The sequence below is a fragment of the Anomaloglossus baeobatrachus genome, chromosome 3 (genome assembly GCF_048569485.1).
Source record: "Anomaloglossus baeobatrachus isolate aAnoBae1 chromosome 3, aAnoBae1.hap1, whole genome shotgun sequence".
In the NCBI taxonomy this organism is placed as follows: Eukaryota; Metazoa; Chordata; class Amphibia; order Anura; family Aromobatidae; genus Anomaloglossus; species Anomaloglossus baeobatrachus.
In genome coordinates, this window is record NC_134355.1 from 257,673,222 (window position 1) to 257,745,310 (window position 72,089).

General features: G+C 45.9%; 1 protein-coding gene across 1 annotated transcript; it reads left to right on the forward strand.

Moving 5' to 3' along the window:
- Positions 1-3,546: 3,546 nt before the first annotated feature.
- LTV1 (LTV1 ribosome biogenesis factor) lies at positions 3,547-40,938 on the forward strand. The gene is made up of 11 exons (XM_075339811.1): positions 3,547-3,675; positions 6,116-6,247; positions 17,461-17,649; positions 19,136-19,220; positions 24,583-24,706; positions 24,846-25,086; positions 26,530-26,657; positions 36,257-36,390; positions 39,857-39,909; positions 40,101-40,301; positions 40,461-40,938. Exons 1-11 carry the CDS (start codon positions 3,673-3,675, stop codon positions 40,572-40,574), a joined length of 1,404 nt encoding a protein of 467 aa, XP_075195926.1. The 5' UTR covers positions 3,547-3,672; the 3' UTR covers positions 40,575-40,938.
- The last annotated feature ends 31,151 nt before the right edge of the window (positions 40,939-72,089 follow it).

Below are 72,089 nucleotides of genomic sequence, written 5' to 3' on the forward strand. Positions count from 1 at the left end.
GGTTGTTGCTGAATGTCCTGGGCCATTTTTTAGTTGTTGCTGTCCCGCTGTGAAGCACAGATCGCTGTGTGTGACAGCGAGACAGCAACAACTAAATGTGCAGGCAGCAGGAGCCGGCTTCTGCGGAGGCTGGTAACCAATGTAAACATCGGGTAACCAAGAAGCCCTGTCCTTGGTTACCCGATATTTACCTTTGATACCAGCCTCCTCCGCTCTCACTGTCAGTGCCGGCTCCTGCTCTGTGCACATGTAGCTGCAGCACACATCGGGTTAATTAACCCGATGTGTGCTGTAACTAGGAGAGCAAGGAGCCAGCGCTAAGCATTGTGCGCTGCTCCCTGCTCTGTGCACATTTAGCTGCGGCACACATCGGGTTAATTAACCCGATGTGTGCTGTAACTAGGAGAGCAAGGAGCCAGCGCTAAGCATTGTGCGCTGCTCCCTGCACATGTAGCTGCAGCACACATTGGGTAATTAACCCGATGTGTGCTGTAACTAGGAGAGCAGGGAGCCAGCGCTCAGTGTGCGCTGCTCCCTGCTCTCTGCACGTGTAGCTCCGTGCGGTGGTAACCAAGGTAAATATCGGGTTGGTTACCCGATATTTACCTTAGTTACCAAGCGCAGCATCTTCCACGCGGCGCTGGGGGCTTGTCACTGGTTGCTGGTGAGCTCACCAGCAACTTGTGTAGCGACGCTCCAGCGATCCCTGCCAGGTCAGGTTGCTGGTGGGATCGCTGGAGCGTCGCAGTGTGACATCTCACCAGCAACCTCCTAGCAACTTACCAGCGATCCCTATCGTTGTTGGGATCGCTGGTAAGTTGCTTAGTGTGACTGGACCTTAATTGTACTGGCCAGAGTAATAAAGTTGCCCTATCAGTTATACTGCAAAGTGAACTGTGTAAAGAGTAAATAAAGACAATTTGTCAACTGCTGTAGATTTGTTGTTTCTGCCTTCCAAAGATTGCAATATGGTGCAAATCATATTTATCCTGCACACTACGCTAAGCGCTTCCATTGGGGATTACATGTAAATCTCTGAAAAATGTGATTCAGTCAACATTCCCAAAGGAAAATTCACTGTAATGAGGCAGAAGGAGTCACTTTGAACTCCCGTCTAGACTATAGTTTGTTGGTGTCCATCTTCTTACGCTTTTTAAAGCGTGCACAAAAGTGCGGTCATCAACACTTTTGTCCACCTTTGAAAAGACGGACATCACTGAACAGAGGCCAAACAGAGCCAGAGTAAGGGCTCGTGCGAACGTTGCGTAATTACATGCATTTACGCTGCGTATAGCACTGCAGTGTAAATGCATGTGTCCTGCATCCCCTGCACAATCTATGTAGATTGTGCATGATTAGTGCGCACGTTGCTTTTTTGAACGCAGCGATTTGGATGCCAAAATTTTGACCCAAATCCGTGCGTACAAAAAAGCAGCGCGTCAATTTATTTGTGCGTTCTGGATGCAGCTCCCACTGTCTATGGTGGGGACAACATCCTGAGCGCATGAATTCGGCATTTATTCTGCTGAAACACTGCATCCATTACGCAGTGTTTCTGCAGCAATTTGAAGCGCACATGCGCTGTCAAATCGCTGCAGAAATTTCAGCAGCTACATGCGATCATAGCCTTACTCTGCTGCCTCATTAGTGAATGGATCCATCGTTTCACCTGAATCACGTATTTCGGAGATGTAGATAGAAACCCTGATGTAAGTGCTCAGCATAGAGCACAGGATAAATGTAGACTGATCCAACCTCAACCCACAAAACACAAGTCCCCACTTAGGTCCATCATTTGTTTAAGTGAACCTGTCAGGTGCAATATGCGCTCAGAACCACGAACAGTTCTGGGTGCATATTACTAATCCGTGCCTAAACGTCCCTGTATCTAGTGGCATAGATAAAGAGATCTTTAGAAAAAGTATGGGATCAATCCGAGGGGTCATGGTGGCACGGCCTATTTGTATGTTATGTGAATAACTATGAGAGAATTTTTTTTTGTTCATTCCTGATAAACCCATAATATACATATAGGGGAAACGCGTGGAGTCTTTGTTACTGTTCATCTGAGAATATCTTCCTTTTTGGAGTGTTTGCTACTATAGATCTGTGAATATCTTCCTCTTTAGGATGTCTTTGTGCTGCATGATCACTGTAGCCTCTGGTGGTGATGGACAATTTCCATGGGCACTGGGGATGCAGTGATTATGTAATATTAACATTGTGTGTATTTTTCATGTTCTATTTTTTTTGCAAGGTTTTTAGAGGGGGTGTAATTAGGTGATGGCACCACCATTGATGTAGGGGTTATTAGTTTCTGTTGATGGGTGGGAATATTTGGACACACAAAAATAACCCCCCTCTCTCTAGCCTACTCTATTAGGTATCATTGTTTTGGAACATGGACATTGTGGTTGGAGGTTTTGGTAGTATGCAGTAATTTTTCATAATTTGTATACAGGCGGTCTTTTATATATCAGAAATAATGAGTTATCTTTTAGTTGGGTATTTATTACAGTTGTTAGTTATACCCTTAAAGGTAGTTTACACACTGTGATCTTGCTAGCGAGCGTATCCGTCCCCGTCGGTTGTGCGTCACGGGCACATCGCTGCCAATTACAACTAATTTTGGTAATTAAACGACCTGTCAAAAACCAATGATTTTTACCTCTTTTGCGATCATTGCAGGTCGCTCGTACGAGTCACACGCTGCGATATCGCAAACGGCGCCGGATGTGCGTCACAAACACCGTGACCCCGACGATATATCGTTAGCGATGTCGCAGCGTGTAAATGGCCCTTTAGTCCCATCTCATTTTTGTATGTGTCCATTCACAGTAATACCAGTAGCCAACATGGCTACAGCATGGTGATGATTGGCAGACAATCTCTGCATGTTTACTGGCTGATAAAAAGCTGGGAAACATGCGGGAGATGGGACTAGAGCATGGCGTCTGCGCACCAGAATACGGGATCCAGTAATCCTAATTCTGGAATGAGTACGGAGCACGTTCGCCCATCACTAAGTAACATATGAATACAGAAAATTGCTAAATCAGTACAGTATGCCATGAAGCAAAAACAAACATACACCCCAAAATGGTATATGAACTACGCACTGACACTGAAAACCAGCCCTCAAAGCAAGAAGGGAGAAAATACAAAAAAAGGCAGAATTATTTTTTTTCTCACTACTTTACCGCAAATTGTTTTCCCGTTTTGCAATACACAACAATACAAAAAAGTTATGAAAGTGAGGAGACAAAGGTGCAAAAGGGAAACGGAGAGAATCTGCTGCTAAGCACTGGCAGCGGGCCGGTATACAGGGGGTTAATGCTCCCTCCAGCTCCAGCCTGCACGGTACGTGCCTAGTGTACTGCGGCGCACTGAGAGCTTGAAGCATCAACTGCACTGCTGACGACTGTGACACGTACTCTATTTCCAATCAAACCTCTCCTCCAGCACACGTGACATGTCACATGGTCATGACATCATCAAAGGTCCTCTCGTTTACTATCTTCTCCACCTGTATCCGGTCGCATGGTTATTACGTAACCTAAGGTCCTGCAGCATGCACGGAGAGGAGGCACGCTGGACTTGGTGACATCGTGTGGCCGGGTCGTTGTACAGGAAGCTGCCTGCTGGTGTCTGCTTACAGTTATATAGAGCACCATGGTAAGAGCCGCAGATGAGTATATTATGGGCAGTCCCTCCTATTAGCTCCATGTATACTGGTAGTGAGCTCGGTGCTGCTCCAGTGTGCACTGGGCTGATATTGGCTGCAGTTATATAGAGCACCCTGGTAAGAGCTGCAGATGAGTATATTATGGGCAGCCCCTCCTATTAGCTCCATGTATACTGGTAGTGAGCTCGGTGCTGCTCCACAGTCTGCACTGGGCTGATAGCAGTGCCTGCAATTATATAGAGCACCCTGGTAAGAGCCGCAGATGAGTATATTATGGGCAGTCCCTCCTATTAGCTCCATGTATACTGGTAGTGAGCTCGGTGCTGCTCCACAGTGTGCACTGGGCTGATAGCAGTGCCTGCAGTTATATAGAGCACCCTGGTAAGAGCCGCAGATGAGTATGTTATGGGCAGCGCTTCCTATTAGCTCCATGTATACTGGTAGTGAGCTCGGTGCTGCTCCACAGTGTGCCCTGGGCTGATAGCATTGCCTGCAGTTATATAGAGCACCATGGTAAGAGCCGCAGATGAGTATATTATGGGCAGTGCCTCCTATTAGCTCCATGTATACTGGTAGTGAGCTCGGTGCTGCTCCACAGTGTGCACTGGGCTGATATTGCCTGCAGTTATATAGAGCACCATGGTAAGAGCCTTAGATGAGTATATTATGGGCAGCCCCTCCTATTAGCTCCATGTATACTGGTAGTGAGCTCGGTGCTGCTCCACAGTCTGCACTGGGCTGATAGCAGTGCCTGCAGTTATATAGAGCACCCTGGTAAGAGCTGCAGATGAGTATATTATGGGCAGTGCCTCCTATTAGCTCCATGTATACTGGTAGTGAGCTGGGTGCTGCTCCAGTGTGCACTGGGCTGATAGCAGTGCCTGCAATTATATAGAGCACCCTGGTAAGAGCCGCAGATGAGTATGTTATGGGCAGCACCTCCTATTAGCTCCATGTATACTGGTAGTGAGCTCGGTGCTGCTCCAGTGTGCGCTGGGCTGATATTGCCTGCAATTATATAGAGCACCCTGGTAAGAGCCGCAGATGAGTATGTTATGGGCAGCACCTCCTATTAGCTCCATGTATACTGGTATTGAGCTTGGTGCCGCTCCACAGTCTGCACTGGGCTGATATTGCCTGCAGTTATATAGAGCACCCTGGTAAGAGCCGCAGAAGAGTATATTATGGGCAGCGCTTCCTATTAGCTCCATGTATACTGGTAGTGAGCTCGGTGCTGCTCCACAGTGTGCCCTGGGCTGATAGCAGTGCCTGCAGTTATATAGAGCACCCTGGTAAGAGCCGCAGATGAGTATATTATGGGCAGCGCTTCCTATTAGCTCCATGTATACTGGTAGTGAGCTCGGTGCTGCTCCACAGTGTGCACTGGGCTGATATTGCCTGCAGTTATATAGAGCACCACGATAAGAGCTGCAGATGAGTATATTATGGGCAGCGCTTCCTAATAGCTCCATGTATACTGGTAGTGAGCTCGGTGCTGCTCCACAGTGTGCACTGGGCTGATAGCAGTGCCTGCAGTTATATAGAGCACCATGGTAAGAGCTGCAGATGAGTATATTATGGGCAGTGCCTCCTATTAGCTCCATGTATACTGGTAGTGAGCTGGGTGCTGCTCCACAGTCTGCACTGGGCTGATATTGCCTGCAGTTATATAGAGCACCATAGTAAGAGCCGCAGATGAGTATGTTATGGGCAGCGCTTCCTATTAGCTCCATGTATACTGGTAGTGAGCTCGGTGCTGCTCCACAGTCTGCACTGGGCTGATATTGCCTGCAATTATATAGAGCACCCTGGTAAGAGCCGCAGATGAGTATATTATGGGCAGCGCTTCCTATTAGCTCCATGTATACTGGTAGTGAGCTCGGTGCTGCTCCACAGTCTGCACTGGGCTGATAGCAGTGCCTGCAATTATATAGAGCACCCTGGTAAGAGCCGCAGATGAGTATATTATGGGCAGCCCCTCCTATTAGCTCCATGTATACTGGTAGTGAGCTCGGTGCTGCTCCACAGTCTGCACTGGGCTGATATTGCCTGCAGTTATATAGAGCACCATGGTAAGAGCTGCAGATGAGTATGTTATGGGCAGCCCCTCCTATTAGCTCCATGTATACTGGTAGTGAGCTCGGTGCTGCTCCACAGTCTGCACTGGGCTGATATTGCCTGCAGTTATATAGAGCACCATGGTAAGAGCTGCAGATGAGTATGTTATGGGCAGCGCTTCCTATTAGCTCCATGTATACTGGCAGTGAGCTGGGTGCTCCAGTGTGCACTGGGCTGATAGCATTGCCTGCAGTTATATAGAGCACCATAGTAAGAGCCGCAGATGAGTATGTTATGGGCAGCCCCTCCACTGTATACTGGGTGCTGCTCCACAGTCTACCCTTTAATGTCATTGCCTGATTTCTATCATAGCCTCACAGAAAGAAGAAACCCTTTATAGAGAAGAAGAAGGCGGTCACCTTCCACCTGGTGCACAGGAGTCAGCGGGATCCGCTAGCTGCTGATGAGACCGCTCCACAGAGAGTCCTGTTACCTGCTGACAAGGTCGGTTCCTCCATACCTCACTCGTCATTTTTGTGTTTTCTGTTTGTTATGGATGGAAGCGATTTTACTGGAACTATAGAGCCGTCACCCCCAAAATGCATTGTAAGTGGGCTATACAGTGTTATACGGGACTCTGCCCCTATAAATCCATACTAGCACTGTGCCGGTTACTGGAACAGTGCCTGAGAAAATACATTAATTCATATGCAAATGAGCAATCTTTGGTGCACCCTTGGTGTGGCTAAGAGTTTGGTTCACTGATATGACTCCTCATTTGCATATTAGAGGCCTTCTCTCGTTTCTGATAGACAATACTTCCCTCCCATAGTCAGCAGTGTCTGATTTCTGCCGGGTTTGTGCGACCGCACACGTTCTCTCGGTTTTCTTTCTTCTGACATCGCTTGCTACACTAATACATCCTGAAGTGTAGTGAGCGGCGTTAGAAGAAAGGAGACGGAGAACGTGTGCGGCCGCACAATTTCTGCAGAAATTAGACGCTGCTCACTCTGGGAGGCAGGTATTGTCTATCAGAAACGAGAGAAGGCCCCTAATACTCAAATACGGATGAGTAACAGTGCCCCAAACTCTTAGCCACACCAAGGGTGCACCAACGACTCCCAAAACCACAAATTAAACACTACCTTCTAAAAACCAATTAATTTTATTAACAAATATGCCTTAATACATTACATACAACACTTTCATAATAATATTTTCATAGGAATAAAAGGGGGGCAAAAACAGGTACTATCCCTCACCTTTCCCGTCCTGATGGTAATGACGCCCCCGTTCCTCGATGGCTAATGCCTGTCATTCCCTACCTAACCTTTAGATTCCAGGCTCCTACCATATAGTGTGAATGCTGTAACACCAAAAGAAACCCAAGAAGTTTCCGTGCACAGTCCAGAGAAGATATGTCCATATAAATCTATCTCTTGTAATTATCTGAGGGGTAGGGGCAAACTACTTAATAACTGTCGGTCCGTTTGTCCGTGTGATAGAAATTCTAAAGACGAACAAAACAATTCAAGAATCGCCCTACGCATTTTGCCCTTTCCCACCGATATAAGGGCTCATCAGGGGCGTCTCAACTGGCTTGTTGAAGACTATTTTAGAAATAATTTGAGGATCAGAATCAGTATCTAGGTCACTGTTGTCCTCTCCATGCAGAATTGCTTCCATACAGTAGACCATATACTGTAGTCTCATAGACGATTTTGATGCTATTCTTGTGTCTCGTACTTATTAGGCGTTAGGAGCCCATGATTGGTGATGATGAACAACACACAATGTACGCGTAGCCCCGCCTGATGCTGTGCTTTCAGTCCTTCTTAAGCACCTCCAGTGGGGAAAAGAACACCTCTTAATTTACACAGCAACAAACTGGGGGCTGTCCCTGAAGTCCATGCTCACCTGGACTTCAGGGACAGCCCCCATATGTTTATGAAAGTGTTGTATGTAATGTATTGTGGCATATTTGTTAAGAAAATTGGTTTTTAGAAGGTAGTGTTAAGTTTGTGGTTTTGGCAGTCAATATCTTCCTAAGGGAACAAGTTCTTGGTATACATGTACCAAAGACTCCTCATTTCCTTATGTATTAAAAGCTATTTTCTCAAGTATATTGCTAGTGGTGTTGTTATTGGGGCCCTTACAACACTGACCCATTTGAAATAATGCTTTTTATCGGTGATGGACTCCTTTTTTTGTATAGCGATGACTTATCTTTATCTCGCTAATATCAGGTTGCCAGGGACATGAATCCTGGTACCCCACTGACCAGCTGCTGGGAGTAGCACAGCTCCATGTATCCTGTAATGGCTGCTATTTGGGACCAGTACACTATGTGAAGTCCAGCAGGGGTATCCCACCAATCTCATATAGATGGTCAGTCCTAAAAAAAACCAAACCTGTTTTAAAGCATCTTAGTTGGAATATCTTAAACATGAGTATTGTATTCATGTATTCATCTGCACATGTGAGAGACTTTTTTTTTTTATAGAGCTGTTTATACATTCTGTTTATACGGTCTCCTCGCTGCTTTATTTTTTGCTTTCTCTTTCTTCTTTAATGTAGATGCAGAATGGTTCCACAAATCCAAAAGCATTTAAAACTTCCGGCTCCTTTCTGCCTGATTAGTTGCTAGTTACTACCCATGTAGTCTGAGCTGAGGCTCTTATCGGTGCACAGGTGCCATTGGTGCAGACACTTGTAGGCACTATTCCAGTTGAGTGCACGTTGCCTGGCTTTTCAATGGTGCACTCAATTGGAGTTTGGGCACTTTCATTGGAAGTCACAATACTATGATTATCTAATGATGCTATGGTATTTTGATCAACTCTCTCTAAAGGAGTAGTTCACTACTTAACCCTTCACAAATGGCCCAATTGTGGTGAGTAAAATGAGATAAAACAAAAATCAATATTCACATCCCCGACTGGCCTGCTCCTTCTCTCTGGATGCTGGTTCCTTGTCCATGTGACGAGAACAATACCTTGTGACCACTGCAGGTCTCACAGTTTTGTTCTTTGGCTCAGGCAAAACTATGAAGGCTGCTGCTGACTGGCTCCAGTGGTCTTGTGGCACTATGCCACAAGACTGAAGGGGTAATACAGTAGCCAGAACGGCTCTGATCTTGGAGTCGTATGTATATATGTGTGTGTGTATAATATATATATATATATATAATTGCCTCTGTCTGTCTTGCTCCAAAATTCTGTTGTTACCGCGACAAGCGTCTCATTGGCCGCTCGCCTCGCCTACGCCCCCTCCGCACGGATTGGCCGCTCGCCCAGCTCCCCCCCCACACGGTTGGGCCTCTCGCCCCGGCCCCCTGCACGCATTGGCAACTCGGCCACGCCCCGCCCCCTCACGCATTGCACGCTCGCTCTGGCCCCGCCCCCGCACGCATTCCCCGAACCGACACGGAGCCCCGACTCCCAGGTGAGTGCTGTACCCCCGGGAGCCCACACCAGCGTACGCCGGCAACCCAGCCGACACATACCCTCACATTGCTGGGGTTGCCGGCGTATGCTGGTGTGGGCTCCCGTGCGTGCGGGGGGTGGGGTACGCTGGTAACCATGGTACACATCAGGTAATATTGTGTAGCATGGTTACCGGCGTATGCCGGCTCCCTGCCCATTCACATCGTTGGTCTCCCGCTGTCACACGCTGATGCGTGCTGCACAGCAGGAGACCAACAAGTGACCCAGCACTGTCTCTTTGAATACTTACCTGATGTGTACCATGCTTACTAGCATACCCCGACTCCCGGCACACGTACATTGATAACAATGATACACATCAGGTAACTATGGAAACCACTTTTCATAGTTGACCCCTTGGCCATGCCCCCCACGCTCGGCCACGCCTCCCCGCTTGGCCACGTCTGCCCCGCTTGGCCACACCCCACACACACATTGGGCACCTCCCCCCAGGACTCCTCCTCCTATTATACTCCCCTTCCCCAGGACTACTTCTATTATCCTCCTCTCTCCCCAGGACTATTCCTCCTATTATCCTCCTCTCTCCCCAGGACTACTCCTCGAACACACACACACACACACTGCACAAAACATACCTCCCCCCAAAACACACACCCACACAAACCGCGCAACACACACAATGCTGCAGACACACAGCGCTCCACACACAACGCAACACACAAACAACACCGCTCTCACCCCCCCCCCACACCCAGACAACTCCCAGAACATTTACAGTGCCCTACACAAATACTTGGCAACTACAGACAACATCTCTCTCTCTCTCTCTCTCTCTCTCTCTCTCTCTCTCTCTCTCTCTCTCTCTCTCTCTCTATATATATATATATATATATATATATATATATATATATATATATATATATATATATATATATAAAAAATCATACAGTAACTACACAATAAATTCTAGAGTACCCGATGTGTTAGAATCGGGCCACCTTCTAGTCTATATATATAATTGCCTTATTCTGTCTATCTGTCTGTCTGTCATGCTCCGAAATTGTGTCCTTACGGTGACACAAAGCTGATTGGCCGCTGGGCTCGCCATGGCCCCGCCCCCCCACACGGATTGGCCTTCCGCCCCGGCTCTCTGCAGGCCCCGCCCCCCTCACGCAATGCGCGCTCGCTCTGGCCCAACTGACACGGAGCCCCGATTCCCAGGTGAGTACACACACACACATCAGATCACACTCACTCTCACACTCACTCTCACACACACCTCACACATCACAACATGCTGGGATATCTCTTGCTTCTACACCGGCTCCGTCAGGATCCCAGCAGCGCCACACATAACCTTGCGATGCTGGGATCTTCACGGAGGCCGTGAAAGCTGGTAACCATTATACACATCGGGTAACTAAGGTCCCTTAGTTACCCGATGTGTATCATAGTTACCAGTGTACACCGGCTCACACTCACTCTCATACACACACACATCACATCGCATCCACACATCAAGGTCCTGCAGCTGCGGAACATACATAACATAACAGCACACACATAACAGCACACACATAACAGCACACACATACACACACACACAAATCAGATCACACTCACTCACACACACACATCGCATCCACATACTCAAAACATCCTGGGATATCGCTTGCTTCTCGGCGGCGATACTGTGCTGTTGTGATCTTCCAGGACCTGCGGGAGGATCACATGGCCAGAAGCATGTGATATCCCCGGATGTTGTGAGTATAAGCGCGTATGTGCGATATCGTCAGTGTCTGTGTGTGTGAGTGGATGCGATCGGGTGTGTGTGAGTGGATGCGATCGGGTGTGTGTGAGTGGATGCGATCGGGTGTGTGAGTGTCGGCAGAGGAGCACGGCGTGCTAGAGGAGGCTGGGAGCAGAGAGGCTGATCATGGGGAAGGCTGGGAGGAGAGAGGCTGATGCTGGGGGAGGCTGGGAGGGGGAGGCTGGGACGAGGGAGGCTGATGCTGGTGGAGGCTGATGCTTGGGGAGGCTGATGCTGGGGGAGGCTGGAAGGAGAGAGGCTAATGCTGGTGGAGGCTGATGCTTGGGGAGGCTGATGCTGGGGGAGACTGGGAGGGGAAGGCTGATGCTGAGGGAGGCTGGAAGGAAGGAGGCTGGGAGGAGAGAGGCTGATCCTGGGGAAGGCTGGGAACGGGAGGCTGATGCTGGGGGAGGCTGGAAGGAGAGAGGCTGATGCTGGGGGAGGCTGGAAGGAGAGAGGCTGATGCTGGTGGAGGCTGATGCTGGTGGAGGCTGATGCTGGTGGAGGCTGATGCTGGGGGAGACTGGGAGCGGAAGGCTGATGCTGAGGGAGGCTGGGAGGAAGGAGGCTGGGAGGAAGGAGGCTGGGAGGAAGAAGGCTGGGAGGAGAGAGGCTGATCCTGGGGAAGGCTGGGAAGGGGAGGCTGATGCTGGGGGAGGCTGGAAGGAGAGAGGCTGGAAGGAGAGAGGCTGATGCTGGTGGAGGCTGATGCATGGGGAGGCTGATGCTGGGGGAGACTGGGAGCAGAAGGCTGATGCTGAGGGAGGCTGGGAGGAAGGAGGCTGGGAGGAAGGAGGCTGGGAGGAGAGAGGCTGATCCTGGGGAAGGCTGGGAAGGGGAGGCTGATGCTGAGGGAAGCTGGAAGGAGAGAGGCTGATGCTGGGGGAGGCTGGAAGGAGAGAGGCTGAGGCTGGGAGGAGAGAGGCTGATGCTGGGGAAGGCTGATGCTGAGGGAGGCTGGGAGGGGAAAGCTGATGCTGGGGAAGGCTGGGAGGACGGAGGCTGGGAGGAGAGAGGCTGATCCTGGGAAAGGCTGGGAGAGGGAGGCTGATGCTGGAGGAGGCTGGAAGGAGAGAGGCTGATGCTGGCGGAGGCTGATGCTGGGGAGGCTGGGAGAGGGAGGCTGATGCTGAGGGAGGCTGGGAGGAGGGAGGCTGGGAGAGGTAGGCTGAGAGAAGAGAGGCTGATGCACACACACACACACACACACACACTGGGAACCACAAACAACTGCCCTACACAGACACCCACACACCCAGACAACGCTGCACACACACAACACCCAACACACAAACACCGCGGCACACACAAATATACGCACATACCGCACAACACACACATTGCACAAAACATACCTCCCCCAAAAACACACCACACACACACAAACCGCGCAACACACACACAACGCTACAGACACACAGCGCTCCACAAACAACGCAACACACGCAACACACATACAACACCGCTCTCACCCCCCGTCACACCCAGACAACACCCAGAACATGTACAGCGCCTACACAAACACTTGGTAACTACAGACAACAACATCTCTCTCTCTCTCTCTCTCTATATATATATATATATATATATAAACAAAAATCATACATGAACTACACAATACGTAAATTCTAGAATACCCGATGCGTAGAATCGGGCCACCTTCTAGTATATAATAATCTCCCTCCTCCTTGTGCCATTGGTGAGCACCATAAATGTGGAATAGTGGTTTCCCAACAGGCAGTCGCCAGTGTAGCTGATGCCCTATACGATACCTCTTCACACAATGGGTTATACTCGGTAATGTTATTTACATGAAGCTCCTACCTCAGTTATGCTGGTCGTTTTTTTTCACTAAACAGCTAAAAGGTCTTCCATTATATGCTATGTATAATTACTAGCTGTAGTACCTGGCGTTCTCTGGGATAGTAACTGTATGCCGGTCTCTGCCCCTGCCTGTCTGTCATCTCTGCCCCTGCCTCTCTGTCTCCCCACCGACATCATATTACCTCACACATAAGCTACTTATACTAACACTGTCCTTCATTGCCTATAGTAGCCAATCACAGCTCCTATTAATAACTTGTAGCTCCCAGTTCTATTGACTTTAATGGAGGCAGTTTCTTTTTTAGAGTAACTGCAAAGTGTGGGGTTACATTTTACTGTCAATACATAGTCTGACGTTCCCTGAGTCACATGGTGTCTGTGCACAATTTTGTGATTGTAAATGTGATGGCGTGGATTCCATTAGCGATTTTTATATATATAATATATATAATCCAATATATAAAGCTCAGTGTATGTGTATGTGTATGTATATGTGTATGTGTGTGTGTCCGCTAAAGGAATTCGCACCGTCGCATGTACAATCATGAAGTTTTGCACAGACACTCCATGTGACTCGGGGAACGTCATAGACTGTTTGGGTGGGAAAATTTAACCCCGTGCTTTCCAGTTACTCTACAAAAAGCCATTAAACTGAATGAAGCTGGGAGCTATAGTATACCATAAATAGCAACTGTCAGTGGTTGCTATAGGAACAAAATAAACTGTTAGTATAAGATAGGATAGCCGGATAGAGAGAGACAGAAAAAGACAGACAGACCTAGAGAGACAGATGGGTAAAGGGACAGCCCGGCAAAGGGACAGAGAGAGAGCAAGACAGATACAGACTGATGCAAATACAGAGAGATAGAAACAGACAGACAATTAAAGAGACAGACAGCGACACAGTTACTATCCCGGGCAACGCCCGGGTACTACAGCTATATTATTATTATTATTATTATTATTATTATTATTATTATTATTTATTAATTATTATTATAGCGCTATTTATTTCATGGCGCTTTACAAGTGAGAGAGGGTATACGTACAACAATCATTAACATATAAAAAGAGATCAAGAAAAACAGCCGTACAAAACACCCGAGGGGAGCAAGGAACTTGCATCACCAAAGTGTGGTATATGGGTGGATGGGCTGAGTAGATGTAGTGAGACCCACGGATGAAATGACATAAAGCACCAAAAAAGTAGAAATTAATTCTACAAAAACCGAATTAAGGTCAAAAAGAATTCATTTATTACTTACACAAAGGTAAAAAGATAGTGTTAACCCTTTCACGACCGGCCGATTTTTCGCTTTCCGTTTTTTTTTTTCGCCATTCTTTTTCTGAGAGACGTAACTTTTTTATTTTTCAGTCAATATGGTCATGTGAGGGCTCATTTTTTGCGGAACGAGCTGTACTTTTAAATGAAACCATCAGTTTTACCATATTGTGTACTAGAAAATGGCAAAAAAATTCCAAATGCTGAAAAATTGCAAAAAAAGTGCGATAGCACTATGGTTTTTGAGATATTTTATTCACTGTGTTCACTATATGGTAAAACTGATGTGTGGGTGTGATGCCTCAGGTCAGTGCGAGTTCGTAGACACCAAACATGTATAGGTTTACTTTTATATAAGGGGTTAAAAAAAAATCGGAAGTTTGTCCGAAAAAAGTGGCGCACGTTTTACGCCATATTCCGTGACCCGTAGCGTTCTCATTTTTCGGGATCTTAGGCTCAATGACGGCTTATTTTTTGCGTCTCGAGCTGACGTTTTTAACGGTACCATTTTTGCGCAGATGCTACGTTTTGATCGCCTCTTATTGCATTTTGCGCAAAAGTTGTGGCGACAAAAAAACGTCATTTTGGCGTTTGGAATTTTTTTGCCGCTACGCCGTTTACTGATCAGATTAATTGATTTTATATTTTGATAGATCGGGCGTTTCTGAACGCGGCGATACCAAATGTGTGTATATTTTTTATTTTTTTAACCCTTTAATTTTCAATGGGGCGAATGGGGGGTGATTTGAACTTTTAGGTTTTTTTGTTTTTTTTTAATTTTTTAAAACTTATTTTTTAACTTTTTTTTTTTACTTTACTAGTCCCCCTAGGGGGCTATTGCGATCAGCATTCCGATCGCTCTGCAGTATCTGCTGATCACAGCTGGAAGGCTGTAAACAGCAGATACGCTGTCTTTCTCTTTTGCTGTGCCCCGGGCACAGCGAAAGTGAAACCAATTCATGTGTAGTACAGGAGTCATCACATGACCCTGTACTACCATGACAACTATCGGGAGTCACGTGATCGCGTCACGTGACTTCCGGTTTCGGCGGTAAGTAAAACTTTACCGCGATTGCGCTTATAATGGCGCTGTCATGTATTGACAGCGCCATATAAGGGGTTAATCGGCACGAGCAGATAACGATTCTGCTCGTGCCTAGCAGGCACACATCTCAGCTGTGAAAATCAGCTGAGATGTGTGCCGATCGCGGCATGCTGCCGCCGGAGGACCGCGGGCAGTAAGATTATGTCATTTAGGACGTAATTTTACGGCCCGCGGTCGTTAAGGGGTTAAGCCACAAGGCAGGAAAACCAAGCAAAAAGACGGTGTCACATGTGAGTAAATACATAATGTGGGGGCAGAGGCTCCATGTAAGACATACAATTTGTGTGAGCAGGAAAAGAGGGGAGATCAGAGTTCAGTATAGTAATGTGTGGGGGAGGAGATGCCAGTGCACAAAAGTGAAGCATCAAATGGCAGGAGCGCACTGGCATCACCTCATGTAACCCACACTACAGCAAGGTTATAGTTACAAGGAAAATGATGGACAATTACCTGATCACTGAGGAGACCTGGCCCACATGTGACACCAAAACCCCACATGGTGTCACATGTGGGCCAGGTCTCCTCAGTGATCAGGTAATTGTCCATCATTTTCCTTGTAACTATAACCTTGCTGTAGTGTGGGTTACATGAGGTGATGCCAGTGCGCTCCTGCCATTTGATGCTTCACTTTTGTGCACTGGCATCTCCTCCCCCACACTATACTATACTGAACTCTGATCTCCCCTCTTTTCCTGCTCACACAAATTGTATGTCTTACATGGAGCCTGTGCCCCCACATTATGTATTTACTCACATGTGACACCGTCTTTTTGCTTGGTTTTCCTGCCTTGTGGCTTAACACTGTATCTTTTTACCTTTGTGTAACTAATAAATGAATTCTTTTTGACCTTAATTCGGTTTTTGTAGAATTAATTTCTACTTTTTTGGAACAATCATTAACAGTACAAGACAGACTGGTATAGGAGGAGAGAGGACCCTGCCCGCGAGGGCTCACAGTCTACAGGGAATGGGTGATGGTACAATAGGTGAGGACAGATCTGGTTGCGCAGTGGTCTACTGGACTGAGGGCTATTGTAGGTTGTAGGCTTGTTGGAAGAGGTGGGTCTTGAGATTCCTCTTGAAGCTTTCCACGGTAGTGGAGAGTCTGATGTGCTGAGGTAGAGCGTTCCAGAGTATGGGGGATGCACGGGAGAAATCTTGTACGCGATTGTGGGAAGAGGAGATGAGAGGAGCAGAGAAGGAGATCTTGTGAGGATCTGAGGTTGCGTGCAGGTAGGTACCGGGAGACTAGGTCACAGATGTAGGGAGGAGACAGGTTGTGTATGGCTTTGTATGTCATGGTTAATGTTTTGAACTGGAGTCGTTGGGCGATGGGAAGCCAGTGAAGGGATTGGCAGAGTGGCGAGGCTGGGGAGTAGCGAGGGGAGAGGTGGATTAAGCGGGCCGCAGAGTTTAGGATAGATTGGAGGGGTGCAAGAGTGTTGGAAGGGAGGCCAGAGAGCAGGAGGTTGCAGTAGTCGAGGCGGGAGATGATGAGGGCATGCACTAATATTTTTGCTGATTCTTGGTTAAGGAAAGCACGGATCCGGGAGATATTTTTGAGTTGTAATCGGCATGAGTTGAAGAGGGCTTGGATGTGTGGCTTGAAGGATAGAGCAGAGTGGAGGGTTACTCCAAGGCAACGAGCTTGTGAGACTGGGGTGAGTGAGCAACCATCAAGTTTGATGGAAAGGCTTGTTGGAGGAGATGAGTGAGGATGAGGAAAGACAATGAACTCTGTTTTGTCCATGTTAAGCTTTAGGAATCGTGCAGAGAAGAAGGATGAAATAGCAGACAGACATTGTGGAATTTTGGTTAGTAGAGAGGTAATGTCAGGTCCGGAGAGGTAGATCTGTGTATCATCGGCGTAGAGATGATACTGGAAGCCGTGGGACACTATGAGCTGTCCCAGGCCGAAGGTGTAGATGGAGAACAGCAGGGGTCCAAGAACTGAGCCTTGGGGGACACTGACAGATAGGGGGCGAGATGAGGAAGTGGTGTGAGAATGGGAGACGCTGAAAGTTCGGTCGGTTAGGCATGAGGAGATCCAAGATAGGGCCAAGTCTGTGATGCCCAGAGATGAGAGAATCTGGAGTAGGAGGGAACAGTCCACTGTGTCAAAGGATATATATATATATTACACACAATCAGCTTTACATATTAGATTTACAGTATGGATGTAATTGCATAAAGAATGGAAAATAGCTACATGCATGCAGATGTAATTAGTTTTTTTTGTATTCCTTCTAGGTAGAGACAGAGAAGAGGAAGGAGGAGCAGAGGAAGTTTGGGGTTTTCTATGATGATGACTACAATTATTTGCAACACCTTAAAGAAACAGGCCCAGCTGAGCTTATGCCTTCTGAATCTCACCGAGCAGCACGCCAAATCATAGTGACACCGGATGGGAAAGTAGAGGAGGCGGCTGACCATACCCAGGTACAAAGGCTCTGTATTATGCCTTTTAGTTTGTATTTCTGCACGGCTCTTCTCTACAGAAAGTCACATACAGGCACAGTCTGGTACGGCGTCCACTACTAATTTAAAGGAAAGGTTCACGTTTAGATGTGTCACAGATTTTCAGATGACATTATTCCCAGGGTACCTGTAATATGCATGCATTGAAGACAATACTACATATAGTAGATTACAAAATGTTTACACATTATGTAAATATTTATTATATCAACACTGAAGATATGATGATTTGATACAATGTAAAGTAGTCAGTGTACAACTTGTATAACAGTAAATTTGGTGCCCCCTAAATAACTCAACACAGCCATTAATGTCTAAACCGCTGGCAACAAAAGTGAGTACACCCCTAAGTGAAAATGGGCAAATTGTGGCCAAAGTGTCAGCTTTTTGTGGTGACCATTATTTTCAAGCACTGCCTTAATTCTCTTTTGCATGGAGTTCACTAGCGCTTCACAGGAGCCACTGGCATTCTTCTACTCCTCCCATGACGACATCACAGAGCTGGTGGATGGTAAACACTTTGCACTCCTTCACCTTCTGTTTGAGGATGTCCCAGAGATGCTCAATAGGGTTTAGGTCTGGAGACATGCTTGTTCAGTCCAGCACTTTAACCCTCAGTTACTTTAGGAAGGCAGTGGTCGTGTTGGAGGTGTGTTTGGGGTTGTTATTATGTTAGAATACTGCTCTGCAGCAGAGTTTCTGAAGGGAGGAGATCATGTTCTTCTTCAGTATCTCAGAGTACATGTTGGTATTCATGGTTCCCTCAATGAACTGTAGCTCCCCCACATCTGGCAGCACTCATGTAGCCCCAAACCATGACACTCCCACCACCATTCTTGACTGTAGGCAGGACACACTTGTCTTTGTACTCTTCACCTGGTTGTCACCACACACACTTGAAACCATATGAACCAAATAAGTTTTTATCTTCGTCTCATCGGACCCCAGGACATGGTTTCAGTAGTCCATATTCTTTGTTGCCATTTCTTGCTGTGACTAGTAAGTGTGAGAGTGATAACACCAAATTAACACCTGAGACCTTGTAACGCTAATGAGTCAGGTGACACCGGGGAGGAAAAGTGGCTTAATGGAGCACAATTTGGGCATTTTCACTAAGAGGTGTGCTCACTTATGCATTAATGCCAAAACCACTGACATCATATGTATTGTTATTTAGAGGGCACACCGAATTTACACTACTTTTACATCATATCAGTCAGTGTCATATCTTCGCTTTTGTGATATACTGTAACACTTGAAGAAGCTGGTAATCACCAATCAGTGATGGCCGCCACAGGAAAACTGTCGGGTGTAAAAGTTGTCAAAAATTGTCACTAAGAATGTTATAGTGGTGTTATAATTTATGGTGCGTAACATGATTTTCATGAACTACTTGCTTGTGCCAGGGTTGAACGCATATTAAGACATTGTTTTTCTTTCTGCACAGGGTCCTTCTATAAATTTGCCATCTTCAGTCTTTGCATCAGAATTTGAGGAAGATGTTGGGCTGTTAAATAAAGCAGCACCACGAGGTATGGTATTTAATTTCCCAATCTTGCCTTTAAAGGTGACTGTTAGAAAATAGCCTTTTTTTTTTTATAAACAAATAAAGAACAAGGATGATCACCTCTCAGATCTGCGTGTATTCTTTGCACTAAACGATTTTTCTTTAAAAAAAAAAAAAAGTTTGCATCATATACAGTACAGACCAAAAGTTTGGACACACCTTCTCATTCAAAGAGTTTTCTTTTTTTTCATGACTTTGAAAATTGTAGATTCACATTGACGGCATCAAAACTATGAATTAAAACATGTGGAATGAAATACTTAAAGTGTGAAACAACTGACAATATGTCTTATATTCTAGGTTCTTCAAAGTAGCCACCTTTTGCTTTGATTACTGCTTTGCACACTCTTGGCATTCTCTTGATGAGCTTCAAGAGGTAGTCACGGAAAATGGTTTTCCAACAGTCTTGAAGGAGTTCCCAGAGATGCTTAGCACTTGTTCGCCCTTTTGCCTTCACTCTGCGGTCCAGCTCACCCCAAACCATCTTGATTGGGTTCAGGTCTGGTGACTGTGGAGACCAGGTCATCTGGCGTAGCATCCCACCACTCTCCTTCTTAGTCAAATAGCCCTTACGCAGCCTGGAGGTGTGTTTGGGGTCATTGTCCTGTTTAAAAATAAATGCTGGTCCAACTAAACGCAAACCGGATGGAATAGCATGCCGCTGCAAGATGCTGTGGTAGCCATGCTGGTTCAGTATGCCTTCAATTTTGAATAAATCCCTAACCGTGTCACCAGCAAAGCCTTCCCCACACCATCACACCTCCTCCTCCATGCTTCACGGTGGGAACCAGGCATGTAGAGTCCATCCGTTCACCTTTTCTACAAAGACACGGTGGTTGGATCCAAAGATCTCAAATTTGGACTCATCAGACCAAAGCACAGATTTCCACTGGTCTAATGTCCATTCCTTGTGTTCTTTAGCCCAAACAAGTCTCTTCTGCTTGTTTCCTGTCCTTAGCAGTGGTTTCCTAGCAGCTATTTTACCATGAAGGCCTGCTGCACAAACTCTCCTCTTAACAGTTGTTCTAGAGATGAGAAGGTGTGTCCAAACTTTTGGTCTGTACTGTATTTTTGTATTGTATGTTGTATTGTATTGTATTTGTATTGTATGCAGTATTGTACTGCTTTGTTTTTATAAGGCTGCAGTGTCTTTTTTTATGTTTTACATTACTCTGTGTGTGTGTGTATATACACTGCCCTTTTTTATAGGACATTCCTGCATTTCTAGCTGCTTCCAACTGTCGCTGCTAGTCAGATTTATTTCTTTATATGAAGACTGGCATAAAATGTCTCCATTTCTATTTTAATAAAAGTATAGATAATATGTATAGACCTACGTTTTCTGGCTGAGGCATTGTTTTCTTAGATTTTATGACCAGTACATACAAATGTAACAAAGAGACATGTTATCTAAAGGGCTATTCATTCAGCCAGGGAGTAATGGAACTTAAAGAAGCAGTACCATTTTTGTATTTTGAGTTAATATACTCCACTATCGCAGTTTTTCCTGAATCCACCGCTGTTCTGCTCCTTTCAGTGAGGTCACCGCCTCAGACTATCTACTCTATACATGACATTTTTTAGAATGTTTGTCTATATAGCCACGACACTCCATAGGCTCACATTGTAAAAGCCACTTCTGGGTCACACACTCCAATGTGAGCCGGAGAGACTGAAGAGCTGTGACGTCACTCAGGAGAGGACCAGAGCTGCTCTAGATACCACAGTAGACAATGATAGGGGAGTATAGTAACACACTGACGCATGCATGTATACACAGATTTAGGGGAAAACAATTTAATGTGAGGGCTTGAAGTCTCTGATTGTGGCATGTGGCAGGGTTCCAGCAGTAGCATCCGCACTGATCTAATGTTTATCACTATTCCTGTGGATAGGAAACAGGCTTAGACTTGAACACCATTCTGCTTCTCGGGCAGTGAGAATTAGCTTACTCCCATTTTAAGGCTGGGGCCACACGGGCACTACTGCGATCCACTTGCATGACACTCGGCTCGTGCTGGCAGTACAGCAGAGCCGAGTGTCATGCCTGTGTCCTTGCAACTGAGGTCCGTTCGTGCGAGCAGACCTCAGCTGCGGGGGGCGGGCCGGCACTCAGGAGGGGAGGGAGGGATTTCTCTCCCTCTCTCCTGCGTAGTCAGCTATTGCCATTCTCGCAGTGCACTAGCAGTACACCGGTGTACTGCGAGTGCAGTGCGATTTTTCTCTCGCCCCATTCACTTGAATGGGTGCGAGAGAAAGAGACTCAGCTTACAATCGCAGCATGCTGCGATTGTTTTCTCGGTCCGATTAGGGCTGAGAAAATAATCGCCCATATGTGCTGACACACAGGCTAGAATTGGTCCGAGGGGAATGCGATGTTTTATCGCACTCCACTCGCACCGTTTTTCTCGCCGTGTGGCTTAGCCCTAACTCATTATGGAAAGATCTGTGTTTGGACGACTCCTTAGACACCAGTCCAGTGGGAAATGCAGCAGAGGCCAACAGCAGCCAGTCTGATGCCAGTCCTCATAAAAGGAACAATCTGGTTTCTGTTGGAAACCTTTTTTTTTCCTGTCCCATTATAGATAAATCTCCCTCACTGAGTTAGAGAAACTCATTAGATCTGTTCCGGAATATCCACCTTTCCTCTATGATCCGTTAAGTCGTTTAAAGGGTTTGTCCTAGCACAAGTAATTGAAGACCTATTCACTGGCCGTCGTCAATGTCACATTGATGGGGTGCCTGGTGCCAGACACTGACTGATTTTAGCTTTTTTTTGTTTTTTGTGCTACCGCAGAGGTCTAATGTAAAATTTTTGAAAGTGGCTCCAAAAACGCAGTGGCTGCTGCTAGCCATTACCAGGTTCTATGCAGAAGAGTAGCTATGAATGGAGCATCTCTCAGCAGCTATGTCTGCAGTGTGGCTGCAGCCAATTAGTGGGGTTGCCATGTGTCGGACACATACAGTTAGGTCCAGAAATATTTGGACAGTGACACAATTTTCGCGAGTTGGGCTTTGCATGCCACCACATTGGATTTGAAATGAAACCTCTACAACAGAATTCAAGTGCAGATTGTAACGTTTAATTTGAAGGTTTGAACAAAAATATCTGATAGAAATTGTAGGAATTGTACACATTTCTTTACAAACACTCCACATTTTAGGAGGTCAAAAGTAATTGGACAAATAAACCAAACCCAAACAAAATATTTTTATTTTCAATATTTTGTTGCGAATCCTTTGGAGGCAATCACTGCCTTAAGTCTGGAACCCATGGACATCACCAAACGCTGGGTTTCCTCCTTCTTAATGCTTTGCCAGGCCTTTACAGCCGCAGCCTTCAGGTCTTGCTTGTTTGTGGGTCTTTCCGTCTTAAGTCTGGATTTGAGCAAGTGAAATGCATGCTCAATTGGGTTAAGATCTGGTGATTGACTTGGCCATTGCAGAATGTTCCACTTTTTTGCACTCATGAACTCCTGGGTAGCTTTGGCTGTATGCTTGGGGTCATTGTCCATCTGTACTATGAAGCGCCGTCCGATCAACTTTGCGGCATTTGGCTGAATCTGGGCTGAAAGTATATCCCGGTACACTTCAGAATTCATCCGGCTACTCTTGTCTGCTGTTATGTCATCAATAAACACAAGTGACCCAGTGCCATTGAAAGCCATGCATGCCCATGCCATCACGTTGCCTCCACCATGTTTTACAGAGGATGTGGTGTGCCTTGGATCATGTGCCGTTTCCTTTCTTCTCCAAACTTTTTTCTTCCCATCATTCTGGTACAGGTTGATCTTTGTCTCATCTGTCCATAGAATACTTTTCCAGAACTGAGCTGGCTTCATGAGGTGTTTTTCAGCAAATTTAACTCTGGCCTGTCTATTTTTGGAATTGATGAATGGTTTGCATCTAGATGTGAATCCTTTGTTTTTACTTTCATGGAGTCTTCTCTTTACTGTTGACTTAGAGACAGATACACCTACTTCACTGAGAGTGTTCTGGACTTCAGTTGATGTTGTGAACAGGTTCTTCTTCACCAAAGAAAGTATGCGGCGATCATCCACCACTGTTGTCATCCGTGGACGCCCAGGCCTTTTTGAGTTCCCAAGCTCACCAGTCAATTCCTTTTTTCTCAGAATGTCCCGACTGTTGATTTTGCTACTCCAAGCATGTCTGCTATCTCTCTGATGGATTTTTTTCTTTTTTTTCAGCCTCATGATGTTCTGCTTCACCTCAATTGAGAGTTCCTTAGACCGCATGTTGTCTGGTCACAGCAACAGCTTCCAAATGCAAAACCACACACCTGTAATCAACCCCAGACCTTTTAACTACTTCATTGATTACAGGTTAACGGGGGAGACGCCTTCAGAGTTAATTGCAGCCCTTAGAGTCCCTTGTCCAATTACTTTTGGTCCCTTGAAAAAGAGGAGGCTATGCATTACAGAGCTATGATTCCTAAACCCTTTCTCCGATTTGGATGTGAAAACTCTCATATTGCAGCTGGGAGTGTGCACTTTCAGCCCATATTATATATATAATTGTATTTCTGAACATGTTTTTGTAAACAGCTAAAATAACAAAACTTGTGTCACTGTCCAAATATTTCTGGACCTAACTGTATATCTGTTTGGATTTGTCTCCTTTAACTCATATAGGGACTTAAATACTTCCTTTATGATAAATACTAAATAAATAGTTGTCTTAGTAGATGGTCTCAACGATCAGACCCTACTCAGCCAGACATATACCCCCTTTTTTTATGTCTGTTTGTATATGATTTGTCCTGAAGAAGAAGCTTTGAAACGTGTAGACAAAATCATTCCTTCTACATGGATCCTCCTTTCTATGCCAGCGTGGTTTATTAACCCTTTTTTCTTCATATTTGAAAGGCATATAAAAGGAAATAAGTGCTCAAGGTAGGAAGTACTAAAAGTTTATTCATATAAACAAAGCTAGCAAGGTTAAAATGCAGTGAGTCAGCCAGTAGGTGGCGCTGCTGCAGCACAGCAGGCGAAATCAAACAATGCAATGTAGCCTTATTCAGTATAAAGCCAATGATGGACTGGAAATGAGCTTGTAGATGTGTATAAACTGTCCCAAGGATCACCAAGTCCTAAACGGTCAGTGGTACATGCTTCTAATCATGAAGAGAGCCTCATGCTTGTGAAACTCTAGTGAATAATACCTGAGCTGTGATCAGTGTCCCTTCCCCAGGACACTTGTGGATACCCTCTCCCCCCTCTGTATTCTAAGAATGTCAGCCACACCTTTATAAAGGAAATCTTGATCTTTACTGCATGGAAAGTTAGAATTCCCTCTTTCTCCTCTAGGTCTGTGTCTGGACTTGGATCCTGATATTGTGGCAGCTCTGGATGATGATTTTGATTTTGATAACCCTGAAAACCAGCTTGACGATGACTTCATATTACAAGCCAATGATACAGCTGCTGTTGGGTATGGTACATTGCGTGATTACAATATTTCACCTACTCTATAGAATACTCTTAATGTTTTATACATGACCTATTTGCCTCTTATTTAGCTCCTCTGTGCAGCACAAAAATGCATGACTATAAATATTCTAAATTTATAGGAAAGAGTATGGAGGAGATAATGAATGGGAAGATGTTGACAGCGAGGACGAGGATGGAAGTGAAGAGGGTGACTTCGACTCAGATGGTGCTCTTTCTGATGAAGAGGGTGAAGGTGGTCCCATGAAGGAGTTCTTATTTATGAAGGAAGAGACCAAGAGCCGCTTCTCAGAGTATTCTATGTCTTCCTCTGTCATGCGGAGAAATGAGCAGCTCACACTACTGGATGAACGCTTTGAAAAGGTACAAGATGCTTTGTGTTTATTATTGGAGCTTAAATCTGACAAATACACAATGTGGGGAGAAATGTCTTATGGGAGGATATGTGCATAAAACAGCCTGAAAAAAAATAGCTAATGTAAAAGCTATGCTGCTGTGTACACATTGTGTTCAGGAAACCTTGGAGCTGTAACAGAAGCATGTTCCTTCTAATTCTAGTTTTAATTCTAGAAATAAAGATACCAGTGATAGGCACCACAAAAACAACGGGGTAACCGCCAGCTTAGCCGCTTCAGGAAAGTGACTGACAGCGTTTCTTGAAGTGGCTTCTGCCTAGAGAAATGGCAGCAGGAAAAACGCAGCAGAAAACCACACTTTATTTTTGTTTGCATGTTCTTTTTCCTGTTTGTGTGTGTGTGTGTGTGTGTGTTTTTGTTTTTGTTTTGTGCTTAGTCATGGCGATCGCAGGGGTCCATGCGTTGTAGCCCCCCTGTCCCGATCACCGCCGGGTCTTCGGCTGATGTTACTACCGGGATCACTGCCTGGAGGGGTACTCGTGCCTCTCCCTACAGTTAAACCCCCTAAATGCTGCAATCAGTGCATTCACAGTGTTCAGGAGGCAGAGAAATATCTTACCTTTCTGGTGATTGGGTCCCTCTAATGTGATCACTGGGTCCCGATCGCTGCCATAGTAACCCTGGGTCATCAACATGACGACCCTGGATTACTGAGCTATGGAGGGCGTCACACACCATACTGTATGAGCGAAGTGCTGCCCTATAATCCACTGTAGTGATACAGCATTGCAGGGGATTTTAGAAATGCAGGAAATAAACGCAGAAGCAATTTACACGCTGCTTCTTTTTTTGGGAACAAAATCTGCAAGGAAAAAAGCAGCGTGTGCACAGTAAGTCAGGATTCTCATAGACTTCGCTGGGATGATTTTACCTTGCTTTTATTGATTAAAATAAACAAAGAAAAATGCAGGAAAAAAATACAAAATAAAACCCCCCGCCACGTGTGCACATAGCCTTAAAGTTGTTGTTTGTTTGCACGTACCCTTAGACTGCAAGTGAGCTGGAGTAACATGCATCCAATATATCAAAATACATAACGTAGATTTGCACTATATTTTTTGGTAATTCCTCCTATTCAGTGATTTCATGAACTATTATGCATGCACTATGTCACAGCTGGTGACACTGGGGACAAGATAGGATAAACTAATGCAATGGTGCACTAGTGTGCTACTGTATTAGGATACTAATGTTGCCATAGGTTATTCAGGCATGGCTGCCAGCTTTTTGTTAAGTTGGGCTTTTTTTGGACATTGAATGTTTGCACACAATACAGAAAGCAAAGGTGTTTTTTGTTTGTTTCAGTTTTGAGTGTGATCTGGATATCTAAATATAGCAAAATGTAGCAATTTTTCTACTACTAAATACATATTTATATTTTTTTTTTTAGTTTTATGAGCAGTTTGACGATGATGAAATTGGTGCATTAGATAATGCAGAACTGGAGGGATTCATCCATGCCGATAGCAACCGCCTGCAGGATGTTGTGGATAATTACTTCAAGGAGAAAGCAACAGAGTAAGCTATATTTAACAACATTATTTTCGTAAGATTTTACCTGATGTACCATTAGTTACTTGTTTCTAATTACTTTGCATCCACGGTCTCACGGTTTTGACTGGAACTACTGAATCATTTTACAATAGAAAATTGATGCAAGATATACTTAAATGGCCGTGTGAAATTCCCCGCATGTTACAGCTGATAGACTTTCAGCAATGTATCCAATTTGGGAATGCAATCTGTGTACACTAATAGAGACATGATAGGGCTTTGAAAATCCTTGTCAGAACGTCTATATGATATTTTTAACCGTTTGAAGTCTGTTTCTTGCTCAGTAATCTGTAGCAGTCAGTGAGGCTGTGTGAGCAAAGACCTGGACTTGACTCGGACACTTGGACTCAAGCTCTTTCACACTTTTTAGCCAAACGTCTAAAATAGAATTGATTCAATTGTCATTACTCATTACATTTTGATAATGAATGTTAGAATACCTATAAGTATACCTGCTTCTTCAGGCCTAATAGAGCTACAGTTGGTTCCTGTAATATTTGGACAATGACACAAGTTTTGGCTTTTTAGCAGTATACCAAAAACATATTCGAGATAGTTCTATGATCAATATGAGTCTGAAGTGCAGATTCAGCTTTTGGGTTTGCTCACACTGGCTGATTCTCCCAAGCAAGAGTATTGGATGCTATATGCTAATGACACACTGCTCAAACTGCTGCAAGCGAGGGACGAGTGTTATTCACTGATCTGATTCTGTCACATGTGAGAATGGGAGTTCCGGTGAGGAGGAGATGGAGAGATTATGTTCTGCATTATCTGTCTTGGATGACATCCGACTGCAATATGTTATACACCAAGTCCAGTCTGATATTTTGCACACACTCATTCACTTCAATAGGTGCACACCATCCTAATTGCAGAATTCAGCAGGGGTTTTCTCTCATGTCGAATCCGCATGAGAAAAAAAAAAAAAGTGATGGCAGGTTCTGCTCCATAATGTAACATTGGAGCTTGTACTATTCTATTAAACATTTGATAGCACTCATCCGATGTATACGCCAGTGTAAGCGAACCCTAAAGGGTTCCTGTCATCAGAAATTTCGCAATAAACCTAAAAGATTCCCCTTCTGCAGCTCCTGGGCTCCATTCTAGAAAGGTTCCTGTTGCTATTGTGCCCCCTTTGAGACCTAAATAAATACTTTATAAAGTCTTACCTTTTTTTATGCAAATGTTTTTTTATGGTCACGGGGGTGGGCTGTCTTGCATCCGTTATTCACCTCCTGCCGCTTTACGCCGACCCCATTGCTCATTTCCATACGAGGACGCCGCCCAGTGCTTCCGAGGTCTCGCGCATGCCCAGTGGCACTATCGCGGGACAGCACTGTGTAAAGCGTGACCGCTGGTGAGGTGATTGCTCAGGCGCGAGATTATGGGCGGTGCTGTGATTGTCATCAGCAGCGTCATCCAAGTACCCGCCCATAATCTCACACCTGTGGTAAGAGGTGACGTGGGTTCATATGGCCAACGCTTGCGCATAACGGTGGAGGCAGAGGGAAAAGCGCGGGCACGAGATTATGGGCGGGTACTTGGATGACGCTGCTGATGACAATCACAGCGCCGCCCATAATCTCGCGCCTGCGCAATCACCACCAGCGGTCACGCTTTACACAGTGCTGTCCCGCGATAGTGCCACTGGGCATGCGCGAGACCTCGGGAGCACTGGGCGGTGTCCTCATGTATGGAAATGAGCAATGGGGGACGGCGTAAAGCGGCAGGAGGCGAATAACGGACGCAAGACGGCCCGCCCCCGTGACCATAAAAAAACATTTGCATACAAAAAGGTAAGACTTTAATTTACCACTTATACTACCTTTTGCAATAGGTTTCTATCAATTTGGACCCAGAATGCTACCTTTAAATTATAGTATAATACTATACAAAAAGGTAAGACTTTATAAAGTATTTATTTAGGTCTCAAAGGGGGCACAATAACAGGAACCTTTCTAGAATGCAGCCCAGGAGCTGCAGAGGGGAATCTTTTAGGTTTATTGCGAAATTTCTGCTGACAGGTTCCCTTTAATTTAAGGGTATTTACATCCTATTTGGAGTAAGGGTTTAGTAATTATAGCTTTTTAATATGTAGCTGCTTCTTCTTCAAAGGACCAAAAGTAATTGGACCATTATCTCAAAAGCTCTTTATTTCCTATCCATTATCAATTAAACAGGTAAAAGGTAACATTTGCATATACTCTTGCTGTGAAGCCACAAAAAGTAGTCAAAGATGCTCTCAATGGAAGATAAACAGATCGAATGTAGCTAACTGCAGGGGCGGTGGAGCGGGGTCAGAGGAAGCCGGCGGTGGAATGAGTGGGGTGATAATGTGGGCCCTGGGCTCGGAGAAGGGAGTGTCGCGTCTGTGTTAGACAGGCGCCATTGATCTCCCAGCAGCAGATGCAAAGGACTATAGATAAATGGTGCTGGAGGCTGCGCATGAGCACATTGAGATCTCAGCGCTGATGAGGGGTCCGAACAGTGCCCCCTCCCCCTGCCAGTGCGCTCTAAATGCCGCTGTCAGAGATTGACAGTGGCTATTAACAGATTAATACCCGCGACTTAGATGAATCAAGACTGAATAATTCAGCCTTCATCTGCAGGGAAAGATGTGAGCCCGCTTCAAAGGCAGTGAGATGACTTAAGACGTGTGGAAGGAAATAAGAATTTGATCCCTTGCTGATTTTGTAAGTTTGCCCACTGACAATGACATGAACAGTCTATAATTTTAAGGGTAGATTAATTTCAACAGTGAGAGAATATCCAAAATAAATTCCAGAAAATCACATTGTATTCATTCTATATTTCTTTGTCGCTCCATTGGGAGACCCAGACAATTGGGTGTATAGCTACTGCCTCCGGAGGCCACACAAAGTATTACACTTTAAAAAGTGTAACCCCTCCCCTCTGCCTATACACCCTCCCGTGCATCACGGGCCCATCAGTTTTATGCTTTGTGTTGAAGGAGGCACACATGCACACAAGCTCCACATTTTAGTCAGCAGCAGCTGCTGATTGTATCGGATGGAAGAAAAGAGGGCCCCCGGCATGCTCCCTTCTCACCCCACTAAGTCGGCGGTGCTGTTAAGGTTGAGGTACCCATTGCGGGTACAGAGGCTGGAGCCCACATGCCGTTTTCCTTCCCCATCCCTTAGAGGCTCTGGGAGAAGTGGGATCCTGACCGGTCATCCATTCACTGGGACCGGGCTCCATCCGCAGCCCCTGGGGGAATCTGACGGACAGGAGACTGGATATCATCAGGGACAGGGCCCTGCATCCATAAGGTACTCTGTGTCCCCTTAGGGACGGTGCATGCAGCGCCTGTGTTACAGACGCCGCAGCGGCTGCTGTGTGGTTTGTGAGACCGGGACTACCGCGCCTGTTGGCCAGCCGCGCTTTTAACTTTAGTCCCCGGCTTTTGCGGCCTAGTACCATGTACTCCCGCCCCCGGGCCTGCCAGTCAGGGGTGAGGGCGGGATGGCCGACTGGACGTCGGCAGTGAGGGCTGGAGCATACTTTGGTATCCTCCTCCCCCCTCACTGAGCACTGTGGGGCACCAGATGCCCGCACTTTATCAGGCACTCCCACGGCTCCCTCCTCCCCTCAGAACGCTGGCAGCCATTGTTATAATCACTTCTGCCGGTGGAGGATTTCCGAATGAGCTCTGCAGCTCTGGGAGTCCCAGGCAGGGAATCTGGTGGACACACCATATATATATATATATATATATATATATATATAATATTTTGTATACATTTTCTCTATTCGGCAGCATTATTTGCTTTTGGCTATATGCCCTCACTGATCACTCTAAGAGGAGACAACAGCATGTCGTCCGCAGAAAGCAAGGGTGCCAAGGCACAGGCTTATTTTGCAACCTGTACCTCTTGTGCGGCTATGTTACCTGCAGGTTCCACCTACCCTCATTGTGACAATGCTCGGCCCCTGTGGCACTCACTCAGCCGGAGCCTCCGGCACTGGTGGGACCCTCGGCTCAGGTGGTACCGCCGGTTTCCACTGCACAGATGGAAGGGACAGAGTTTGCAATTTTGACTGAGAAACTCTCTGAGTCGCTTTCACATTCCATGGCTCAGTCTATGGACAGATGGTCTGCTAAGATACTAGAAGCTTTGCAGTCCAGACCGGTAACACAGGGCCAGGGCACTGTGAGTTCATCGCCCCCAGGCCCTTCTCGGTCGATACAGCAAAGGGCTCCTGGGGTGTCACCCAGATCCCACGGTGAGAACTCCGACACGGACCGCAGCCTCAGACAGGCTAAGCGGGCTTGCTGGGAACCTTCCCTGACTTCATCACGCGGTTCGGGGTCTCAGCATGAGAACTCTCTGGAGGATGAAGCGGAGGTCGCAGCTCAGGGCTCTGATCCTGACGTGGCTCTCAATCTGGATACACCTGAAGGGGACGCCATAGTAAATGACCTTATAACGTCCATCAACCAGGTGCTAGACCTTCTCCCCCCACCTCCACCTATAGAGGAGTCTGCTTCACAGTAGGAGAATCACCAGTTTAGGTTTCCCAAACGTACACGGAGTGCGTTTTTTTCGATCTCTTTAACTTCAGAGATGCTGTCCAGAAGCACAGAGCATTTCCGGACAAGCGCTTTACTAAGCGCCTTAATGACACACGTTACCCGTTCTCCCCTGACGTAGTTAAGGGTTGGGCTCAGTGTCCCAAGGTGGATCCTCCAGTCTCCAGACTGGCGGCTAGATCCGTAGTATAGTGGCAGATGGTTCATCGCTCTAGGATGCCACTGACAGGCAAATAGAGCTCATGATGAAATCCATCTATGAAGCCATAGGCGCGTCTTTTGCTCCGGCCTTCGCAGTCGTGTGGGCACTCCAAGCTATCTCAGCTTGTCTGACTGAGACTAATGCGGTCGGATGTAACTCTGCCCCGCAGGTTGTGTCTTTGACTTCTCAGGCGTCGGCTTTTTCGTCCTACGCCATGAACGCAGTCCTGGACTCTGCGAGCCGTACAGCGGTAGCATCCGCCAATTCGGTGGCAGTCCGCAGGGCCATGTGGCTACGCGAATGGAAGGCAGACTCTACTTCCAAGAAGTTCTTAACCGGTTTGCCATTTTCTGGCGACCGTTTGTTTGGCGAGCAATTGGATGAAATTATTAAACAATCCAAGGGAAAGGACTCGTCCTTACCCCTGTCCAAACCAAACAGACCTCAGCAACGAAAAATACAATTGGGAGTTGTGATCCCCGTTCCGCTTCAAGAACGTGGTCGCGGTCTTTACTCCAACTTGTTCGGGGTACCAAAAAAGGACGGATCAGGTCCGTTCTGGGCCTCATTCTGCTCAACAGACACGTGAGAACCAGACGGTTTCGGATGGAATCTCTCCGCTCAGTCATCGCTTCGATGTCCCAGGGAGACTTCCTAGCATCAATCGACATCAGGGATGCTAACCTCCATGTGCCGATTACACCAGAGCATCAACGCTCCCTGTGTTTCGCCATCCGGGTCGAACACTTTCAGCTCGTGACTCTGCCTTTCGGCCGGGCGACAGTCCCACGGGTCTTCACCAAGGTCATGGCATCAGTGGTGGTGGGCCTACACTCTCAGGGACACTCGGTGATCTCTTACTTAGACGATCTCCTAAGTCAAGGCACCCTCCCGGGTGGCATGTCAACACAGCCTGAACATTGCTCTGGAGACTCTCCAGAGGTTCGGGTGGATCATCAATTTCCCAAAGTAAAAATTGACACCGACCCAATCACTGACTTACCTCGGGATGGAGTTTCATTCTCTCTCATAGATAGTGAAGCTTCCGCTGGACAAACAGCGTTCGCTGCAGACAGGGGTGCACTTTCTCCTTCGGGCCCAGTCTCACCCCTTGAGGCGCCTCACGCGCTTCCTAGGGAAGATGGTGGCAGCAATGGAGGCAGTTCCCTTTGCGCAGTTTCATCTGCGTCCACTCCAATGGCACATTCTCCGCAAATGGGACAGGAGGTCGACGTCCCTAGACAGGAACGTCTCTCTTTCACTGGCAGACAAAACCTCTCCTCAGGGTGGCTTCTTCCCACTTCTTTGTCGAAAGAAAAATCCTTCCTGCTCCCATCCTGGGCTATGGTCACGACGGACGAGAGTCTGTCAGGGTGGACAGCGGTCTTCCTCCACCACAGGGCTCAGGGAACCTGGACTCTGACAGTCCCCCCTTCAGATCAATGTTCTGGAGATAAGGGCAGCGTAGCTAGCCCTAAAGGCGTTCCAGCGGTGGCTGGACGGCAGGCAGATCCGGATACAGTCGGACGACGCCACGGAGGTCGCGTACATCAACCACCAGCACAGAGCGCTGGCGGCGGACGCATCAGTTCAGGACTGGTCGCAATTTCGACTGCCTTATGTATTTCCTCCTCTGGCGCTGTTGCCCAGAGTGTTCCTCAAGATCGGGTCCGACTGCCGCCGCGCCATCCTCGTCGCTCCAGACTGGCCGAGGAGGTCGTGATACCTGGATCTGTGGCACCTCACGGTGGGTCGACCGTGGGCACTCCCGGACCGACCAGACTTGCTGTCTCAAGGGCCATTTTCCTTCTGGATTCTGCGGTCTTCAACCTGACTGGGTGGCCATTGAGTCCTGGCTCTTAGCGCTCTCAGAGTTATCTCTATCACGCCTTTCGCAGAAGGTGGTCTTCCTAGTGGCAGGCACATCACTTCGGAAAGTGTCTGAGCTAGCAGCGCTGTCATGCAAAGCCTCCTTCCTGGTGTTTCGCCAGGATGAGGTGGTTCTGCGTCCGGTCCCGGAATTCCTACTTAAGGTGGTATCCCCCTTTTCTTCTACAATCAGGATATCTCCTTACCTTCTTTTGGCTCTCATCCAGTTCACAATTGTGAAAAGGATTGCACTTGTTAGATCTCGGGAGAGCACTCCGGCTCTTCTTTTCGCACACTGCGCCCTTGCGCCGTTCTGATGCGCTCTTTGTCCTTGTCACTGGCCAGCGTAAGGGGTCGCAGGCTTCCAAGTCAACCTTGGCTCGGTGGATCAAGGAACTGATCCTTGAAGCCTACCGTTCTTCTGGGCTTCCGATTCCTTTAGAGCTGAAAGCCCATTCTACCAGAGCCGCAGGTGCATCCTGGGCATTGCGTCACCAGGCTACGGCTCAGCAGGTGTGTCAGCACTACCTGGTCGAGTCTGCACACTTTCACGAAACACTATCAGGTTCATGCCTATGCTGCGGCAGATGCCAGCCTAGGTAGGCGAGTCCTTCAGGAGGCGGTTGCTCACCTGTAAGAGAGGGCCGTCTTTTCGGCTCTTTTTATCGAGGTATTCTTTTACCCACCCAGGGACTGCTTTTGTACATCCCAATTGTCTGGGTCTCCCAATGGAGCGACAAAGAAGAAGGGAATTTTGTTTACTTACCGTAAATTCCTTTTTCTTCTAGCTCCTATTGAGAGACCCAGCACCCGCCCATGTTCCCTTCGGGCTGTTGTTCTTTTGTGTACACATGTTGTTCATGTTGAAGGGTTCTTTTTGGTTCAGGGTTTCAGTTCTCCGAACATCCTTCGGATTGAATTTCCCTTAGACCAATTTATAAGTTCCTCCTTCCTGCTTTGGCACCAAAACTGATGGGCCCGTGATGCACGGGAGGGTGTATAGGCAGAGGGGAGGGGTTACACTTTTTAAAGTGTAATACTTTGTGTGGCCTCCGGAGGCAGAAGCTATACACCCAATTGTCTGGGTCTCCCAATAGGAGCTAGAAGAAAAGGAATTTACGGTAAGTAAACAAAATTCCCTTCATTTGCATTTTGCAATGAGAAATAAGTATTTGATCCCTCTGGCAAACAAGGGATACCTGGTGGCAAAACCCTTGTTGGCAAGCACAGCAGTCAAATGTTTTTTTGTAGTTGATGAGGTTTGCGCACATGTCTGGAGGAATTTTGGTCCACTCCTCTTTGCAGATCATCTCTAAATCATTAACATTTTGAGGCTCTCGCTTGGCAACTTGGAGCTTCAGCTCCCCCCATAGGTTTTCTATGGGATTAAGGTCTGAAAACTGGCTAGGCCACTCCATGACCTTAATGTGCTTCTTTTTGAGCCATTATTTTGTTGTCTTGGCTGTAGGTTTTGGGTCATTGTCGTGCTGGAAGACCCAGTCATGACACATTTTGAATGTCCTGGCGGAGGGAAGGAGATTGTCACTCAGGATTTTACGGTACATGGCTCCATCCATTGTTCCATTGATGCGGTGAAGTGGTCCTGTGTCCTTAGCAGAGAAACACCCCCAAAACATAATGTTTCCACCTCCATGCTTGACAGTGTGGATGGTGTTCTTTGGGTCATAGGCAGCATTTCTCTTCCTCCAGACATTGTGAGTTAAGGCCAAAGAGCTCAATTTTTGTCTCATCTGACCACAGCACCTTCTCTCAATCACTTTCAGAATCATCCAGGTGTTCATTGGCAAACTGCACATGTGCCTTCTGGAGCAGTGAGACTTTACAGGCACTGCAGGATTTTAATCCATTACGGCGTCATTTGTTACCAATGGGTTTCTTGGTGACTGGTCCCAGCTGCCTTGAGATGATTATATAAAGTTTCCCCCCATGTAGTTTTACGCTGATCGCTCACCTTCCTCATGATCCTGGATATCCCACGAGGTGAGATTTTGCATAGTGCCACTGATAGATGTCTATTGAAACTCATTTTGTATTTCTTCCATTTTCTTACTTTGCAGCAACAGTTGTCTTTCTCACCCAGCTTACTTATGGCTTTGTGTCCCATTCCAGCCTTGTGCAGGTCTATGTCTTGTCTCTGACATCCTTAGAAAGCTCTTTAGTCTTGTCCATGTTGTAGAGGATAGAATCTGAATGATTGAGTCTGTGGACAGGAGTCTTTATACAGGTGACAATTTAAGACAGCTGTCTCTAATGCAGGTAATAAGTTTATTAGGAGCATCTAAGGGTCTGTAGGAGCCAGAACTCTTAATGGTTGGTAGAGGATCAAATACTTATTTCTCTCTGCAAAATGCAAATAAATTTATATAATTTGTACAATATGATTTTCTATATTTTATTTTGGATATTCTGTCTCTCACTGTTACAATTAACCTACTCTTAAAATTAGACTGTTCAGCAAAATCAGCAAGGGTTCAAATACTTATTTCCTTCACTGTATCTATTTTTTATTTTTAATAAAATTTATTACCTTTTTTCTGCTTTCCATTTTTGATTTGCAAAGAACTTACAGAAGTAGCTTTGAGAAAATAGCTAAATGTCCGTTGTATTGCTCCATTATAAAGGCAGGACAACAAAATGATGGCCGTGCCTGAGCAGTCTTTCAGAGGACACCAGCAGTACCTACTCGTCCCCCCTGACAATATAGTCGTCGGTCAGGGTTCCATCATGGTTCCCTTCCTTTTTACCAGACTGAATATTGCAGCTTACTTTGCTGTTTGGTCTTGTAGCTTGGCCTGAATCCGGATGGAGCCTCCAATGTAGATGAGAACCGAGCCACAGCATACGGAACTTAGCTTTGTAGATTTGTCAGTGCTTAAAGTGTTATTTAATTTGGTGATATTCTTTTCTATTCTGAAGATGTTTGAAACTGAAAGATCTGCAGCACAGACCTGAACTGGAGTTAATCGAGGAAGATGAAGAGGAGAAGGAAGAAATGCAAACTGTAGTTATAGAAGAGCCACGGGAGAAGTGGGACTGTGAATCCATCCTAAGTATGTATACAGTGCAATGTTCTGCATTGCAGCTTCTAATTTACGGGTAATACGATTACATTCATGGTTGGCTTGGTCTGTTTTGACTTAATGTCAGCTATTTTTACAGTAATAACCAAGTGAGCAGTAACAGACAACACAGTTAGCAGGTCTAGGTCTAAAAATCTACAAATACTAAAGCAATGTTGTTTTGCATGATTTCTATATTGTGTCTTATAATTGTAATGTGCTGGATTTTCCATAGTTTGGTAGAATATCTGTAGGTATTGTTTAAAGTGGTACTCTCAAGTTTGGCATAGTCACTGGTGGTAATTCCTTTTAATTCGGGTATATTCACGAGAAAAGGTGTTAAAATGTAACCTTTTTATTAATAATAATAATTAATAATTAATTAATATTCCTACAAAGATGCACTAAGTAATTCACCCATAAATGAGTGACCAATATTTTTAAAATAGTCTCAATGTCACAATAGAGACTATTTTACAAATATTGGTCACTCATTTATGGGTGAATTACTTAATGCACACTCTTAGGTTCTATTGTAGTATTATTACTGGTTAAGTATTAACCCCGTTTCTAGTGTGTTCTCAAGTTTTCAAGTTCATTGGGATTGGGTACAACTTCCCAATCACTGTGGGTCTGACCACTGGGATACACGCTAATCTTGCGAACCAGGGCCTGTGAATAAAGTGGTGGTCAAATATGCCCACCTCTGCTCCATTCATTCTTATTGGAGTGCCGTAGAATAAGAATAATTGAGTGTAATGCTCAGCAACTGGGACAGTCCCATTAAAAATTGAGCGTCAATGCACATGACTGACAATTGCACCTTTCATATGGGGCTCCTCAGAGATGCAGAGTTGGTGCTGAAATTTTAACACCATATTCCTGCACCCAATCTACACCACCTGGCAAAAAAAGCGTGGTTTTTTTTTTGTTTTTTTTTGTTTTTTTTCCACGGCTTTTTCCTGCGATTTTCTGCCAGAAGGTGCACTTTTGGTGCTGCAATCGTCTACACCAGATTTCAGCACCAGATTTGCACCTCTTGGCAGAAAAATGAACCCTTTTTTCATTTTTGGGCCAAGGGATGCAAATTAGGTGCAAGAATATGGTGTCAAAAATGTCAGCACCAAATCTACACCTCCTGGTGAAAAAAAACAAACTGTTTATTTATTTGCCACGGTTTTCTGCCAGGAGGTGTAGATTGGGTGCAGGAATATGGTGTAAAAACTTCAGCACCAAATTTGCATCACCTGACCCATAAATACAAAAAAAAGGTTTATTGTTCTGCCAGGAGGTGCAAATTTAGTGCTGAAATCTGGTGCAGGCGATTTCAGCACCAAATATGCACCTTCTGGCAGAAAAGTGCAGTGAATAAAATGCGTAAAAAAAACCCAAAACCTCGCAGATTTTTGCCAGGAGGTGTAGATTGGGTGCAGGAATATGGTGTAAAATGTTCAGCACCAAATCTACATCTCTTGGCAAAAAAAGCCCCGCGGTTTTCTGCCAGGAGATGCAGGTCTCACCTGAGGTGAGGTCACTGACTTTCCTGAGGTCGCCCGAGGCCAGGTTACCCACTGTTACGGGTGGAGAGCAGTGGGGATCTCAAGCTGTGAACGCAAATAACCGGAGTAATGTCATCGCTCATTGCGGTTCATTCATTATCTGGAGCTCATAGTGGGCAGTCTTGTTCTATGGCGCTCGCTGTGAGATTCAGATGTATTTAAATACGAGAACGATACAGGGAGAATAATGACCAATATAATCTGTTTGCATAAACAAAAAAACTCCAAATATGTCCAATTTTGGTAAAATATCAAATATCTTAATCCACAAAAAGATTTAAAAATTCACACACAAATTACAGAAGACAATAATATAAATAGTTAGTTATAGTAACACAGGTGAGGAGTGAAGTATTCCAGATAAAGATATCAGTTTGATGCAAACCAAGATAGGGTGTCACCGCAAGTAAGTGCAGGAGAAACTAGAGGTGTATGCTGGAGAGATCACTAAATGCAGCTTAAGTAAAGTTATCCTAAAAGCAGGGAGATCCAAATGGAGGTTCCCATAATATACCAATATAAAGTGCACAGTGCATCCGCTGCAGTGAGTGACAGATATCCAGCATCACACATCATAGTAATTAATAAAATAGCAAGTGCTTACCCATCTTAAACGCATGAAACAGATAACGAACGCTCATAGCGGGCAGTCTTGTTCTATGGCGCTCACTGTGAGATTCAGATGTAGCAGAGGTGAATCTCCGTGGGATCTCGTGTGGATTACGTCAGACCTGGAGGGGTTTTTGGGGGGTTAGTAAAGGGGTGAAAGAAGGTGTGGTGGTTTTTTTTTGTTTTTTTTTTTATTCCAAATAAAGGATTTTTTGAATGTTTGTATTTATTTACTGACAGATTAGTGATGCAGGGTGTCTCAGACACTTGTGCCATCACAAATCTGGGGTTTAGTAGCAGCTGTGCGCTGTTATTAACCCCTTATTACCCTGATTGCCACCGCATCAGGGCATTCGGGAAGAGCCGGTAAAGCACTGGGCTTGTCGCATCTAATGGATATGACTATTCTGGGAGGCTGCAGGCTGATATTTTTAAGCTGGGTCTCACGTGCCTGAGAATGCCAGCCCCAAGCTGGCTTTATCATGGCTGAGTATGAAAATTGGGGGGGACCGCACGTCTGTTTTCTTTTACAAATAAAAGCTGCATGTGGTTCCTCTTCTTTTGATACACAGCCAAGATAAAGCTCATGGACACAAGCCCCCCTTATCTGTGCTGGGTATCAGAATACCAAGGGACCCAGCACCAATTGCTTTATTTATTTTAATACCTCGGTACTGACCCGCATACAGCGTCTGTCAGTGATTGCAGTCAGACACTGTCACACAGGCTGAGGGCCTGACTGTAAACTAATCAAATGACAGGATGGCCGGTGGGAGGTGAAAGCAGTGTGTATGCGATCATGGCACAGGACGTGACTGTGCGACCCAGAAGCAGTGTGCTGCCATGACACCGAGCCTCAGTTAGTATGAAGCGCTCGCTTCATTCTTGTTTTATTTATTTTTCCTTTTATTTATTTATTTATTTATTTATTTTTATTTAATTTCTCGAGTGCCGAATCCAGATCAAACACTAGGAATCCCAGGTCCAACATCCGGGCACCTTTTGAAACCGCGTGGATTCGGACTTTCAGTCCTGGTTCTCTCAGCCCTAGTAATTAGCTATTCTTCCAAACTATAGAAAAGCTGGCACATTTAAAATTACAATAAGATGCTGTATAGAACTGGGCCAAAAAACATTGTTTTACTTTCAGAAGGTTTATACCTAAAACCTAGTGCTTATGTTAAGTCTGTTAATTCTCACTATGTTATTACTATAAAAACTAAAATTGGCAGTCATAACTTCCAAGCTTGCAAATATCCCTTTTAAATGGGTTTTCTCTTACTTAACAGGCACATATTCCAATTTGTATAATCATCCGCAAATGATCAAGGATCCCCCAAAGGTAAGTCTGTATTCTTAGGTTCTCGTGTATCATTTCAATGTTCTCGTGTATCATTTCAAGTCATTTTACATACATCGTCTTTATGTATGTTCGTAGGCTGAAATGATGCTTTTAGGGATCAATAGCAATATTATATAAGAATTGCAAAAACATTGAAGAAAAAAAAAAAAAAGTTTGTATGTATTCCTTAGGCCAAGCCTATAAAAGTATCTACTAAGACTGGCATCCCACTGGGCGTTCTTCCTGAAAAAGGGCTTACGGCAAAGCAAGTAGAGCGGATGGGAATGATTAATGGTGGAGACTTGCCCAAGGTGTCAACCCAGCCACGCACCAAACATGAAACCACAGATGAGCGAAAATCTAGGAAACAAGCAATAAAGGAGGAACGCAAGGTGAGCGTCTCATTCCTCATATATTTTCTACAATACAAAAGAAAAAAAACAAATTTGGATCCAGCTATCGGTACCTTGTATAGTGCAACTAATATAATTTCTATTGGACGAGTGTTGAGGTAATAAAATGCCCATTACAGCTTGTGTTATTTCTTCCAGGAACGAAGGATAGAGAAAAAGGCCAATAGACAGGCCTTTAAAATGGAGAAGAGCCGACAGGAGAAAGAGCAGCTGAATTTGAGACAGAACATTCAAGGACTCAAGTTATCATAAGCCATTGATGAGAATACCTCATTCCTACTAATTTTAGAGACTAAAGCGCTGTGTGCAAGAATAAGTAGTGTGCGCACTACAAGATCAAGGGAAGCTACCCTCCAAGATAAAAATCCAGAAACATTCCTGGATTTACAGAAGAACCAATGTTATAAGTTACATTTTACTGAACAGAATCCCTAAATAATGATTATTTAAAGGAACATTCTCTGCTTCATGGAATAGTACAAATAATTATGGTTGTCATTGCTATATTGTGCCTTTTGTTGTAAATATAGAGGCAGACATGTATGGCCAGTGTACGGCTCAGACTGGTTGGACATCTTGCCACATTGAACTATTAAACAATACTATTTTTGTGGAATTTGGCAAATGTTTATCCATACATATAGGACAATAACATACATCAAGAATCATTCTTCTCCCCATTCTTTTACTGAGGGGAGAGACTAGTAAAGTGAGGGGCTGTCCTAGGTGCCCTATAATTTAACAATTTTGACGCATTTCTTTCAGCCTTGTGCTGTTACTTTTATTTCTACTAAAAAATGTTTAAAAAAAAAAAAAATGGTCACACACCTCAGTTGCCTAATTATTTCTAGGCATGTCAACAGAGGATTGCCTCAATATGTACAGTGGTGATGTTTTTTTTTATTTTGTATTCTGTAATACTCTTTGTGAGCTAAGTAAGGTAATGCAGAGAGCAGGGTCCAGGAGTAATCCCAAACTGGGGCTTTCTTTCTCATGGCATAATTTCAACACCAATTTTGATATTTGCTGTGAATCCATTCTATCTTCCATCTATCCATCTTGGGCAAACCCATTTCCTATGCATCACTTTATAAATCTGTAAACGTTAGCAGTGTTCACCTTCAATTCAAAAGTGAACACCGCCATATGAACCCCTTTTAAAAAGAAAAAAAGGAGAGAAAAAAAGCCCATAGTCTACTGAAGTGTTCGGTGCTGTGGCCTTTCAGTGCTGTGGTCCTGTGTGGGTTTGGATCCTACCAGGGACCTACGCCGAGACATGAATATCCAACAAAAATAGAGTACAACGATCAATAATGATAAAAACATTTTTTATTAAATATTATGTACAAATAAAGATTATGCTCATAATAAGATGGAAGGGACCCAACAGTGTGGTAAACAACAATAAAAGGGGAAAAAAAATCAACCACAGCAATGTCGAGGTAAATATATAATTTTAAGATTACATCAAGCAACTGGTCCAAGACTCGCATAGCAATATAGAGCAATTATTAGAAAGCCAACACAATTGGAGGAAATGGTGCAGAAAATGATATATATATATATATTTTAATAAGCTGGGATCAATTGATTAAATATAATACTTATGGGTGAAAGATAATAGAGTGATTATATTGCGTTATAACCTACATATAAAAAAGTATAAGTCTAATTAGCTGTATACCAATCTTGGTACTCAGGTGTACTTGGTACACACTTCCTCTCTTGAGAAAGGTGGCAGACGCTGAAACGTGCATCATGAGAGCAGGGGTTCCCCAGCACTATCAGGAAAAGGTGGTTATGATGTAAATTATTGCATTCTGTGTTGTCAATTGTGATTCACATGCTACACTATACGTGGTTAACGTGAATCTACGTTTATGCAAGTGATGTGAATGACAACCTGAGTACCAAACTTCTTATGTATTGGGGAACATGCACTGGTGGTTATTACGTTATTGTAGTTATGGAATCCATATAGCATAGAAATCTTGGTTGACAGCATTTTACTTGATTAGGAATAGTGCAATATGTGGTAATTTCAAATTGGTACATTTTCATTTATACCTTTTGTCAGCTTGTGTGTATGTTTACATAGGATTTGGGGTTGTGCAAGAACATTGTGTGGTATTATAGATTGGTATACAGATAATTAGACTTAAACTTATTTTTTTGTAATTCAATCCGCACAGTCACATTTAGGCTATGTGCGCACTTACCGGATTTTGCCGCGGATTTTCCGCGGATTTGCTGCATGTTTCGCTGCAGAAAATGTTCATAACATCTCTGCAGTGAATCACCAGCAAATCCTATGGAGAAAAAAAATCCTGTGCGCACTGGGCGGAATTTGACAGCTGCATGTTTTGCTGCGGGAATCCCGCAGCAAAAACAAGTGCATGTCACTTCTTTTCCGCACATCGCTGCGGGATTTCACTCCATTGACTCCAATGTTAATCATGAAATCCCGCAGGGAATAACGCAGGTAGCAAATTCTGTGCGGTTCACTGCGTTTTCCTGCGTTATTCCCTGCGGTATTTCGCGGTTTACCTCCGGTAATGTACATCGCCTGTCTGCGGTTTTGCAGGGAAGTGATGTCATTACAGGAAGAGGAAGCGGAGCAGAGAGTAAACACACACAGATCACAGACACACACACATCACAGACACATAGAACACAGACACATAGAACACACATAGAAAGAAAACGGAAATATAGAAAACAAAGAACGTGGGCTCCGCTGCATATTTACCTTCCAGCCGAGGTAAGCACACAGCGGCGGCCCGGTATTCTCAGGCTGGGGAGGGAGAGGGGCAGGGTTAATGTCCCCCGCCTCACTCCCCCTCCGGCAGCCGAGAATATCAGCCGCAGCTGCCCCGGCACTGTCGCATGCAATATGCGGCACTACCGGAGTGTCCTCGGCTCTTCCTGCCTCCGTGTAGCAGTGGCGGCAGGGTAATACAAGGGGTTAATGGTGGGGGATCACCGCCATTAACCCCAGGCTTGATCATGGCAGCGTCTATGTGACAGCTAACATGATCAACCCGTAAGTAAAGTGAAAAAAACAGACACCGAAAAATCCTTTATTTTAAATAAAACCAACAAGCCTCGTTAACCCTTTTATTAACCCCTCCCGCACCAAAGCTCCGGCGTAATCCACCGCTCCGGCGTAATCCACAGGTCCTGCTCTGCTGACATCCAGCCGCGATGTGTCACAGACACAGCGCTGAATGAATGCAGCAGACAGCAGAGGTAATTACCGGTCATTTCCCACGGCCGATAATGTGAACTCACTGCCGACCGTGGGAAATGCAGCGATCTGTCCTCTATCTATCCCTCTGTCTGTCTATCTATCTATTCTTCTGTCTATATCTACTATCTCAGAATTAAATGACTTTTTTTTTTCTTTTTTTTTTTTCAATGTGCTTTATTGCATTGAATGCAATAAAGCACATCCCAACCCGCACGCGGCAATACCGCGAATAATACCGCGGTAAAACCGCAGCAAACAGCGGCAAACCGCATGCGGTTTTCGGGTGCGGTTTCCCGCGGTTTTTTACCGCGGGTGCGGTAATCTTTGAGAGCATGCGGAATTTTCTCAAGAAAATTCCATTTCCCAGTGCGCACATAGCCTTACAATCACTAAATTTTGCACAGACGTCTCGTGACTCAGGGAACGTCATAGACTATGTTTTGACCAGAAAATTTAACCCCGCGCTTTAGTTACACTCCAATAATACAGCCTCCATTAGAGTCAATGGAGCTGGAAGTCACAGGTTATTATTAGCAGCTGTGATTGGTTGCTATAGGAACAAAAGACATTATTAGTATAAGAAGCTCATGTGTGAGGTAATTTGGTGTCGGTGGAAAAGAATAGAGACAGACAGACACAGACCGGGAAAGTGACAGGTTCAGACAGACAGGGAAAGAGAGAGCGAGACTGGTAAAGAGCGAGACTGGGAAAGAGACAGAGAGACAAACAGACACAGAGAGAGACTGATACAGACAGAAGGATAGAGAGACAGTTACTATCCTGGGCAACGCCTGGTACTACAGCTAGTGTGTGATATATAACCATATATATATACTAGAAGGTGGCCCGATTCTATGCATCGGGTATTCTAGAATTTACGTATTGTGTAGTTAATGTATGATTTTTGTTATATAGATATATATATATATATATATATATATATATATATATATATATATATATATATATATATATATATATATATATATATATAAAATATGTTGTTGTGTGTAGTTACCAAGTGTTTGTGTAGGAGCTGTACATGTTCTGGGTGTGGCGGGGGGTGAGAGCGGTGTTGTGTGTGTGTGTTGCGTTGTTTGTGGAGCGCTGTGTGTCTGTAGCGTTGTGTGTGTGTGTGTGTGTTGCGCGGTTTGTGTGGGTGTGGTGTGTTTTGGGGGAGGTATGTTTTGTGCAATGTGTGTGTTGCATGATATGTGCGTATATTTATGTATGCCGCGGTGTTTGTGTGTTGGGTGTTGTGTGTGTGCAGCGTTGTCTGTGTGGGTGTCTGTGTAGGGCGGTGTTTGTGGTTCCCAGTGTGTGTGTGGTGTGTTGTGTGTGTTGGGGGAGGTGTGCACCTCCCATCGTGCTCCATCCGCCATGCTGCGCACCCCCCATCGTGCTCCATCCGCCATGCTGCGCACTCCCAAACGTGCTCCATCCGCCATGCTGCGCACTCCCAAACGTGCTCCATCTGCCATGCTGCGCACTCCCAAACGTGCTCCATCCGCCATGCTGCGCACTCCCAAACGTGCTCCATCCGCCATGCTGCGCACTCCCAAACGTGCTCCATCCGCCATGCTGCGCACTCCCAAACGTGCTCCATCCGCCATGCTGCGCACTCCCAAACGTGCTCCATCCCCCATGCTGCGCACTTCTCATCGTGCTCCATCCCCCATGCTGCGCACCCCCCATCGTGCACCATCCCCCATGCTGCACCAGCATCAGCCTCTCTGCCCCCAGCATCAGCCTCTCTGCCCCCAGCATCAGCCTCTCTGCCCCCAGCATCAGCCTCTCTCCTCCCAGCATCAGCTTCTCTGTCCCCAGCATCAGCCTCTCTCCTCCCAGCCTCAGCCTCCCCCAGCATCAGCCTCCCTCTCCCAGCCTTCCCCAGGATCAGCCTCTCTCCTCCCAGCCTCCGTCCTCCCAGCCTTCCCCAGCATCAGCTTTCCCCTCCCAGCCTCCCTCAGCATCAGCCTCTCTCCTCTCAGCCTCTCTCCTTCCAGCCTCCCTCAGCATCAGCCTCCCCTTCCCAGCCTTCCCCAGGATCAGCCTCTCTCCTCCCAGCCTCCTTCCTCCCAGCCTCCCCCTCCCAGCCTCCCTCAGCATCAGCCTTCCCCTCCCAGTCTCCCCCAGCATCAGCCTCCCCAAGCATCAGCCTCCACCAGCATCAGCCTCTCTCCTTCCAGCCTCCCCCAGCATCAGCCTCCCCAAGCATCAGCCTCCACCAGCATCAGCCTCCCTCGTCCCAGCCTCCCACAGCATCAGCCTCCCCCAGCATCAGCGTCCCCCTCCCAGCCTCCCCCAGCATCAGCCTCTCTCCTCCCAGCATCAGCCTCTCTCCTCCCAGCATCAGCCTCTCTCCTCCCAGCATCAGCCTCTCCTCTCTGTCCCCAGCATCAGCCTCTCTTCTCCCAGCCTTCCCCAGCATCAGCTTCTCTCCTCCCAGCCTCCCCCAGCATCAGCGTCTCTTCTTCCAGCCTCCCGCAGCATCAGCCTCTCTCCTTCCAGCCTCCCCCAGCATCAGCCTCCCTCTCCCAGCCTTCCCCAGGATCAGCCTCTCTCCTCCCAGCCTCCGTCCTCCCAGCCTTCCCTAGCATCAGCTTTCCCCTCCCAGCCTCCCTCAGCATCAGCCTTCCCCAGCATCAGCCTCTCTCCTCCCAGCCTCAGCCTTTCTCCTTCTAGCCTCCCGCAGCATCAGCCTCTCTCCTTCCAGCCTCCCTCAGCATCAGCCTCCCCTTCCCAGCCTTACCCAGGATCAGCCTCTCTCCTCCCAGCCTCCCTCAGCATCAGCCTCCTTCCTCCCAGCCTCCTTCAGCATCAGCCTTCCCCTCCCAGTCTCCCCCAGCATCAGCCTCCCCTTCCCAGCCTTCCCCAGGATCAGCCTCTCTCCTCCCAGCCTCCTTCCTCCCAGCCTCCCTCAGCATCAGCCTTCCCCTCCCAGTCTCCCCCAGCATCAGCCTCCCCCTCCCAGCCTTCCCCAAGATCAGCCTCTCTGCTCCCAGCCTCCTCCAGCACGCCGTGCTCCTCTGCCGACACTCACACACCCAATCGCATACACTCACACACCCAATCGCATACACTCACACACCCAATCGCATACACTCACACACACCCAATCGCATACACTCACACACACCCAATCGCATACACTCACACACACCCGATCGCATACACTCACACACACCCGATCGCATACACTCACACACACCCGATCGCATACACTCACACACACCCGATCGCATACACTCACACACACCCGATCGCATACACTCACACACACAGACACTGACGATATCGCACATACGCGCTGACACTCACAACATCCGGAGATACCACATGCTTCTGGCCATGTGATCCTCCGTCAGGTCCTGGAAGGTCACAACAGCACAGTATCGAGGCCGAGAAGCAAGCGATATCGCCGGATGCTGTGAGTGTGTGGATGCGATGTGAGGTGTGTGTGAGGTGTGTGTGAGGTGTGTGTGAGGTGTGTGTGAGGGTGAGTGTGATCTGATGTGTGTGCGTGTGGATCTTCCGCCGCTGCAGGACCTTGATGCGCTTGTAACCATGCTAGCATGGTTACCAACGTATCCACACCACTCCCGTGCGAGCGGGGGGGGGGGGGGGGAGTACAGTACTCGCCTCCGAGACAGCCGTGTCAGTTCGGGGAATGCGAGGGGGGGGGGCAGTACAGTACTCACCTCCGTGACAGCCGTGTCAGTTCGGGGAATGCGCGGGGGGGGGGGGGGGATTACAGTACTCACCGCCGTGTCAGTTCGGGGAATGCGCGGGGGGGAGGGGGGCGGGGCCAGAGCTAGCGTGCATTGCGTGAGGGGGGCGGGGCGTGGCCGAATTGCCAATGCCTGCAGGGTGCCGGGGCGAGAGGCCAATCTGTGGGGGGGGGCGGAGCCTGGGCGAGCGGCTGGCCAATCCGTGTGGGGGCGCAGCCTGGGCGAGCGGCCAATCCGTGGGGGAAGCGGGGCCATGGCGAGCCCAGCGGCCAATCAGCTTTGTGTCACCGTAAGGACACAATTTTGGAGCATGACAGACACAGACAGACAGAATAAGGCAATTATATATATAGATATCTCTCTCTCAATAACCTATATAAGTTATAACTGTTGGGTCCCTTCCACCTTATTATGAGTATAATTTTTATTTGTACATAATATTTAATAAAAATTTGTTTTTATCATTATTGATCGTTGTACACTGTTTTTGTTGGATATATATGAAGAATATATAAGTAGATGAACTTTAGTTATTACTGATATTTTCTTCTCTTAGAACATCTAAAAAAAAAAGAGTCTTGTAAACTTGCTAAGGGTGTACAATTGTACTGTAGTTTTTTTTTTTTTTCCTGCCACTAGATGGGTCTGTGCCCCAAACCGCACAAATAGTAAAATTATGGGATGCTGAATGTGATGTAAAGGTTCCACTTCTTCTGTTTCCATATTTGCATTGAATCATTAGTCCAATAACAGATGTGAACGTTTTAGTTTACAGATATTCGTTAATGAAACTATATTTAAGCATGTAACCATGTTTTGACATTCATCATATTTTGGGGTATCCTCAGAAAGATATACAGAAACTAGAAATATTTAGTGAAATATGGCAGTCATAGTATCCACAAGCCTGGCCAGCGTTAGTGGGGTACTACATCTGAGGAAAGCTCCATTCTGGGCCTGACACACACCTTGATTGTATACTGCACTGAAGAATAAACTGAAGTTCTTATTTCTGTGAGGGCAGTGCTTTCTGGCTGATCGCACCATCCTGCTGTTCTTGATTTTCTTCCCTCTATTAAGTATCCTATCCATATCGACAGGTAAGTAACTAGCGTCCTATGGGATGTATATAATCTATGTTACCAGTAATGCAGCTATGTAAAGGACAAATAATACAGCCACACTCTGACCATCAAAACCTAGCATTCAAAGGCAGATAACAATAATACTGCTATATATGGGACAAATACTATTGCTAGAACGCCAGAATAATAATGTACCTATATAATGGTAGATAGCAGCTCTGCAAATTGTGTGATTACTGTGAAGTCTAATTGGGTGATGTATTTGGTTGTAGCTAGCCCATCTGAGCATTTTAGTGCTCACCCATCACTAGCTGGAGTAATTAATTTCCCTTCTCCTTCCATCCCAGATCGCCATGAAGACTTCCACATCTCGTTTCTGTAGAATTAAAATCCTAAACATCTTTGGATGATTGCTTCTCTGGCTCTCCATAATTATAGCCTTTCACAGAGCGCTAGACAGTATTGATACCCCCTGTCCCCACCATAGTACCTCTCGTGTTCACCCCACAGTAAGGGTGACCAGCACACAATAAAAAAAGCCCCCCTTTTTGCCTTCATACAGTATAGTAATAGTTTGCCAGTATTTGTCTGGATAAATTAATAATGCCCCCTCTTTGTTTTTGAAGATCATTTACAAATCTCACCCAATTTACTTCTTTGATATTTAATAGGTTATTAAACAGAAAATGAACTGCCATCATGGGGGCATCCGCTACGTCTTGAGGAAAGAAGGTTTAATCATAATCACAGACGAGGATTCTTTACTGTACGAGCAGTGAGACTATGGAACTCTCTGCCGCATGATGTTGTAATGAGGGATTCACTACTAACATTTAAGCAGAGCCTGGATGCCTTTCTTGAAAAGTTTAATATTACCAGTTATGTATATTAGATTTTATGACAGAGTGTTGATCCAGGGAACTAGTCTGATTGACGGATGTGGAGTCAGGAAGGAAATTTTTTCCCCATTGGAACTTGTTTGCCACATTGGGTTTTTTTTGCCTTCCTCTGAATCAACATGTTAGGCTACGGGTTGAACTAGATGGACTTAGAGTCTCCCTTCAACCTTAAAAACTGTGATACTATGATCATTAAGTAAGAGCGGCATGGTAAATGTGAAATGTAGGATTTATGTGTGCCTTTGTATTCCTACAATGGCCGGACTGGCTTGTAACCATGGCAGGCTTTGTTTCCAGTAAATAAACCTTCCAGTCAATCATAGTAAGAGGTCAGGCTGACAACCAGAGTTTGCTACATGAGTCGTGGAAACCTTATTCTGTCTTTGAGATATCATTTCCTTTCAATATTGTATATATCAAATGTAAATAAAAACTGAGGGGAAAAAAAGCGCAAAATAGGGTCTTACACAGATATTATAGGGAGCTGTGCATAAAGAGACCCTCACCTAAAGAGGTTGTATAAGTCACAACCCCTATGTAAGCCTGAGATAATGGCGGCTGTCACAGCCCCATGTGGGTGAAACTTCAGTGCTGGAGAGGAGCAATGGGGTTAATACCGCGCTGCTGCCGAAGTAATAGACTATCGATTTAATCCTTTATTTTACAGGTCTACGCGTTTCAGAGGTCAGAGCCTCCATCAGGACAAAGGAAAAATCAACAATGTGTGCACATACTGTACATGACATTACATCTATATTTACATATACGTGTCAAATACAAGAAACGCCCACAAAAATTCAGAAAAAGGCTGGCCAGTGACAGATATGGAGCAAAAAACACTATTAATTCATGCATATACAGATAATAACAAATGCCTTGATATCAAAAACTTTATATTACTTTCTTTTGCAAAAATTAAAAAACTGGGTTAAAAAAAAAGAAAAAAAACCACTGGAATTTTCTTGAAGAAAAAGAAACAAATGTGGTGAAGTAGAATTTGAACCCAGGAGTTATATACAGTATACACCGATATACACGTGGTGTGCAATGGTATTCGGGTCCAGGACAAAACCTAAATATGGAAAACACACAGGAGAAAAAAAAAAAGAAAAAATTAAATAAAATCACTCCCTATATTATTGTGAAAAAAGGGGGGCGGAGCCGGACATGGCTGAGTGAGGACACTATTTTCCTGAGCTCCTCTCTACACTCTCCCATAAAGCCGGTTTTAACTTCAAAATGGGCAAATCCTCCACTAAAAAGAAGAAACCCTGCATCCCAGGGCGCCCACCTACCTCCCAAAGTAACATCGGAGCATATCTTACCCGCTCCCGGGAGCTCGGGGCCGTTTCACTACCAGGGCAGGAATTGAGGCCTGCAGACCCTGCAGCCCAGCTGGGACCGGAGAATCAGCATAACTCACCTGCGACCGGCGCTGGTGGAATCCGGGAGGTGGGGACCGGCCGACGCGAGGTACACGTGGGCCTGGGCTCAGGCGATGACTCACCGCTGCAGCAGCGGGTGCTGAGGAACCAGTTGCTGCGCAATGAAGCTGATGGGCAGGAACCTCCATCATCATCAAACACAGGTGCTGTGGCTGGGGGAGAGGAGGGTATAATGATTAACCCTAAGGGACTGCCTAGCTGTATCACCCAGAAGCAGGGACAGCAGGGGGTCCTGATGGACAGGGCTCAGGCTGGGGGCAACAGTAATAACCCCAGCCATACCTTCTATATGAAGGTCCCACAGCCTTCGGGGGGAGCTGGAGAAGAAGGGAGACCACAGGAGCCCCTGGTGGATGCTGGTGAATCGTGGGGACTCCCTCAGAGAGAGGTATCCCCCCACCCTCAGGGAGCTGGTCCACGGGATCCTCCTGGGCTGAGCACCTGTCAGGCCCTAATAGGGATCTAGAGAGGGACACACTGATGCCCGTGAACAGGGGATCCAGGATGCTGGGGTCTCCCTCAATCCGTCTTGCGGCAGACCCACGGGCGTGGGATGACATAATCAACCCTCATGACACGCAAAACATGATATATGGTCCAATTCCACAGGACTCTTTTCGTGCATACCCCAACATATCTCATACAGCCGCCGCGATGGGCGAGGACCGCCTGGCAATCCTGGCAGACCTGCGGTCATTGCTACAAGCGATTCCCACCAAGAACGATATTGCTGCACTGGCCAGCCAAGTGGTAGCGGAATGTAAACAAGAATTCACCCAATTACGGTCTGAACTTTCCATACCCACAGGGTAGACACCCTTGATGAGCAGCAATCAAATTCTCAGGTCTCTATGCAATCTATCCAAGAGACAGTTTAAAACCAGTCGAAGCAATTATTTGTCCTCCAACAGCACGTAGATGATTTAGAGAACAGAAACAGAAGGAACAATATACGTGTTAGGGGCCTTCCTGAGTCCATTGCTGCCCCCGATATCCCAGCAGTCCTCCATTCACTTTTTAATGGCTTGCTAAAGAGACCACCAGGTGCCCCCCTTGAACTTGACAGAGCTCACAGGGCCCTACGTCCTCCTGACCCAGCGGACTCTCGCCCGAGGGATGTTGTGTGCAGGGTACACTTTTTTGCCGTCAAAGAGGCCATCTTGCAAGCTGCTAGGAGGAAACAGACCTTATCATACAATGGCTCCGCCATCCGTATAATGCTGGATCTCTCAAGGCACACCCTAGCCCAGCGCGCCAATCTTAAGCCTCTCCTGGATGTATTAAAGGAGAAGGGTTTACCGTTCCGATGGGGATTCCCCTTCTCCCTATCGGTGCAGAAGGACTCGCGGTGGTGGGTCCTACATTCCCCAGAGGACTTTCCGGCCTTCATCTCGAGCCTGGGTCTACCCGCAATCTCCATTTCAGCATGGCCCACCACCATGCGTCAGCCGTGGGTCCCCGGGGGGGAACGAACGCTCCCATGTCAAACCCACCTGCAGAATCCAGCAGGGGGCTACCCCCGAGAGGAGAAAGGGGTCGCAGAGGGGGCCGCCTTCGACAGACGACATAGAAAAGCCGGAGGCTACGCACGCCTTTACGACTCATATTACGTACAGTTATTTATGCTAATTAACCTTCATATGTCGCCCTTCAAAACTTACTTATTGCCCGTATAGCTTAAACATTTGTTACCTTTGCCGGTGTTTATGGTTATCTTTAATGTTCTAAGTATAGATTGAGCTCTGCTCGGTTATGTCTGACATCTTCTTTCCCCAAATAGGTTGGGATCCACTGTCCTGCTTAGTTGAAGCGGATATGTTCCCTATGAACATTTGTTCGGACTTAGATTACTGTGTAAGGTCTTTATACCTGCTGTTCTTGTTGTTTTTTTCTCTGATACACTCTACCCTTCCCAAATCTTTCTATCCTCTACTCTTCCGCGGCCGGGCTGATCGTGTTCGATACCCTCTTTCATATATCTCTAATGTCTCATTCCCTTACAGATGGGGGGACCTAACCATCGCTTCTTTCAATGCCAAGGGCTTCAATGTTCCGGAGAAACGGACACAGGTACTTTACCACCTTCACAAACAGAAGGTGGGAATAGTGTGTTTCCAGGAGACCCACTTCAAGCTAGGACATGCCCCCATTATTAAAAATAAGTATTACCAGACATGGGTATTCTCTGACAACCCAGACTCCCGTTCTAAAGGAGTGGCGATTGCCATCCATAAATCCCTCCCGCATCAATTCTTAAAATGCTCGACTGATGGTTTTGGCAGATACATCATCCTCTCTCTGAGAGTGGGGGGACCAAACTCTCACAATAATCAATGCCTATGCCCCAAACCAAAGGCAGGACAGCTTTATTACCCGCTTGGTCGACGAGGCGATCCCGCTGATACAGGGCACGGCAATTCTGTGTGGCGACCTCAATGTCACCCTGGACCCCACATTGGACAATTCCAGGGGGAAATCCAGCATTTCATACACTACCATTAAACACATCAAAAAAGCTTTATTGCGTATTCAACTGTTCGACACATGGAGACTGAAACACCCGTCGGACAGAGACTATAGCTTCTACTCCCATACACAAGACTATTACAGTCGTATAGACTATATACTACTACAGCACAATGCTCTTCCATGGATCCAACATTCTAGGATGGATAACATTTTGTGGTCAGACCACGCGCCGGTCTATTGTACGATTGCAATTCCCTCTCTCTCGGCCCCTTCAGGGTCGTGGCGTCTGAATGAGTCGTTGCTGCTGGATGAGCTCTGCGTCACAGATGTTCAGACCTCTATCACAAGGTTCATGGAGGACCACTCGGCGGACGACACAGCCCCCACTTACAAGTGGGAAGCATTGAAGTGTGTCCTACGAGGTATTTTTATCAAGCATGGGTCCCGAATTAAAAAAGAAAGGGCCCAAGACATAGTAAATGCTCTCCATAGGGTCTCTGAACTGGAGCTCATCCATAAAAGATCCTTATCGGCCACAAATTTACAAGCTCTTTTGCAAGCCAGGATTAAGGTTAAAAAACTGGTAGATTCCTCTTACAAGCGCCTACTACAGGTGGCGAAAGGGAAGTTTTAAGAGTTTGGGGACAAGCCAGGAAGATTGTTGGCTAATGCGTTGAGAGAAGGGAGAGCCCATACCCTCATTCCTTGCATCAAAAACTCAGGAACTGCTCTATGCTACCCCCGACATTTCAAACACCTTTCATGACTTTTATTCCAAGTTATATAACCTACCTGTCGAGCCCCCGGAGCCGAGGGTAGGCGGTCCTTTAACCCCTTAACAACCGCGGGCAGTAAAATTACGTCCTAGCGGTCATAACGTTACTGCCCGCGGTCTGCCGCCGGCAACATGCTGCGATCAGCACACATCTCAGCTGATTTTCACAGCTGAGATGTGTGCCTGCTAGGCACGAGCAAAATCGTTATCTGCTCGTGCCATTTAACCCCTTATATGGCGCTGTCAGTATGTGACAGCGCCATTATAAGCGCGATCGCGGTAAACTTTTACTTACCGTCCGATACCGGAAGTCACGTGACGCAATCACGTGACTTCCGATAGTTGTCATCGTAGCACAGGGTCATGTGATGACTCCTGTACTACACATGACTTGCTTTCACTTTCGCTGTGCCCGCTGCACAGTGAAAAAGACAGTGAGTATATCTGCTGTTTACAGCTAGGTAGCTGTGATCAGCAGATAGTGCAGAGCGATCGGACTGCTGATCGCAATAGCCCCCTAGGGGGACTAGTAAAATAAAAATAAAAAAGTTAAAAAAAAAGTTTTAAAAAATTAAAAAAAAAAATCAAAAAACTAAAAGTTCAAATTACCCCCCATTTGCCCCATTGAAAATTAAAGGGTTAAAAAAATAAAAAATATACACAAATTTGGCATCGCCGCGTTCAGAAACGCCCGATCTATCAAAAAATAAAATCAATTAATCTGATCAGTATACGGCGTAGCGGTAAAAAAATTCCAAACGCCAAAACGATGTTTTTTTGTCGCCACAACTTTTGCGCAAAATGCAATAAGAGGCGATCAAAATGTAGCATCTGCGCAAAAATGGTACCGTTAAAAACGTCAGCTCGAGGCGCAAAAAATAAGCTGTCACTGAGCCATAGATCCCGAAAAATGAGAACGCTACGGGTCACAGAATATGGCGTAAAACGTGCGCCACTTTTTTCGGACAAACTTCCGATTTTTTTTTAACCCCTTATATAAAAGTAAACCTATACATGTTTGGTGTCTACGAACTCGCACTGACCTGAGGCATCACACCCACACATCAGTTTTACCATATAGTGAATACAGTGAATAAAATATCTCAAAATCCATAGTGCTATTGCACTTTTTTTGCAATTTTTCTGCATTTGGAATTTTTTTGCTGTTTTCCAGTACACTATATGGTAAAACTGATGGTTTCATTTAAAAGTACAGCTCATTCCGCAAAAAATGAGCCCTCACATGACCATATTGACTGAAAAATAAAAAAGTTACGTCTCTCAGAAAAAGAATGGCGAAAAAAAAAAACGGAAAGCAAAAAATCGGCCGGTCGTGAAGGGGTTAATGCCCTCACCTTTCCGACGTCTTAGTAGCTCTATAATTGAAAACTTGGAAAGCCCATTTTCACTGGAGGAATTGTTGGCGGTGATTAGCGACTCACCTGGTAATAAGAGTCCTGGACCAGACGGGTTCCCCGCCAAATTCTACAATTCCTTTTCTGAACAATTGGCTTCCCTAATGCTTCTCTCCTTCAATTCAATTTCTGACTGTCCCTCTCCCGCCCCATTCCACTACGGCCCACATCTCCTTGCTCCGCAAGGCTGGAAAAGACCCCACGGCGTGTAGCAGTTTTAGACCAATCTCACTCCTTAATGTCGATTTAAAATTCTATGCCAAGCTTTTGGCAAATAGACTTGGCCCTTTACTCCCTGACCTGATACATCTGGACCAGGTCGGATTTGTCCCAGGTAGGGAGGCGAGGGACAATACAATAAAGACCTTGGACCTGATCCAACATGCACACACAAAAAAACTCTCTTTGATGTTGCTATCTCTGGACGCTGCGAAGGCCTTCGACAGAGTCTCCTGGCAGTCGCTTTCACAAACACTGGACCATATGGGCCTGGGGCCAGTTTTTTCGTCCAGGATTATGGCCTTATATCATTCTCCGACTGCACACCTTAAAATTAATGGCACTCTGTCGAAGGCCCTTCTCCATCCATAACGGGACCAGGCAGGGGTGTCCCTTGTCACCTCTGCTATATATCCTGGTCATGGAGCACTTGTTGTCGGCCATTAGGACCAACCCGGATATACAGGGAATTAGGATCACCAATCGGGAACATAAATGCACCGCCTTTGCCGACGATCTTCTTATTTACCTCTGTAACCCCCTCACATCACTCCCACCCCTCATGCTAGAACTAAACCGCTTTATTAAATGGTCCAACTTTAAAATTAATTTTGATAAATCAGAGGCCCTAAATATTACTTTGCCACAAACGACAATAAATGCAATAAAACCTAACTTCCCCTTCAGATGGCCAGCCCACGGCAGTATTGGATACTTGGGCATCAATATCCCATCCGATTTGACGAGACTTTTTCAACTAAACTATCAAAGCTTCCTGTCAAAGCTTGAGGGAGACCTGACCTTGTGGCAGAGAGGTACTCTTTCATGGTTTGGCAGGATTGGCGTCCTTAGAATGACAGCCCTGCCTAGATTGCTGTACTTGATACAGACGGTCCCGGTTTACGTTCCGGCAGCCTATTGGCAGCCTATTGTACTTACTTTGAAAATCCATGTCAAAAAGGTTGTAATGATATTGAGATGAACATTTTATAAGTCCCAGCTATAGAGCAAGATAGCTCATGAGTTCAAGTGTATTCAATCTCTTTCTTTTATTGTTTGCTATTTATTTTTAGATATTTTTTGTTAACTAAAGTCTCCATTTATATATTGTTCTGTGTCAACATTTATATTCATCCACACACAGAATACAAAGGCCCAGAGAAATTCGCACACGTGAGAGATTTGCGGCGGCCTGATGATGAGACAGTGTGTGGAGGATGTCAATCACTCTGTCATGGGGGTGATTACAGGATCAAAGGCTAGATGGATATGGGGGAATCAAACCCCAGACTAGTCCTGCTATATTTACATATAACAAATTTGAGTTGCTTGTCTTTGAACCCCTTCCCAACATCCACTGTACATCAATGGCGCAAGTCGGGAGTCGATGTAGGGAGCGGGCTCAAAGGCTGAGCCCGTACCATACCAGGAAGAAAATAGCTGCATGTCACAGCAAGAATATGCCTCCTCCCGCGACTGCGAACCTGTTAAATCCTCTCTGACAGCAACATTAACAGCATGGAGACATGGGAACGCTTCATTCTGTTTGCCCATTGGCCAGTGCAGATGGGTTAGTGTGGCATCTAGGGGGCTGTTGAGACCCCTGTGCCTGCCATCACAGAGGTCCACTGAAACCCAGCCTGTGACTGAGCATCAAAGGAGACCATGATACTGGAGTATTGCTGTATATAGTACAAGTGATCAGACGACTGCAGGTTCAAGTTAGAAGGTTAACAAAAACACAAACAAGTAAAAAAAAAAGTCTTAACAATATGGAAAAAAAATAAAAAATAAAAATTTGAATTAAAATAAAGATCTAAAAAATATACATGTAATATTGTCACATTCATAAACTCTTTATTCAACACAAATCTGCAAAAGATATTGTAAGATGTGATCAAAATGTCGTATTTACTGGCTCACAACGCAAAAATAACAAGCCCTCTCACAGTTCCATAGAATCGATGATGATGATACAATAAATAAATTAATGAAGTATCCTTGGGATAGGTCATCAATGTCTAATTAGCTAGGGTCCGATGCCTGGCACTCCTTCTGGTCAGCTGTTCTCAGTGCTGGCAGAAGCAGCAGGCAGCTGGAAATGCTCAGTTCCGGAGCTGCCCTGTTAACTGATAGTGGCTGTGGCTGTGAACTGCTCATCTGCCTCCCATTCAAATCAATAGGGGGCAGATATGCAGTACCCAGCTGAGGCCACTATCAAAAGATAGGGCAGCATGTCTTTTGCATGATCCGGAATCTAGTTGGGTAGGAATAGTAAAAAGTGCAAATAAAAACAGATCTATGAGAGCCACAATCTTAGGTTACCTTATAAATTCAAGAACTCCCTTACCTACATTTATAACAATAAAAGCTACAATCTCTGCATGGAAACAACTCTATAGGATTTTATGTAAAAATAAAAGTGAACTTGTAGACATCAGGACAATCTCCATTGAAGTATTTGAAGTATTGGTGCCTAGGCTAGACTTAACAACATGGAGGAAGTATAATATAAACAGTTTTCATGATATTTCATGTAATAACAGCTTATTACCTTTCCAGACAATTAGTCATAAATTTAATCTCCCTTTAAATGAACTGGTGAATTGGACACGCCTTAACCAGTACTTAAATAAAAACAAAACATCACCTTTTTCACTACCAGTAGATTTGTTGGATATTTTATTTAACCCACAAAATAAATTATATTGTAAAACTAGCAACATTTATGCCATTATTAATGAAGACCTCCAATTTGATTAACCCCTTAACGACCCATGACGTACTAGATACGTCATGGATCGTGTGCTGGTAAGCCCCGCCCCCTGCCGCCGGGGGGGAATTGCTTCAGCTGATATGTGTGCCTGCTAGCCGCGGGTGGAATCGCTTCCACCCGCGGCCATTAACCCCTTACATTTCGCTGCCAAAGTCTTGGCAGCGATATGTATATGGGCGCCGCCATGACAGTGACTTACCCCGCCCCCACCGGAAGTCACGTGACATGATCACGTGACTTTCGGCGGTTGCCATGGTAGCACAGGGTCATGTGATGACGCCTGTAGCTAACATGAGTCACTTCCTCTCAATGCCGGAATACAGCCGGCATTGAAAAGTGAAGCAGCAAATCTGCAGTTCTCAGCTCTGTAGCTGAGATCTGCAGATAGTGCAGAGCGATCGGATTGCTGTTCGCAATAGCCCCCTAGGGGGACTAGTAAAATAAAAAAAAAGTAAAAAAAAAAGTTTTAAAAAATTAAAAAAAAATAAAAAAACCTAAAAGTTCAAATCACCCCCCTTTCACCCCATTGAAAATTAAAGGATTAAAAAAATAAAAAATACACACATATTTGGTATCGCCACGTTCAGAAATGCCCGATCTATCAAAATATAAAATCAATGAATCTGATCAGTAAACGGCGTAGCGGCAAAAAAATTCCAAACGCCAAAATTACATTTTTTGGTCGCCGCAAATTTTGCGCAAAATGCAATAACAGGCGATCAAAACGTAGCATCTGCGCAAAAATGGTACCGTTAAGAACGTCAGGTCGAGACGCAAAAAATAAGCCATCACTGAGCCTCAGATCCTGAAAAATGAGAACGCTACGGGTTTTGGAAAATGGCGCAAAACGTGTGCCACGTTTTTTGGACAAGCTTGTGAATTTTTTTTAACCCCTTAGATACAAGTAAACCTATACATGTTTGGTGTCTACAAACTCGCACCGACCTGAGGCATCATACCCACACATCGGTTTTACCATATAGTGAACACGGTGAATAAAATATCCCAAAAACTATTGTACAATCCCACTTTTTTTGCAATTTTTCCGCACTTGGAATTTTTTTGCCGTTTTCCAGTACACTATATGGTAAAACTTATGGTTTCATTTAAAAGTACAACTCGTCCCGCAAAAAACAAGCCCTCATATGGCAATATTGATGGAAAAATAAAAAAGTTACGCCTCTCGGAAGAAGGGGAGCAAAAAACAAAAACGCAAAAACGGAAAGTGCCCGGGGGCTGAAGGGGTTAAAGATCAAATATTCTGAATTGGGAGAAACATCTTGGTCAGACTTTTCAATTGGAACAGTGGCAAAAACCATTGCATTTAATGTTATCTAACACTTCCTGTGCCACGTTGCAAGAAACTTATTTTAACCCCTTAACGACCCTTGACGTACTGGGTACGTCATGGTGACATGGTGCTAAACGACCCATGACGTACCCAGTACGTCATGGCGAAATCGTGGTCCCGGAGCCCCGGGGAGTGCAATTTGTTTAATTAAACAGTAGATTCGGGAAGGAAGGGACCTCTGCCTGACCTCAGGAGGGGTGGTACCTTCTCCCCTACAGAGGCTGTGATTGGCTGACGAACGCCGCTCAGCCAATTACAGTCACTGTAATGTTCCAGCCATTGAAAATGGCTGGAACATTGAAATCCAGCCCTGATCAGTGCTGCTGTAGCACTGGCCATTGGCTGGAGCTGGGTGATCGGTGCTTCACCCACCCCCAGCTCTGATTAGAGAGACCGGTCTTGTGACCGATCTCTCCAATCACCGTAGATCTGGTGCCGGTGACCTGTGTCCGTGACTGAAAGCCGAGGAGAGCGGTCTCTGCGGGTGCCCATCGGTAACTTGCTGCCCCCGCCGCCCGCTCCTGACTCCGATCGCCCTGCCAACCCCGCCGCTGTCTCCGATCGCCCCGCCAGCCCCGCCGCTGTCTCCGATCGCCCCGCCCGCCACCGCCAGCCCCGCCGCTGTCTCCGATCGCCCCGCCCGCCAGCGCCAGCCCCGCCCCTGTCTCCGATCGCCCCGCCCACCAGCCACAGCCCCACCTCTGTCTCCGATCGCCCCGCCCGCCACTGCCAGCCCAGCTGCAGCTCCGATCACCACCGCTAGCTCTGCCGCTGTCTCCGATCGCCCCGCCACTGCTCCCGATCCACCGCTGTCCCCGATCGTCCCGCCCGCCACTGTCCCCGCCGCCACGCTCGCCACCTTTCTCAGCCGCTGCTGCCCCCGAATCGGCCCCCACTGTTCCCGATCGGCCGCCGCTGCCTCCTTCATCGGCTGCCCCTTCTCCATCGCCACTACACCTCCTCCCCCTCCATGTGCTGCAAGCCACCCTCCCCCCACATGTGCTGCAAGCCACCCTCCCCCCTCCATGTTCTGGGGGACCCCCTCCCCCGGGTCCCCGCCTCCTCCATGTGCCATCTCTCTTTCCCATCAGACTCTGCCCCCCTCCCCGATCTGCTGCCTGCTCTCTCCCATCCTCTTCATCTACTGCCCCCTCACACTTCTCAATCTGTTGCCTCCTTCATCTGCTGCCTCTTCTGTCTGCTGTGATCCTGCTGCCTAGATCCATCCTGTAAGGTAGGTATCCCCATCTCACCTCCCTCCCCACCATCCTTCGCCGCTCCTCCATCCGCTGCGCCATTTCCCATCATCCATCCGCTGCGCCCTTTCCCATCCTCTGCCGCTCCTCCATCCGCTGCGCCCTTTCCCATCTTCCATCCGCTGCGCCCTTTCTCATCTGCCGCCCCGCCTTCTCGCATCGCATTATCCAGCGCAGTTGCTCGCTTCCAGACTGGAGTGGATGATGCGATGCGAGACTCGTGCATTGCTCTCACGTTTGGCACTGGTCTTAGTGGCAGGCGCTCATATTTTTTTTTTATTCATTTTTTTTTTATTTCGCCAAACTAATTTTTTTGTATGGGGGGTCTAGTTTCCAAAATGGGATCACATGTGGGGGAGCTCCATTGTTTAGGCACCTCAGGGGGTCTCTAAATGTAACATGGCGTCTGCTAATAATTCCAATCAATTTTACTGTGAAATGGCGCACCTTCTCTTATGAGCCCCGCCGTACGCCCAAACAATTGATTTCCACCACATATGAGGTACCTGTGTACTCAGGAGAAATTGCACAATACATTTTATGGTGCATTTTTTCCTGATACCCTTGTGAAAAAAAGCTACCTGTTAGAAAAAACAATTTTGTGGTAAAAAAAAGAATAAAATATTTTCACGGCTGAACATTCCAAACGTTTGTGAAGCCTCCAGCGGTTCAAAGTTCAAAGTGCTCGCTAAACAGCTAGATAAATTCCATGAGGGGTCTAGTTTCCAAAATGAAATGGTGTCAATTGTGGGGGAGCTCCATTGTTTAGGCACTTCAGGGGGGGTCTCCAAATGCAACATGGCGTCCGCTAATAATTCCAACCAATTTTGCTGTGAAATGGCGCTCCTTGCCTTCCGAGTCCTGCTGTGTGCCCAACCATTTGATTTCCACCACATATGAGGTATCTGCATACTCAGGAGAAAATGCACAATACATTTTATGGTGCATTTTTTCCTGATACCCTTGTGATAAAAAAAAGCTACCTGGTTGAAGCAACAGTTTTGTGGTAAAAAAAAAATGTTTTCTTTTCACGGCTCAACGTTATAAACTTCTGTGAAGCCCCCAGGGGTTCAAAGTGCACATCAAACATCTAGAAAAAATATTTGAGGGCTCTAGTTTCCAAAATGGGGTCACTTATGGGGGAGCTCCATTGTTTAGGCACCTCAGGGAGTCTTCAAACCCGACATGGCGTCCGCTAATGAGTGCAGCTAGTTTTGCACTCAAAAATTCAAATGGCGCTCCTTGCCTTCCGAGTCCTGCCGTGTGCCCAAACATTTGATTTCCACCACATATGAGGTATCTGCGTACTCAGGAGAAAATGCACGATACATTTTATGATGCATTTTTCCTGATACCCTTGTGAAAATACTAATTTTTATGGCTAAAGTAACATTTTTGTGTTAAAAAAGTAAAATTTTCATATTTTCTTCTACATTGCTTTGGTTGCTGTGAAGCTCCTAAAGGGTTAATAAATTTCTTGGATGTGGTTTTGAGCAGAGTGAGGGGTGCAGATTTTAGAATTGGGTCACTTTTGGGTATTTTCTGTCGCCTAGGTTTCTCAAATCACTCCAAATGTGATGTGCTACCTAAAACATTTTTTTTTGTAAATTTTGTTGGAAAAATGAGAAATTGCTGATGAACTTTGAACCCTTCTAACTTCCTAACGGAATTTTTTTTTTTTTCAAAAATTGCGCTGGTGTAAAGCAGACATGTGGTAAATGTTATTTAGTAACTATTTTGTGTGACATATCTCTCAGATTTATGGGCATAAAATTTCAAATTTTAAAAATTGCAAAATTTTCAAAATTTTTGCCAAATTTCTGAAATTTTCACAAATAAACGCAAAACATATCGGCCTAAATTTACCACTGACATGAAGTACAATATGTCACGAAAAAACAATGTCAGAACCGCCAGGATCCGTTGAAGTGTTCCAGAGTTATAACCTGTCAAAGTGACACTGGTCAAAATTGCAAAAAATGGCTGGGTCTTTAAGGTGAAAACAGGCTGGGGGCTGAAGGGGTTAAGGGGCTTTCACGCTGGCATTTTATTCTTCAACAGCTACACAAAATATCCGTATCTAAGGCCTAAGCCACACGGCGAGAAAAACAGTGCGAGTGGAGTGCGATAAAACATCGCATTCCCCTCGGACCAATTCTAGCCTGTGTGTCAGCGCACATGAGCGATTATTTTCTCAGCCCTAATCGGACCGAGAAAACAATCGCAGAATGCTGCGATTGTAATCCGAGACTCTTTCTCTCGCACCCATTCAAGTGAATGGGGCGAGAGAAAAATCGCACTGCACTCGCGGTACACCGATGTACCGCGAGTGCAGTGCGAGAATGGCAATAGCCGGCTACGCAGGTGAGAGGGAGAGAAATCCCTCCCACCCCTCCTGAGTGCCGGCCCGCCCCCCGCAGCTGAGGTCTGCTCGCACGAACGGACCTCAGTTGCAAGGACACACACATGACTCTCGGCTCTGCTGTACTGCCAGCACGAGCCGAGTGTCATGCAAGTGGATCGCAGTAGTCCCCGTGTGGCCCCAGCCTAACTCTCATTCGTGCTGGAGAGCGTGTGGAGAAAATGGGTCTATTTTTCATATTTTTTGGAGTTGTCCAGCTTTAAAAAAGATGTGGGAAGATGTGTGTGATCTAATAAATAAAGTTACACCACAGAGTTTCATTCACTCCCCCCAACTGGTATAGAAGAGTTTAAAGACCCATGCAGCCACATAGTTTGCCATATTCTACTCGTGGTAAAACATCTTATTGCTTCAAAATGGAGACAGGCAAAGGCACCTTCCATAATAGAAATTATTGAACGGATATCATCACATAATTTATATGAGTCTTTATGAAAGGAAACATTTATGGCTAGTCTGCATATAACTTAGCCTACTGACATGTAATGATTATTATTTCTCATGTATATTATTGTTTTTGTTGTTCCAAGAACGTTGGTGACAAAACGTTTGATGGTAATACTTTTGAAGCATTGGCCATAAAGGCAACACTTAAGTGTTGGTTTTTCCTTTTTCCTTTATGACTATTCCTGTTTCCCCTTTCCCTAATTCCTCCCTTATTCGTTGTATTTCTTGTATTAAAATTTGTAAAATGTTAATAAAAAGATGAAAATAAGAAAAGATGGGGCAGCTCCGGAAATTAGCATTTCTGGCACCAAGAACAGCTGATCGTCAGGGGTGCGGAATGTCAGACCCCAGCCAGTAAGACATCGATGACCTATCCTAAGGATAGGCTATCAATGTAAAAGTCATGGACAACCTCTTTGAAAAACAAAATGTTTCGACAGCTAGTAAAGATCTTGAAAATAGTGAAGCATTGAAATGATCTTCAAATCGTAGCTTTTTTTCATGACCCATACAGTATATTTAAGTTGCAGAAATGTTCCGATACTTCTAAAAGGCATCATGATATCATTGATGATCAGAGGACAAGGACAGTGTTCTGCTGCGTGGATGAAACCTGGCAGAAAACGCACCCTGATTGTGAAAAATAATATAAAGGATGAAAAGGCAAAGCAAATAATGAATAGAAACATGGATATGAAAAGAGGTTGGTGTGCGGGAAATCCAACTGTCCGTTCCAATAAACATAAGTCCTCACTAATTGACTAGAAGTTTTAGATACAAAGTGTGTGGCGTTCAGCACGTAGCACTTCCCAATCTCTGTAAACCTCATTAATTCTTTTTATGAAGACATGTGTTTTCCTGGAGGTCTAGAACACCTTCTGTATCACTGCTATTTCTTAGATTTCATTACAATATATCTACTGTACAAAATGGCACTTCAAGGAACACTTGATCTAAACTGAAGATGTAGCATAAAGATCTTGCCAAAATCTCATTGCTTAACATTGAAAAAAATCCCACTTCCCCACCTGACAAACAAGCCATGCACCTTTGTTTAACACGGAAATAAATTTAGCAACTAATGGTTAGACATTTTCGGGGTCACGTTACATGTTGTCACCTTTTCTGCTATCAAAGCATTTCACACAGTAAGACACCAATTACGGGAATCATATAGTCTAACTTTTTACTATAAGTCTGGATTGAGTTTAAGTCAATGTCAGTTCAAGGGGAAAGGTTTTCATCAAGAAAGTGAATTTTAGCTTAATTGGAAGAATTAGGCCGGAAACAATGAAGACAGTGAACAGTATGACTGATGCCAGACACCGTGCAGGAGAAATATGTAACACAACACACCTATAATAATAGCACATGCCAGTCTGTTCTGGGAATTCATGGATTGGGGAACTCAGCCTGAAATAGTTCCTGAAACAGTTGAATCACTTCTAATGAAAGAAGCCAGTCTGACACTTTAGTTGAAAGAAAAACAATAGCATGGCTCCTTAGTTTGTTAATTAAGTAATTAGAGTAGGAAAAGACTAATGCATTGCTTCATAATTAATTTGGTTAAGAGACACTATATGGAAAGACGTCTTGGGACACCTAAACTTTATAGGACCTTTTATGGCATCCCATTCTAAATCCGTAGACATTAATATAGAGTTGGTTCCTCCTTTGGTACCTACAGTCATATGAAAACGTTTGGGCACCCCTATTACTGTTAACCTTTTTCTTTATAACAATTTGGGTTTTTGCAACAGCTATTTCAGTTTCATATATCTAATAAATCATGGAGTCAGTAAAGCCTGCTTTACATGTTACGATTCTGCATACGATATCGTATGCGATCGTAACCGCCCCCATCGTATGTGCGGCATGCTCAATTTTGTTGAATGTGCCGCACAAACGATTACCCCCGTCACACGTACTTACCTGTACATACGACCTCGCTGTGGGCGGCGAACGTCCACTTCCTGGAGTGGGAGGGACGTTCAGCGTCACATCGACGTCACACGGCAGCCGGCCAATAGAAGCGGAGGGGCAGAGATGAGCGGGACGTAAACATCCCGCCCACCTCCTTCCTTCCGCATTGTCAGCGGGAGCCGCAGGATGCAGGTAAGATCTGTTCATCGTTCCCGGGGTGTCACACTGCGATGTGTGCTACCCCGGGTACGATGAACAACCTGACGTTCAATTCATGAGGAATGAACGACGTGCGTGCGATGAACGTTTTACCGTTCATTCGCAATCGCATGTAGCTGTCACACACTGCAATGTACCTTACGATGCTGGATGTGCGTCACTTACGACGTGACCCCGCCGACACATCGTAAGATACATTGCAGCGTGTAAAGCGGGCTTAAAATTTCTGGATTGAAATGAAGTTTATTGTACTAACAGAAAATGTGCAATCCGCATTTAAACAAAATTTGACCGGTGCAAAAGTATGGGCACCCTTATCAATTTCTTGTTTTGAACACTCCTAACTACTTTTTACTGATTAACTAAAGCACTAAATTGGTTTTGTAACCTCATTGAGCTTTGAACTTCATAGGCAGGTGTATCCAATCATGAGAAAAGGTATTTAAGGTGGCCACTTGCAAGTTGTTCTCCTATTTGAATCTCCTATGAAGAGTGGCATCATGGGCTCCTCAAAACAACTTTCAAATGATCTGAAAACAAAGATTATTCAACATAGTTGTTCAGGGGAAGGATACAAAATGTTGTCTCTGAGATTTAAACTGTCAGTTTCCACTGTGAGGAACATAGTAAGGAAATGGAAGAACACAGGTACAGTTCTTGTTAAGCCCAGAAGTGGCAGGCCAAGAAAAATATCAGAAAGGCAGAGAAGAATAATGGTGAGAACAGTCAAGGACAATCCACAGACCACCTCCAAAGACCTGCAGCTTCATCTTGCTGCAGATGGTGTCAATGTGCATCAGTCAACAATACAGCGCACTTTGCACAAGGAGATACTGTATAGGAGAGTGATGTGAAAGAAGCCGTTTCTGCAAGCACACCACAAACAGAGTCGCCTGAGGTATGCAAAAGCACATTTGGACAAGCCAGTTACATTTTGGAAGAAGGTCCTGTGGACTGATGAAACGAAGATTGAGTTGTTTGGTCATACAAAAAGGCGTTATGCATGGATGCAAAAAACCACGGCATTCCAAGAAAAGCACTTTCTACCCACAGTAAAATTTGGTGGAGGTTCCATCATGCTTTGGGGCTGTGTGGCCAATGCCGGCATCGGGAATCTTGTTAAAGTTGAGGGTCGCATGGATTCAACTCAGTATCAGCAGATTCTTGACAATAATGTGCAAGAATCAGTGACGAAGTTGAAGTTATGCAGGGGATGGATATTTCAGCAAGACTATGATCCAAAACACCGCTCCAAATCTACTCAGGCATTCATGCAGAGGAACAATTACAATGTTCTGGAATGGCCATCCCAGTCCCCAGACCTGAATATCATTGAACATCTGTGGGATGATTTGAAGCGTGCTGTCCATGCTCGGTGACCATCAAACTTAACTGAACTGGAATTGTTTTGTAAACAGGAATGGTGAAATATATCGTCATCCAGGATCCAGGAACTCATTAAAAGCTACAGGAAGCGACTACAGGCTGTGATTTTTGCAAAAGGAGGATCTACAAAATATTAATGTCACTTTTATGTTGAGGTGCCCATACTTTTGCACTGGTCAAATTTTGTTTAAATGCAGATTGCACATTTTCTGTTCGTACAATAAACCTCATTTCAATCTAGAAATATTATACAGTCCATCAGTTATTAGATATATGAAACTGAAATAGCTGTTGCAAAAACCCAAATTGTTATAAAGAAAAAAGGTTCACATTAATAGGGGTGCCCAAACGTTTTCATATGACTGTATAACAGCTTCCACTTTTCTGGGAAGGCTTTTAATAAAATTTTGGAGTGTGTTCATGGAAATTTTGTACTATTCATCCAAAAGAGCATTTGTGAAGTTACACACTGATGTTAGAGGGGAGGACTTTAATGATTAGCGAGTTTCGAAATACTCTGATTCGCAATACTCATAACGAGTACTGTCAAATACTCGCATATGTATTCCAAATAGTTTGTGCAATGCAAGTCAAAGGGGAATACTCGCAATGCAACGAGTAACCTGAATGCCGCACTATTCGTGCGAGTAGCAAATAGTATGGCAATCGGGTTACTCATTACATTGCGAGTATTCCCCATTGACTTACATTGCACACACTATTCGGAATGCATATGCGAGTATTTGACAGTACTTGTTACTAGAGATGAGCGAACCGGTCGCGGTTCGGCTCGAGTTCGGTTCGCCGAACGGAGGTCCCGCTCGAGTTCGGTTCATCGAACGTTCGACGAACCGAACTCGAACTGCATAGGAAACAATGGCAGGCAATCACAAACACATAAAAACACCTAGAAAACACCCTCAAAGGTGTCCAAAAGGTGACAAACAACTCACAACACAACACAAACACATGGGAAAGTGACAAGAACAAATTCTCATGCGAAAACAAAAGAGCGTAACGAGGAAAAAGAGGACGAGACACAGATATAGGCATGGCACGCCCTTCTAAAATCATGTAAAACACCGCAAGGTGACTCCAAGCGGAGTCTCCCTTTTTTCCAAAAATTGTGCCCCACACACACCCACCCATTCAGTGGCAGCACTTGTGCCCTAGTTGTACACTTCACAGCTAGATTTGCATCAAGCACATTCAAAAATACGCCATTGTTAACCGTCCCCAGGATGACCCCGGGGTAGGTAGCAAAGTCTTTCCTGATCCCAGCTCTGTTCATCGTGGATCATTTTTAAAAACAATGTAAGCAAGGGTTACTCCAAGCGGAGTCTCCCTTTTTTCCAAAAATTGGGCCACACAGACACCCCATCAGTGGCAGCACTTGTGCCCTAGTTGCAAACAGGATGTTTTGATTTGCATCAAGCACATTCCAAATCCACAAACATTTACTCTCCCCAGGATGACACAGGGGTAGTAAATTCCTTGTGGATCCAGGACTTGTTCATTTTGATGAACTTTAGTCTGTCCACATTGTCACTGGACAGACACGTGCGCTTATCTGTCAGCACACACCCAGCAGCACTGAAGACACATTCAGAGACAACGCTGACAGCTGGACACGACAAAATCTCCAAGGCGTAAGTGGAGAGCTCTGGCCATTTTTCAAGATTTGAAGCCCAAAATGAGCAAGGCTCCATTTGCAAAGTCATGGCATCGATGTTCATGCACGGTTGTTTGGTGGAAAAGCCGAGCTAAGATCGAGTAACAGCTTCTGCTGATACTCCTGCATATGTGCGTCCCTTTCTATGGCTGGAATTATGTCACAAAATTTGGACTTGTACCGGGGATCTAATAGTGTGGCAAGCCAGTAGTCATCATCACTTCTAATTTTGACAATACGAGGGTCATGTTGGAGGTAGTGCAGCAAGAAAGCACTCATGTGTCTTGCGCAGCCATGCGGACCAAGTCCACGCTGTGTTTGTGGCATAGAGGTGCTAACTGTTCTTTCTTCCTCTGACTTCTCCAACCAACCTCTTTCAACTGAAATTTGACCAAGGTCTCCCTCATCCGCTGAGTCTTCCATGTCCATGGACAGTTCGTCCTCCATTTCTTCATGTTCTCCTGCACCTTCCTCAACATTTCGCCTGCTACCATGCGCCCTTGTTGATCCCTGTACCCCATGGTCCCATGCCTGCCGCGTTGGTGATGATGAACGTCTGGACCTTGGTGATGTTGTTATGTCTTGCGCATATGAATCCTCCTGTAGTTCCTCCCCTTCCTGTTGTCCCACCCTCTGACTCCGAATAGTGTTTAGCGTGTGCTCCAGCATGTAAATGACTGGAATTGTCATGCTGATAATGGCATTGTCAGCGCTAAACATTTTCGTCGCCATGTCGAAACTGTGCAGAAGGGTGCATAGGTCCTTGATCTGAGACCACTCCATCAGGGTGATCTGCCCCACCTCTGCATCTCGTTGGCCCAGGCTATACGTCATGACGTATTGCACCAGGGCTCGGCGGTGCTGCCACAGTCGCTGTAACATGTGGAGAGTCGAATTCCAGCGTGTCGCCACATCGCATTTCAGGCGATGAACCGGCAGGCCGAAAGACTTCTGGAGCGATGCAAGTCGCTCAGCTGCGGCGGTTGAACGGCAGAAGTGAGCAGACAGTTTTCGTGCCCTGGTCAGAAGGCCATCTAGGCCGGGATAGTGTGTTAAAAATTGCTGGACAACAAGGTTCAACACGTGAGCCATACAAGGCACGTGTGTCACCTTGCCCAGGCGAAGGGCCGCACCCAGGTTTGCAGCATTGTCGCACACGGCCTTACCAGGCTGCAGGTTGAGTGGAGACAACCATTTATTAAACTCGGACCGCAGAGCTGACCACAACTCCTCAGCTGTGTGACTCCTATTCCCAAGACATGTCAAGCTAAAGACCGCCTGATGCCGTTGCGCTCTGCTGCGAGCATAGTAATGAGGGGTGCGTGATTCCTTCTGCGCAGTGAGAACGCTGGTGGCCTGACCAGGCAGGCTTGGGGCGGAGGTGGAGGACACAGATGAGGTGGAGGAGGCAGAAGCAGTGGCGGAACTTGGACAGACAGAGGATTGACACACAAGTCGTGGGGACGGCAAGACTTGTGCAGCAGACCGTTCACCATCTATCACCATAGCTACCCAGTGCCCAGTCAGCGACATGTAACGTCCCTGTCCATGCTTACTGGTCCAAGTATCGGTGGTGAAATGCACCCGTTCACACACAGAGTTTCTCAAGGAAGCGGTGATGTTGTGTGCGACATGCTGGTGTAGCACGGGCACACCTTTCTTAGAGAAGTAGTGGCGACTGGGCATCTGGTACTGGGGCACAGTGACAGACATAAGGTCTCTGAAATCCTGTGTGTCCACCAGGCGGAAAGGCAGCATTTCGGTAGCCAAGAGCTTACAGAGGGATAAAGTCAACCTCTTAGCTTTGTCATGGGTCGCAGGAAATGGCCTTTTATTTGTCCACATCTGAGGGACAGAGATCTGGCTGCTGTGTGTAGACGGTGTTGAGTAGGGTGTACCTGGAAAAATGCAGGTTTGTGAGGAAAGTGCAGGCGGAGACATGATGTTGCCTTCATCCATCGTTGGTGCTATCGATGTCTGAGAGAGCTGTACACACGCACTTGTTTCCCCTTCCAAACCAACTGATGACCTACCAAGCAAACTGCCTGTTGCGGTTACAGTGGTGGAAGTTGTGCGTGGAAAACCAGGTGTGACAGCTGTCCCCACAGTCCTAGAAGATGAAGAGCGCGCGGATGCACTGGAAGGGGCAGGCCATGGATGGTTCGCTCTGCTAGGCCGCATTGCAGCACGGTGAGCTTCCCACTGGGACATATGATATTTATTCATGTGACGATTCATGGAAGAAGTTGTCAAACTGCTGAGGTTTTGCCCTCTACTAACAGAATCACGACAAATTTTACAGATCACATAATTTGGGCGATCTTTTTCTATGTCAAAAAAGGACCAGGCTAGGCAAGGCTTAGAGGGCATGCGACCTGCTGAGCCCCCCGACTAGTGCTCAGAGGCAGAGTGGTGGCTGATGATGCAGTTGTAGACGTGCTACCAGTGCTCTGACTCTGTCCAGGAAGGCGCAAGGTAACTTCGTCGTCGGTTGCATCTTCCTCCACCGCCTCTGTTGACCTCCTCGAGTGCCTGACTGTGGGTTGACAGTAGGTGGGATCTAGAACTTCCTCATCAATTGTTGTGTTTGCACTCCCCTCACCCTCAGACCGAGCCTCTTCTTGCCCTGACCGAATATTTAAGTTGTCATCCCAATCTGGTATCTGTGTCTCATCGTCATCAGTATGTTCCTCATTGTCTATAACCACAGGTGTTACAGTTTGTGACAAAGGGTCAACATTATGCTCAGAAACTTGGTCCTCACGGCCTGAATCAGAGTCACAAAGGTTCTAGGCATCACTGCAGACCATTTCCTGGCCTGTACTCACTGTAGCTTGGGAGCAGACCTCTGATTCCCAGACTATAGTGTGACTGAACAGCTCTGCAGACTCAGCCATCTCAGTTCCACCATACTGTGCAGGGCTGATGGAGAATTCAGAGCTGGGAGAAAGCAAGTTTGATTGGGATGACAACTCAGAGGACTGATGTTTTTTGGATGCGGTAGTTGAGGTGGCTGAGAGGGCTTTT

What these genes read in the sequence shown, in the direction of transcription:
- LTV1 (XM_075339811.1), top strand. An exon ending in GGACTGTGAATCCATCCTAA is followed by an intron (nt 36,391 to 39,856) that starts GTATGTATACAG and finishes CTTACTTAACAG; the next exon opens with GCACATATTCCAATTTGTAT. An exon ending in CAATAAAGGAGGAACGCAAG is followed by an intron (nt 40,302 to 40,460) that starts GTGAGCGTCTCA and finishes TATTTCTTCCAG; the next exon opens with GAACGAAGGATAGAGAAAAA.